Source organism: Spea bombifrons, chromosome 5 (assembly GCF_027358695.1).
Source record: "Spea bombifrons isolate aSpeBom1 chromosome 5, aSpeBom1.2.pri, whole genome shotgun sequence".
Taxonomy (NCBI): Eukaryota; Metazoa; Chordata; class Amphibia; order Anura; family Pelobatidae; genus Spea; species Spea bombifrons.
The window spans coordinates 100,374,037-100,446,125 of NC_071091.1; the positions used below are offsets into that span (position 1 = coordinate 100,374,037).

Here is a 72,089-nt window from a genome sequence, read left to right on the forward strand (position 1 = left end):
CCTGAGATTGGGGCAACTACCCTGAGTCTCAGGGTCAAACCCAGAGAGTTCCCGGCTATGGCGACGTCACTTCTTGTATGTGAAACATAAGCCTGTTTTCAGCATAAGCCTTGAAGATTTTCTCTTTTAGATCTAGTTATAAAGGATACGTTTTTGCATTAAATCCTTCCGTGAAACTACACGTAAAGGCCCATTTTAATATGTTACTACTAGATTTTTCTAAAGCCTGCAAAATCCTTGAGTCTATTTAGGCTGATTTTATTATGATTCATTGTTATTGCATACAAACCTACTTCTATTCAGCTTGGATCCGTCTTCATGAATAATACATGATAATTTTCAACCTTCTTTCCCTAAGTCATTTCGGTTTTATCCAAAAAAAATCAACAACACTGGCCTACATAGAGTTAGCTAATCTCTCTCTCAGAAGTTATAGTAATGTCGCTATTCTTTTTTTTTTTTTCTCCTCTAATATTCCCTATTGTCAATACACTGAATAAAATAAAATTCCATACACCCTCTTAATACTTGACGCTCTTGAAGCTTAATGTAAGTGTATTGTGTTCTCATGTGGCAACAAAGGAGTTAAAGTAAAATCCAATTCTATTGATTCAAAACCCAAAACAAAGAGTCAGCAGCTTTAGAATTTGAAGCACAATAAGCTGCGCTACGCCGGGAATAATAAGCAGCATTTTAGGATTTAAAACTTGCTGCTGAAAAAAATCTTTGGTAACCATTTCTGACAAAAACATTATAAAGAACTGCAAACACTGCCGGATTTCTGTAGGAGAAAATCACATCCAGCATTGCATCGACATTACAGAAAACCGAAACGGAAAAAAAGTACTTAAACTCAAGAACTTTTCTTCTCTTCCCAATCAGATTTTCCCTTTTAAACTTTTTTTTATATATATATAAACCCCCTATTACAGGAATGCATTACATTTCTACATAGAAAATTAGTAAAAAGAATTACTTTTAGTTATTGAGTGGCAGCATTTGAAATAAGTCTCTAAGGCGGACGTAGGGTAAGACAAATTAAGGTTGACGGACACAACCTAGTTAATAGACCAGGGAAATCACTGGGTTTGATCCGGAGTCTCCGGGTCGCTTCTCTTGTTCTCCAGGCAGGAGAATTCGGCGTTTAGCCACAACCCCCTACTTTCTTTCCTAGCCAAGGATGTTGGGGGCTAGCGATGCCCCTCTGTGCATCTAGCCACACCTCTATATGCATCTACCCCCACCCCTATACATTAATAACCCTGCCTATATGACTGACCCTGACGAGGACCCTGGGTAGCACGTCCTGGTATGATCGTTGGTAAAATTGAACATATTTTTTTCCAACTATCCAAGATATCCATAAGGTTTTGGTAGCAGTATAAACTGCTTTGTGTGCCCACTATGTAGGAGGTGAGAGTAGGTTCTCACCCTATTGAGAGTGTGCCTTGACGTGGCGGGTGAGCTTAATTATGCTTTGGCCAATTCATATAACCAAAACCTCTCATTTATATTATGTTTATATATTTGTTGCCAACTTTATTAGGGTAAGAAGCGCAGACAGTTTTTGTTTTTTTGTATACATTGTACAGCCAATACACTGTTTCTTGCAGCATGCTTACACCTGTTTGGTAGGCCTCGTATTACACATTTGTATTATTTGAGCCTGAGACTAGCTTAGCGCACCGACATTTCTTCTTCTCCAAGATATCTATGATCACATGGGATCCGGTGTTCAAAACCCATTCTAAACATTTATCAGTTTAACCTAGAAGGGTAAATCTCACCTATACATTCTGCTAAACTTGGGGTACATATAGTGTGACAGGATCCCCAATATTTATGCCTCCGGTGTTTTTGGATTGATGTTCACTGGGTACACGGTCAATTCTTACTTTGTTTTGGTCATTATTATTCTAGAAGCAACCCAGGAGTCTGAATGTTTGTGCCTTTTATGCTTTTTAGGTTGTGCACTCCTCTGTTTCTTTTTATATTTATTGTGCTAATTTGCTATTTGTATAGTCAAAGGTTTATTGTAACAAGAATCATTTAAATATTAACCATTTTCTTTCTAAGGTAGGGTTGGATCAAGCAACTTGTCCCTATAGTCTGTAATCATAGCACAAGCCATATGACAATCAGCCAGGCAGAGGCTAAACTCCACTCAACTACAAGTACATTAGATTGTAAAATTATATATATATATATATATATATATATATATATATGAAGCTTTGCTTTGAGAGCTTTTACTAGGATTATATTTGTGGACACCTACTGGTACGTAAAGAGCTGTTTGTTAAAATTACAATAATTATAACAGGACATATAAATACATATACTTACAACCTGAATAGAAAACAGGAAAAAATATAAACACAATGTACGATAATCTATGATTTCATTTTTCAGCCACCCTAAAAGCTGTTTTAGAAATGGCTCCACAGGTATAAGTGGGTATAGCAAAGTATTTAGTTCTTCCCAAAAAAAGACCAATATGATTGGCCTAAAAACAATGAAAGAAAATAGCATAAAATCTTGATGGGGGGTGTTAAAGACTTTTTGGAAGTCTGTGATTTTCTGGGGGAAAAAAACAAACAAAAAAACAACAAAATAAAATAAAAAAAAACAATAATCATAGGGCATAAGAATTAAATATTTTAACATGGTATAATGCAGCGTCAATTGTTAACATGCCCCCCAACTGTCCCGATTTAAGCGGGACAGTCCCGATTTTGGGTCTCTGTCCCGCCGTCCGGCCTATCCCTTCCTCTGTCCGGCGCTCTGCATTACAAGGCGGCACCGAGACCGAACAGGGAGACTCGCCGCCCCTTCTAAAGTGCCGCCTGGGGCAATTGCCCCAGTCGGCTCCATTGTAGGGCCGGCCCTGGTCGGTAGGGTGTCCTGATGAATGTCAAATAAAGACTGAAACGTTGACCGGCAAAAGAGGAATCTGTATTTATTGGAAAAAGACCTAGAGTGCTGGTATCTATGGGCGGGACTGATAGTGTGTGAGGGTGGGGCTAACCCCAAACTCTTTAACCCCTTCGCGACCTTTGCCGGTTCAGGACCGTCATGACATGAAGGTCGCTAAATGACCTTTGACGGTCCTGAACCGTCATAAAATTAAATAAGCTTAGAAAGTGATCAACGATCACTTTCTTTGCTTAAACGGCGTTACTGTAATGCCTCGATGTCGAGGCATTCAGTAACGCCGAGATCGGCATCGGGGGCCATGTCTGGCCCCTCCCCGGGGCGTCAACAGCCGCCATACATTGTATGGCGGCGGACGCCCGTTTTAAAAGCATTTAGGAGGCGATCGACGATCGCCTCCTAAACTTAAATGGTGTCGCTGGAATGCCTCGATCAGGAGGCATCCAGCGACACCAAACACTTACCTTTGGATGGGCTGTGACCGCTCCGGAGAGCGGTCACAGCCGCAGCTGCCGGTGATCTTCGCCATCAAGAAAGATGGCGGCGGCCCGGGAAAATAAACAATAAAGATGAGAGAGTTAGCTAGACGGTCTCCAGACCCTCTAGAGAACTCTGGCTCCACTTGCAGGTTGAATACAGGTACTGCATTCAACCATGCAAGTCAATGGAGCCCAGCTTTCTAATCACTATGTGATTAGTAAAATATTCAAAAAAAAATAAAAAATGGAAAAAAAAAAAAAGTGCTAACATTTAAAAATAATTATGCAGTGATGTCACTAGATGAACCATCCAGTACATTGCAAAATGTGTAAAAAAAAATATATAAAAAAGTATTAAAAAAATAAAATAAAAAAATAAAGTTTATTATTTTGAGCAAGTGCTAAAATTTCTCAAAAATCTCAACAAAGAGTTAAAATAAAAGCACTTCAAATACCCAAGGGGTGTCTAATATATATAAAAAATGGCTGATGGGGTAAACTGGAGTGGCCAAGCTCAAAGATAGGGCATAGGTACAGACTGACCAAAATGGAGAAAAAAAGCGCACTTCCCAAATGTGGCATTTTAAATCTCAAACAACCCGACAAAGCCATGCATGTCAGGTATCACTGCACTCAGGAGATGTTCCTGAACACATATTGGGGGGTTGTTTGACAGTGGCATATACCAGAACCTGTATATCTATAACTAAAGTACAATTTGTGTGAAAAAAAAAAATAAAAAAAAAAAATAAAAAAAAAATACTATTACAAAGTTTGACAAAGTGTAGTTCTATAATTGGTGCATGGAAAGGGTTAAAATAACAGCATTTGGAATACCCTGGGGTGTCTAGTTTTCAAAAATATATGGTTTGAATGGGTTAAATTGAGTTAACCCGCTTCAAAGATGTTCCAAAGAGGAGATGGAGGCAGAATGACCAAATGACCACCTGGATTACGCATGCCCCAAAAGTAGCCTTTTACCAGCCAAACAATCTGACAAACCCATGCATGTGGGGTATCGCTGTACTCAGGAGATGTTCCTGAACACATATTGGGGGGTTGTTTTACAGTGACATATACCAGAACCTGTATATCTATAACTAAAGTACAATTTGTGTGAAAAAAAAAAAAAAAATTACTATTACAAAGTTTGACAAAGTGTAGTTCTATAATTGGTGCATGGAAAGGGTTAAAATAACAGCATTTGGAATACCCTGGGGTGTCTAGTTTTCAAAAATATATGGTTTGAGGGGGTTAAATTGAGTTAACTGGCTTCAAAGATCTTCCAAAGAGGAGATGGAGGCAGACTGACCAGATTTGTTAAAAAAGATTTGGAAATCATAAAACGCTGCTTGTACTTATTGCCCTATAACTTACAAAAAACAGCAAAAAAACATAAAAACATTGGGTATTTCTAAACTCAGGACAAGTAGTAGAATCTATTTAGCTAGTTTTTTTACTTGCTTTTTTAGGTGAGTAAAAGATTTTTCAAATAAAAGTCATAAAATGTGTTTTTTTTCAATTTTTCACCATGTTTTTTTTATTTTTTTTATAGTAAATAAGATGATACGATCAAAATAATGGTATCTGAAGAAAGCCCATCTTGTCCTGAAAAAAACAATATATAACTTATGTGGGTACACTAAATGGGTGAGGAGAAAATTACAGCTGAACACAAGCACCACAATAGTGTCAAAACAGCTGCGGTCCCACAGGGTACAAAACGAAAAATGAGCCCGGTCCTTAAGGGGTTAAAGGAGGGGGCATGGAATAGGGCGTGCCTTAATGCCTCTCCTGTGACCCGAAAATGTTCACCATGACCTTGAGAACTGGTGCTTCACCCGCGGTCTCAGAGTTCCAATGTATGAATATAGGCACATAATCGATATTTTTCTGTAATGCTATAATATGAAGCGTCCTTCTATGTTCATTCTGGACCAAGTTGCATCACTTAAAATGGTTTAATTATCTTTCTAAAGAACTCTCTGTCTAAACCTCCTTTCCCCTTCATTTCAAGTTATTCCATATAGAAAATTTCAATTAAAAGAATATTGTTCATATGCAACGTAATGTTCAAACTTATCATTAAGGTGGCCAACATAGACCCAGCTTAATTTTCCTGGCAGATAAAAATGTAATTTACCTTGATTGGAACATTGAATTTTTAATTACAAATGTTTTTTTTGTTAGGCAAATTCTGGCAGAGATTAGAATAGTTACAATGTGATGCTTATTTAGAATTTATGATATTCGTATACAAAAATTCAGCAGCTTTTTTTTACTGGGTTGTACACTGATCTTGCTGAAGCCAGAACGTATACAATATACAGTATACAGGGTACATATATACGGTATTTATATATCCTTTGATCTCTCAAGTAAGGGTGAAGAGTCTGGCTCCAAACCTCAACTCACCATTTTTGCCTTCATCCTAACTACCTCATCTGTTGTGATCTGGATTTTCCCCTTCTTTTTTCTTATATGAAGCAGGAGGTGAAGGCCGCGGGGGGGTCCAAATATGACCTTATATGACAGACAGCTCTGTCTAATATTCGGGATTGGATTTATGTCCCATGCACACCCTATACTCTTGAGCGAGGAGTGTGGTGGGCCCCAACGCTGCGCTCGAAACCCGGAGATTCTCTGCAGTTACCCTGAGACCCAGAGAAGCGACACTTCACCCCGAGACTCTGGGGCAACCAGGAGAGTTCCCAGGTATGCTTATCAACTAGAGACATGCAGCCACATGCTAACATAAGCATCAGATCAGCTGCCGTTTGCGTCTGACCCTTATATAAACTATATATTGATCTATTAAATAACAAATGCTGTTCAGTTTTATTATTATTATTTTTTTTTGACTGGTAACTTTATATTTTATTGGTATAGATCAAAGTTTAGCATTTGTGATTTTTTTACGCATGAGATAATTGGTGTAAGGCTGTTTGAGCAGAGCCCTCCTTGCCTCCTGTTTCTGTAAGTCCAATATTTATTCTTTATACTACTTGTCCTGTTTATCCATTATACAGCACTATGATTTTGTTTTTGCTTCTTTTTTTTTCTTTTATATATACCGTATTGGCTCGAATATAGGCCGCACTTTTCCCCCCCACTTTAAGTCTTTAAAGTGGGGGTGCGGCCTATATTCGGGGTCTAGCGCCCGACGCCCGGGACATGCAGTCCCGGGCAGGCAGCGGGGTTAGGATACAGATCCCCCGCAGCAGTGCAGGGGACCTGCATCCTACTCCCCGATACGCTCCGACAGCCTCCCCTGCCAGCACTTCCCACGGGGGGGTGCCGGCACGGGAGGTTGTCTAAGCGCATCAGGCGGACCGCCCCCCCCCCCCAGACTTACCGGAGCAGACTCCCGGGTGTCTTGCGGGGCCGGCGGGGGAAGTCTACGCAATACGCGTATACAACTTCCGGTGCCGGCACCGGAAGTTGTATTGCGTAGATGTCCCCCGCCGGCCACGCAAGACACCCGGGAGTCTGCTCCGGTAAGTCGGGGGGGGGGCAGTGGTAGCATATCTCGGGGGTAGCATATCTCGGGGAGGGAGGACAGTGGTAGCATATCTCGGGGGGGAGGGAGGACAGTGGCAGCATATCTCGGGGAGGGGGGACAGAGTGGCAGCATATCTCGGGGGGGGGGCAGAGTGGCAGCATATCTCGGGGGGGGCAGAGTGGCAGCATGTTTTTTGGTGCTTTTTTAAAGAAAAAAACTTTTTCTTTAAAAAAGCACCAAACTTTTAGGGTGCGGCCTATATACGGGGGCGGCCTATATCCGAGCCAATACGGTATTCTGAGGAATACCACCTAAAATATCAGGTTACTATAAATGTATTGTTGATTGAACGCACGCAGACAACTGTATTTTTCTATTTATTTGTATTTTGAAAGTGTGTTGTGTGGATTTGCACACTAGATATTTTTAATTTTATAAGATTATACAGGCGAGATCTTTAGAGCCTATCTTTGCTGGATCTAATAGTGAAATAGTAGAATCATGGAAATATAAAGAAAACAATGTTAACTCTACATAAAAAGTATTCATTGGTTAGAGAGAACTTACGGGTTTATTTTATGATGCACACATCTATCATTTCTATAAAATGTATTTTAAGTTATGGTTGTATTATATGTCGTGGAGGGCCCTGCAATTATATAAGGTTTTGGCGTACAACCTATATTTTATCACTGACTATATTACAGAGCGGCATAAAGCCTTTTTATTTGAAGAATTCTCTTTAAATATTATGCACCAAGAATATCTATCCTTATTGTTATTTTTGAATAAACAAGAACTATAAAGATGCACGCGGAGATGAATATTTTTATAGTTTTATTGAGGTTATTCCTATAAAATCTCTCTCTCTCTGCTATATTATCTACATTGCATTTTCTACATTAACTGTAGAATTGAAAAGCATCTCGCTAAAATAGTTGAAGAGCATAAAAGCACATTTTAGTTGTATATCTTTGGGGTTTTTTTTTGCGCTGGATGATATATTAAAGAATATTTAGCTCAGGGCTGGTCTGGGGGTAACTAAGAGGCTATGCAGAACCTGATCGTAAATAATTAGCCCTTTGGCCCACCAGCCCACTGGCCATTTGCCCCGTATACCCTTATAGCGGATGATGACAATCTAGTAGATTTGCTGTGTAAATAACATGATGCCCCCATGCCCATTAATCACTTTGATGACGGGAATCGGTACATTTGCGCTCTGATAAAGAAACACAATTAGAAAACTGATTTGACTGTCAAGTATTACGTAGATTCATATTTGAATAATAGTTTTTTTTTGAGGTCTGAATGGGCTTTGTAAACATTTCCGTCAAATTAATGTTTGAATATTTTCTTGCAAGGTATTGTTATGGGGCACAAAATTCAGAAGGCAATTCCCGCTAGTTTGATTTTGCGAATGGTTTAAAGAATTAAAAATAACCTCGGTGAAAAGAAATAAATCATTATAGGAAACCTTGGCTTCCCTTCTTTTTAAAAAAGAAAGAAATAACTTTGGCTGAGCTGATGACTCGAAGTTATTCTGTGTTAAAGTCAAATAACTGCGTGGGGATATTAGGAAAAGTAATCTTTACAAAAGATGCGCTAAAAATGAGTTTTATTTAATAGTCGCATCTAGAAATGGAGCACAAAATATTATCTTTTTTTTTTAAAGTATATTTCCTTCCACCACTGTTATAATGCGGCCACTTTTTCCCCAAAATACAGATGAAAAAAGGTGTAATAAACCAAAGGAAAAAATATAAGGTATAATATTATAAATACTGAAACATTTTATTGGATAGGAAAATAGTTCTCAGCAATATTAGTTTGAATTGATGAAATATTTTTAAAAAAATGCATTGGAAACCATTGCATCAATCATTGTCCGACCCAAGAAAGCTGTCAGCATGCTTTATGAGTAGGGACTTAAGTCTTTATGCCACTAATTTCAAGAAGGAGGCGAGGCTGAGCATTGGCACATATCGCCATGTTGCGTGACCCTGCAGGGTAAGTGAATTTCTATACCTGAGTATTGCCTCTGGAGCAAAAGGAGCTAGCTATGGCTCTGTCCCTCACACTCAGCGCCTTCTTTAAAGTCAGAGTGCCCAATGTCAGTGACACATTCAGTGTAATGCTGTTTGGACACAAAGATGGTACTGACAAGCTGTTTGGGGACAGAGATGGCCTTGGCAAGCTGTTTGGGCACACAGATAGCCCTGAGAAGGTGTTTGGTCACAAAGATGGCACTGAGAAGCTGTTTGGACACAAATGTCGCACAGGCAAGCTGTTTGGAGACAAAGATTGCACTGATAAGCTGCTTGGGGCTCAAAGATGGTTCTGACAAGCTGTTTGGATGCAACAATGGAACTGACAAGTTGTCTAGACACAAAGATGGCACTGATTAAATGTTTGGGCACAAGGATGGCACTTATAAGTTTTATGGGGGGCAAAGATGGCACTGGTAAGTTGTTTAGGGGCAAAGATAGTACTGACATGCTGTTTGGGGGGGGTACTGGCACTGTGGGAACTGGGTGACATGTTTCTTGTTGAAATCGGATGCTCCATAGAGGTGGAGTGGTTGCCATTGAAAATGGTTGTGGTTAGATGTGCTATACTTGTTAAGGAGAGGAGTTAGCAATACATCCACACCCACCTGAGGGCACCAACAAACCACTTGCACCTGGGCTTCACTGACCCTAGGCTCAGCCCCTGGTAAAGAGTCCCTGAAATGCTATTAGAGGTATTGTTAGATATAGAGTTTCTTTTGTCTAGAAGCCAGCTAAGTTCATCTATACACCCCCAGGACTGGAGGCATCAGTTTTGTTGTGGCATGTCTGTAAAAAGTTCCATAGACCTGTGTATGAGACCATGGATGTCACTCTTGAAAATTACGCGTAATGAGTTAAGGACATATTGCTGCGATGGCCTCATCATAATATATGTTAACCCATTTGGTCCAGTTTCTTCTTTTTATTAAAGGAATGGACAAATATGTGACTGGTCTGTTATTCTATTGGATGTTTTACCTGGATTTTATCATCTTTAGAATTATTTTTATCTTTCCTTATTTTATCTTGAGTTGATTTGATAGTGAAAAAAATAATTATTTCACAAGATAAACCACAAAATACACAACATATAACCAATATAAACTGTAGGCTCACACTAATCTACTTCAATAATTGGATAGTAATAAACAGTTAGAAAAAGACTCAAATTTAACTCTTATTATTGTTGAAGAACAATGGTTATGTATACAAATGCTGCACCCGGTCTTAGAATTTGGACCACATCATTTTTAATGTATTAAAAGTAACCACAGAAAAAGTGGACTCCGGTGTTTCCAGTGTTTTTTTTTTATTTTATTATTTCTTAAGTAAAATTTTAGTTTAGTTTTTTTGTAGGTACTCAAACTTGATATAGATGTATGTATCTGTAATTAAGTATTCCCCTTGATGTCTGCCTACCTTCACAGTAATTTTTTATTGTGTTCATGATCTGATGGACTTCACAGCGACCCCAGCTACTAATACACACAGCCTATCTCAGCTCATATGACTTGTATGCAGCTCCTACAAAGGAACCCTCAATGTAGGCACCGAAAGCCAAGTGGCCAGTCGCCATTTAAGTAAATTCTTCCATGGAACCACCAGCCTTCTCAACGACAACAATGTTCTGGTAAATATGAGATGTTCATTTTAATAAACACATCACAATCTCGGCTATATTTCGGATATCACTATTCTCTACCAAGAACCAAACATGTTTTTGGGACAAAGAGGTTATTTGGGGGTACGCCAACAAAGTAACCTTCTAGTCATGTGGTTCCTATTGTCACCATAAATGCGTGCCATTCCTGAAATATCTGAAATGGAAAATTATAATAATAAAACATGGTACAAGCTTTTACATCTCAGCCGGTCTATGATTTCGGAACACAGCGGCTGTGTTGGTTCTGTATAATTTTCTAGGATTTTAATTAAAGCTAGCCGCATGCAAATTGTACTTTTTAATTCCGAAAGGACAAAAAAAGAACACCCAACGCTTTCTATTTGATTAATGACTATATTTCTATTTATTTCTGTACAGAATCTGACTAAGTATAATATATTTCTGTGTTAAGTTAATGCAAGGAGAGTGATTGCACCTTTACAACAAACAATTTGTTTTTTTAGAGCTAAACTATAATCACTCCCTGGTGCTTTCATGTGTTTTTTATATACATTGACAATGTATGTTCAGAAGTGGTCCAGGCATTTACATATGGAAGCAAGAGAGGCATGGAATTTTTTTAATCTTTATTTGATTTTTTTTTTCTGCATATAAAAGCATATATTAAATGTAGTATATTTTTATGTCACTTTAAAGAGTCATCGAGAATAACAAGCCGATGTAACGTTAACAGGTATATAGTAATAGAACAATAACATGTCCAGAGAATGGTTCGTGGTAAATATATAGTCACGGCTTTTCCGTGATACATAACAATAAATTTACTTTTTAAAGCGAAATCCAGGAACATTTTCAATCCAGTGTTATATAATTGTCAACACTTTCCTGGTCCAAAAGGATGTGGTGTAATTTTGTGCTCTTGTAACCCAGCAGTTCTCAAGTATGATTAAATATGTGGCTGTTGTCCAAATATATATATATATATATATATATACCGTATATACCCACATTATATAAAGACGATATTCAATTACAATAAAACGTCAACCCTAGTATATATATTAAAGAAAAATATAAGTCTAAATCCATTTAATGGGCCCACAATAAACTAAAATTGACAAATGACAACACTTGGTTGAAGTAAGTAGGCTAAAGGTGGGGCGGCTCTGTGTTTCTAGGGGTCTTAGAATATCCCAAGAAATGTGAACTATATCCACAATGTTTTAAATGTCATCCCCCCTCTGCTTTTATGATTGTGTTCTACTGTTCTGCCACTAGAGGGGGCTATTGCCTGTAACTAGCACTATGGTGGTTGCCATATCTCACTATATGGGAATGCTTTGCTGGTTGGTTCATCTTAAATCATTTACTATGACTTTTTAAACTCGGTTCATACTATTTTGGGGTTTGCTGTAAATCGTTGAGACCCTTTGAGTCTTACCTCTTCCAAATAGCCCTCATCCATATTTAATTCAAACGTCTAGGCCAATCCAAATTTATATAATTTTAATAATTTCAGGCAGCCAGTCCTTTTTGGGACTCAAATGTCTCTCTTCCCTCCTATGTCCCTCTTTCTAGGAACTCAGAATGCTTGCCGGGTCTCAGTGTATCCCAGTTCCCTACAGTTATGTGTCTATTAACAGAAGCAAATGATTTAGAAATATAATTGTAGAAATAAAATGAATTATTTTACTTCTAAAGAACTTAGAAGACTCAACCGAACATAAGCAGCCATATATACAGTAGGTCATAAAGGCAAATCAAAGTTTTGGTGTAAAGATTATATATATGTATACATTCTAATAAAATAACCTAAAATTTGTTTTATTTTCTAAACTATGGGAAAATAGTAAAGAGGCCGCACAATACTTGATTATTTTATTCAGGAAATCTTAGTTTTGTGCTGTGACTGTGGACAAACATATTTTGGGAGCTTATGTGACAATGGATAGGGAATCTCTGTGGAAGCAACCCTAAGAATTAGCTAAAATGCAATTTTCATTTTTATTACGTTGTTTTTTTTTTTTGCCGTAAAACGTATTGGTGGTAGAATTATCCTTAAAAATCAGCCCAGGTTCTCTGCCCGAAGTGGGGGAAGTTTTGCCTGTGAATGCCAAAGATAGATGGATATCCTTAGCATCCAAATTAATATATTTTAGGTTTTCTACAAATGTTGTGTTTTTTTTCACAATAAATATTGTGTTATATACTATATACCCATAAGGGACCAGATTCAATTACTAATCCTAAAACTAGACTTTTTGCCTCCCCTCCCCCAAAAATAGCATACTAAAGCTATACTCATCATTAAATTATTCAGCTTCTTGTGCAGAAATCCAAAGGATGACAAACTGCTCAAACTCAGACATTTAGCAAGACTTACTCAGGATCAAAACAAAGCTGAGTATCCATTTGGCTCAAACTAACTGAAAAAATAAGTCCAATTAAGTTAAACTAGAGATCCTAGTTAATTTAGTCTTATAGAAATATCTTGAGATCCTTGGAAAAGTAAAGTCCCATTACATAAAGGCTGTTAAATTATAAATTAAAGTATAATAACAAAGATTACTGTAGCTTTTGTACGGTAATTAAATATGTATTATCTTGGGTTTTTTTTAAAGCTAAATGATGGAGCTATTTCATTGTATAGCTTGATACAAATGTAACAATTTAAAGTGAAGTTGGGTTTTAGTATTTATGAAATGAGCTTCATGCCAATGAATTTTTAAAGTTGTTACATTTGTAACAAGGGAAATAACTTCCATGTGGTTAGTTCAATTGAGCAGTGACACATTTTCTGGCAGAAATCCCAGAAATCAATTAGGACTTGAAATCTAACCCTGTGAATACTGGTACATTGATGAGTATTTGCTAATTTTATTGAACTATAATTCATGCACATATTATCTAACTGTTGGAATCAACTCACGTTGGCTTCGGGCATCTGGGGAACACAGTGTGATTATTATGGTATACCCCATGTTTATGGATATCAGGTTTTAACCTCAGTGAAAATATACGATAAGATCAAAGCAAATGTAAAGCTGATTTTTAGCCGTCATAAGGCATCAAATCAAAAATGAGGATTTATTAAAATAAATCAAAAGCAGTGGTATGGGGATATCCAAGACAATTTAGCAGTTTGTACATTGAGTGGTTGGATAAAATAACTGAATGCTTATTTAGGAAACCCTATCATCTGAGCTTTCATTGATTAACCTGAACACTGGTGGACTTTGTGGAATCATGAATAAGTGGGTATGTTAGTGTGTGTGCGTGTGTCTTTGGGTATGTTAGTATATGTGTTAGTTTGAGTATCTGGGTATGTTTGTGTTGGTGTCTGGGTGTGCATGTTAGTGTAAAGAATCTGTGTGTTAGTGCTGAGTTTCTAAATGTGCGTTTTAGTGCTGAGTGTCTAGTTGTGTTGGTGTGAGTGTCTGGGTGAGTGCTTGTGTGTGTTGGTGTGAGTGTCTCTCCGAGGTTAGGCTCTGGATCCGCCATTGGAGTGGCGGAGTGAAATTTAGCAAACATCGTCTCTCCATCCTCTTGACACTTCCCCATTATGCAACTTGGGGAAAAACTGGTTTCCCCTTCATCTGAAGGATGAGTCGGCCCTTGAAACCTCACAGTATTGAAAAAAAAATTTGTAACAATAATAATTCCTCTCAACTTAACACAAAGCTTTAAATTAAGTCTTTTTGTAGATCTGATATATTCGTCAGATCTACTTTCTACCTTTTTCTAAATGGCTAATAATTCAGCTAACACATTGTTCATGCAAAATGTAAAAATATCTCCGTTCTTTGTAAGTATATTAATATTGTACAGTCTAAAGAAAGAGAGAAAAAAACATTTCATATCTTCATCTCTTTATGTTATTTCTATAAAGAAAATAATCACAAAGAATGGTAAAAACCTAAAGCTAAAACAGCAATTTCATGCATCTGGGGTGGTATTGAGTTTCTGAATGTAAGCATACTGCCATCTAGTGGTCTGATGAAAAATAACCATTATCTAAAGGAACTTTTAAACACCATTTAAAGGCTAACTTAAATGCGCCAAACTATAAAAAAAAAAAATAGAATTTTGAAGGAGCGGAAGAAGGAATGTTAAGATTTGATAAATGTGCGTAAATCTAAAATAATACACTTGGGATGTAAAAATCCAAAGGCAAAATATAGCACTGGGGACAGTGACAACACCATAAAGACACTTGGGAGTAATTATTTCTGAGGACTGAAAGGAAAAAGCGTCACAGGGTGCTGGGTTGTATATCGAGAGACATTAGTAGTAGGAAGAGGGTGGTGTTCTGACACTTTACAGATCTCTGGTCAGACCTCACCTAGAGTATTACGTACAGGTCCGGAGATCCCAACTCCAGAAGGATACTGAAAGATTTCAGATGAACGATACTAAAATGGTGAATAGTTTGCAGGATACAAAAGACTAAGTGAAAGGAAAGACTGAGGGAACTCAATTCATATGGCTTGGAGGAAAGAAGAAAGAGGGGAGATGTGATATGAAAATTGACATACTTAAAGGTAACTCACATGAGATAAAATGTATTCCAAAGGAGGAGAAATGTTGGAAGGAGAGGTCATAATATAAAACTGGAAGTTAAGAAGCTTAGATATAATGTAAAGGAGTTTTACTTTACTGAGAGGGTGTAGATAAGTGAAACAGCCTTCCAGCCGATGTGGTAGCCATTACCAGGTCCAGGTTATGAAATGAAATATGCGATACATAATGCACAGTGGCCCCAAAATAAAAACTATAACAGAAATATGCATATTCTCTCCATAATCATAATAAAGTCAAAGAAACAAAATGGTTGCCCCATGGGCTACAAATTTACCTGTAGCATATACTCCACCTCAGGTGTATTATTCCCAAGAGTGCATACAGTATTCTTCTCAAACGTAGCTCTATGACAATTCAGAAACCTAGATTTAGGACAATCATAACCTTTTCCTCACATTTATGAATGTATCAAATATCAGCCATTCCCCCGATAGAGGAGGAAACCTTACCTGATGTATTATGCCCTTTTCTTGTTTAGAGTGTAAGCTCCTTGCAACAGGGATCCTAGTGTTTGTATGAATTTATATTGTATGCATTGTATTACCCGTTCTATGATCTGTTTAATCACAACCCTGTACTGTCGGGGCTACATCCACAAAAATAATATGATTTTGAATTCCCTGACTGCAGCTCCTTACATAAAGGGATTTGAATTTATCAGGTTTCGCTGATTTTCTTTCACAGCTTGCTCAAAATAATTTGTGTACTTTATAAACACAGAGGCTCAGTACGTATCGCAACACGGCACCGGCAGACTGAAGTTGTAGGCTGTTATAGCAACCAAATTTTTGTATTTTAAAAAATAAATAAAAAAATAAAATTTGGTGAGTTCCCTTTACTAAATAGAACTATGAACCAGTTCTAATTTCCATCACCTCCTTTAATAGGGGCTTCATTTAACATACACGGGGTCTACATGATGGACTCCTTCCCACTCTCTCAATCTATAGCATTCTCCCTCATTATAAAACAGTAGTGGGCACCCATGTTTTATTTGTTATGATTATTGTTTAATGATAAGGGTGTTTACTCTCTTTGTAGTTTCCTTCGACATCCAATCTGAATGCAACACCTAGCAAAAAAGTCAAAAAAGAAAATAATAAAGCAGGAGGTTGACACGCGGTTGAGAAACAGTTTGGTTCCTGGGGCAACCCAGTCACATGGTGTCCTATATTAATGTATATATATATATATATATATATATATATATATATATATATATATACCACGATTAAGAGCTGACACAGCATAGAACTGTGCTAGAAGCCCGTTAAGCCAAATTATTTATACTCCCCCTCCCTTGAATAATGCAATGTGATCATTATAATGGTATACAAGAAATCTGCATACATTACTTTGACATTATGCCACCCAGATCTTCTTGTAATAAAAACTGTATGTATAGAATAAAAAAACGTAACTAATGTATAGTGCAGTTGGGTCACTTACACTTTTGTCAATAAGTCCTAAAAAGTACATTTACAATTGATCCGGTGATGTCACAGGACACAAAACAAACAAAAAATTTGAGATGATCTTAAGAAGAAGTAAACAGTAGACCGGTACATTCTGATTCGTACGAGATGAAAATGTACAGAATTTTGGTAAATTTGGCGATTCGTACAAAGATAATAAGGACATACCCATCCCCCATGAATAGGAGGAAAATAGGGAAAAGCTCAATTTTCGTCTGAAATTTGTAAAATGGTGGTGCTTGAAGTGATGTCCTCGCCCCGACCCCCCCAAGTATTTTGTACATTTTCCTTCACCTGATTTTGCTAATTTAGAACGTTTCATAAGACTAGAATTTTATCAATACATTTTTACTGTGATTTGTATGGATACTAATTATATTTCATACCAAATTCCTTGAAAAAAGTTTCATGACTCTTTTGGTCAAATTAAAAACCTTAACTAATGCTGTAAACATTCAGTCTCTCTTGCAAAATCGCTATGAATTTCGTATTTCCAAGAACAGGAATAAGGCAGGAATAAGTCTTTAGACTTCAATTGCTGTTCTTTTGGTATAAGATGACCTGTCCGTAATGAATGGGGAGCTCTTGGCTTCTGATAAAAGATATTCGTAATCCTATTATGATAATAGCCGATGTTGAATAACAGAGTTTATCGCGGTTACAAATGTAACAAAGAGCCATAGACTAAAAACGTTAGCCTATGAATGAACAAAGATGCAGCATTTCAGTAAAAAGATCAGATTTCTAAGGTATCATCAAATATTCCATCCCATAGCACCCATTCTACTCCAAAAGGTTAATTGGGGACCTCCACTACAAAGCTTCAATTCAGCAACAACATCTAGATTTCTTTTTCTAGCAGACGCAGATCAAACCAACATTTCTGTCTTTTATTCTCTGTAGATTTTATATTAGTCTGTGCAGTACTCAATAAAAGTACTTTTTACTTTTTGTTACTTTTATTTTATTTTTTTGTAGATACTGGAGCATTATTTCCCTAAAAGAAATCGAACAATAGCATCCAGTGAAAATCTACAAGAAGGCGTTTCACCAGATTTTACAATTTCATTCATAATCCCATTTTCTGCTGCTTTTATACAGAATATTGTGATTTTAATGGCTGTACAATGTTGTAATTCACTCACACCCAGATATCATTCTGCGCTGCTATGAAAAGGATACCGAATGAGGCATTTGGGTCCCAAAGAGGAGCTGTCCTTCCTAGATAGGGACACATTTTTAACTGTCCTTATAAGAGCTGCCAGTAGGATAACAGCGCTACGGAATTTGATGGCGCTATATAAAACAATAAATAATAATAATAAGTTCTGCACCATGTGGCTCTTTCACCTCTCGTGTAATACACCCTAACTCCCACTAGATTGTAAGCTCATTTGAGCCGGGTCCTCCTCACCTGTTGTTTCTGTAAGTCAAGTTGTTATTTTGTATATTTGTGATGTCTTGTTCACCCATTGTACAGTGATATGAAATATGACGGCTCTAAATAAAACAATACAAAATAATAATGTAGAGAAAAGTAAAATAAAGCTATTTGTAATTTTGTTTTTCTCCTTAATGCTCCATGTCCCCTAAAAATTGTGTTTAAATGTTTATTGAAATAATACAGTCCTGTCATTCCTCCGAAACTCCTTCCTTCCTTCACCGGCAGCCACCCCACCTGCCATTCACGCTCATGCTTTGAAACAGTAATGCTTTACAGATGCACATTACACGGTGATGGTCAGTGGGTGTGACTGATAGGTGTGATGAGAGTTATTAGATCAGCTTAAAGTTAACACCCTGTCTGTAATAGCAATGAAGACAGACAGGATTTTCAACATGAAAATGCAGCAAAACTGTTATTTAAGAAAAGGAATCAGCTGATGTAATATGCATTCCATATTAGTACATAATAAAATGTAATATCTCGGAATGTCGGGAGAAGAAGTCTATGTGGAACAACATCTTTAAGCGAGATCACGTTAAATGTGTAATGTTCTTCAAAGGCTCTTTCTCATGCAGAGGATGTCAAGCTAGCAATCATAAGCAGGAGGACGAGGTCCAGTCCTAGGATTTCTGGCACCCGAATAGAACAATGTTTCTGGTGCCCCCCCCCCCGCATACATTTGTTTTCTGACATAGGAAAACTCAGGGCCGTAGGCAGCCATTTATTTTGCCCATATGGAATAATGAACAGTTGCCGCCATAGAAATTATATTTGCGTTTTACAATATAATGGTAGGCTGCAATATGTGGGCTGTGTCACATACAGCTTATGACAAATATTACAGAAAAAATACAGAATACGGTCACATTTTGCACTGGCAACCAGCAGTGGACATATTAGACTGTATTATGGTTTGTTGAAGTTATTACACTTTTTATTTTTTGTTATTTGGTTTTGTTGCACTGTGTTGTATGCAAAACCGATCCAGCTGATAGAGACCGTCCGTCTGCATTAAAAATAAATTCTCACATAACGAGTTTGTCATTACAAATCTACGTCTGCCTGTACAGCAGCTTGCAAAGCAAATTCAAGATCACGCACATGGCCACAGTACTAAATAATATATTATATATATATAGATACACAAAAATGGGGGTCTGATATACTCCCCATCAACTAAAGGGGTGATAATCTCCAGGTATGGTGGCATGGGAAGCAATAAATTAACCCTTTAGATAAAAAAGCCTACCTATACCCCTTTTCACCGTTCCCCAGTCCCATTGAGTTACAAAATAGAAATAAACTATACATGGCAGAGAGTTTATCACCTGCTTTCCCTCATGCCCTCCATCATCTGCCTGGTGGGATGAAGGGCATTAAAAGTACCCAGTGGGGGCAAAGAGCTCACTTATGTTTTATCATATCTTTTGAATGTACAGTATGTATTGCAAGAAGCGTTATGTAAATTGTTGCCCCTATAGACATAAATCATAGCAATAATAATAATATCCTTTCTTACATATAGGGTGATTTTGCTTTTTTTATTTATTTTTTTAGAGTTTTTTAGATTTGTGATACTTTGTGATACAGCTCCCAGCAGTCCCTTGTTTACCTGTATTGTAATTAATTATTCCACTCGACATGTTTACGTAAGAATGAAAGATCTCACATGATAATTTAATTTCTTTGATTCTCGATCGGTTTACACGAATCGTTGTTCTCTTCCAGGAATTCACATATTAACGAGATGTAACAAAATTCCTTTTGGGAAAGGGGCTGTCCTTTTATTGGCCACGTGAGCCGGTGAACAGGTAGATGAATTGCTTTCAGCAAACAAAGGCTGATTTAACTTAAAGACCATCCTCCGGCTTTGAGTCTGTTTTTGCTCACTTTCCAGACAATCAGCAGGGGGGGAACTACCGGCTCTAAATTGAGGAGGAATAATGAATTGAACCAAAGCTTGTAGCTATCTCTGAAAGTTATACTGTAGGTAAAGAACACCTGAAGAATACCCTTCAGACTATGGTGGATTTTTTTCATCTGGCAGTTATTTGTTTCCTAAGTGTTACCTTTAATTTCCCAGAATGAGGGGAGTAGAAAAGGCTTGCCTGGTAGGCGACAAAGCAACGAAGATGTATTCCCTAACTAAAAACAGGTAAGTATTTTTATGATTACTGATTGTAGATAGAGAAGCTGATTAAGATAAATAAACAATAAATAAAGTTAATATGTGGCCGAATACGCACGACAAAAGTACTCAGAAATATATATATATATATATATATATATATTTATATATATATATATATATATATATTTATATATATATTATCTGAGAATAAATATACATCTGAATACGCACAACAAAATTACTCAGAAACAGAACATTTTATAGAGAATTAATCCATATATCTCATATATATATATATATATATATTATCCCCACAAAAAAGTTACAGATACAAGGTGATGTTTATGGTGTAACTTTTATGTTTCGATTCTATCAATAATATGTTTTTTTGTCCATTGTATAGTAATTTCAGAGGCACAGTGACACATGATTCTAGAATATAGTCCAAAATAAGGTGCTGAAAATTAATTAATAGTTAAATCACAAACTTTTAGTTTATGGAATGCTGTTTTATTCAAGTGCTAATCATTTAAAAATAACAATCATGGGTATATTTATGGTGGAGACCCTTTTACGTAATGAAATACCCCGAGTGAGATCCAGAAAGAAGGAGAGATGGAGAGAAAAAGGACAGAGCTATAGTGGTGCCCAGCTATGTAATTCACCCATAACCTTTTATAAATACAAACTTTATATAAATGTATATTATTATCATTAATAATATTATATTTTATTTATATAGTGCCAACAATTTCAACAGCTCTTCTTGCAACTCATATATTTGAGGATATGACAAAGATAGAATTCAATTTGGTTATATATCAGTATTTGATATTTGATAAAGATTGCAATCTAGAGGGAATGGGATGAAGAAACATAAGGTATGGAGAAAGGGGATAGATAGTGTAGGTATGAGCTTTATTCTACTTTAACCAAACATGCTTTAAAGTCTCCTTACACATTAAATGATGCATTATACAGGGCCAGCTCAGCCATCCATTCTGGACAATCTTGCCTATGTTGCCTCCTCATAATGAATAGTGAAAGAAAGAGTTAAAACCATAACTCTACTGCATACTTTAGGGAATAAAACCTATGAAGTCAAATAAACTCAAAGGTCTGATCTCCCCAACCGTCCCTCCTAGACTATGGAGAACTATGAGCAGAAGGCACAGACTTTGTGGTGTGCTGTACATGGCCCTACTCATTCTTAAATCACAAAGTACACACACACACACACACACACACACTATCTCTCTCCAACCACTAACTCCTGACACTCCAACACCATACAATGACACACACACTCATATTAATGCTATAAAACTAACACACGCTCACGTTAACACCATACACTAACCATACCATACACTAACGCCATATGGTGACACACATACACTCATGCTAACATCATACACTAACCCCTACCCACACACACTAACACCAAATACTTACACACACATGCTAACCACACACACGCTAATACCATACACTAACACACATGCTCCACACACTAACACACTTACACATACAAAACCACACTCACTCTAAGACCATACACTTAAAGATACATGCATACACATATACCCACTCACTTTTAACATCATACAGTTACACATATATACATGAACACACTTTACCACCATACAGTTGCACATACATACTGTACATACACATCCAACCATACATGTACACACACACATATACACACACACTCTAACATCTAACATACACACACTTACACATACATACACACACTTACTAACACCATACACTTAAACCTACATACATACACACTCACTCACTCACTCACTCCCTCTCATGTTATCCATGCAGCTCACACAATTCTCTCATCAATTAATATGCGCCACCTAAATCTGTGGAGGTGATGGCTCCCTTGGAATATATAGATACATACACAAAGTACAAGCTACTTTCCTGAATTTTAAGGCTGTGATTTAAATCAAATGTTCAGGTTGTAACTAGTTGTGTATAAACCTCGATCAACTATACAGACCTCATTTGTATAGGGAAATTGCCAGGTTTTATAGTAAATGAACAAAAAATATTGTACTGTCACAAGTATAGCAGTTATATCAGATGCAAACGGACTTAAAAGTAAATAGGATAATAAAACCCATACCCTTGCGTACCAGAGTAACTATGTTTCTTGAATAATTGGGCTAAATCACGCTACCACTGCTCTGTCGAACAAGCATTTTCTGAATAGATTTATTTGTACTTTTTACCATATACTGTCTTTCAAAAATCAAATTATAATAACGACCACAACTATACTGGAATGGCGCGTTTATCCGAACACACAAGCTCTGACTCTGATGTCGATAGGACTCTTAGTACGGTAACGTCTTCCTATTTCCGCGTTCTCCTTAAGAATTCTCAGAACAGAACATATTTTATCTGGAAGCTATTAAGCAGATCTGCTCAACAATAAGATGTAATAAATTAACACTATGGTCTGTTGAAACCCATTAGAGCTTCCCCCCCACCCCCCGTAATTGAAGACGTAATATGTTTGCGCGTTCACATTTCCTAAACTCTAATAGTATCTATTATTCTTTTTTACATGTCTGTAATTCTTAACGAGGGACTTCACAGGGCTTCACGATGTTAATTATTGACGCTGATTGACTTTCCATTGCTTCCTGATTACATTTAACGTTTGATTTATTCACCAGCATGTAAACCAGGCATTTTGCTTTTCTGGAAGGATGCCTAGGTGCTGCGGCAGCAAAGGACTCTCGCGCTATTGTTTTTAATTTCTTTTGTTGAATTAATATTGTTAATTCAGTTGGTAAAGTACATTGGAGAGTTATTACAGGGCCAAACGAATGGCTATTTAGAAGACAGATCCTGCCTTGATGTTCTGTAGAGACTTTATAAACAGGCTCAACTTAAGCAAAGGGGTTTTTTTTCAGAATCAGAATCTTGGTTTATTCACCCATTGAATGTTCAATTTTTAATGATGATTTGCTCTGAAATGAATATTTAATTTGTTATAGCATAAAACGTAGCAGAGGACATTGCTCGGTCACCAGAACAGTAATTAGGTACAGTATTTATTTACATGGCTTGGAGAAGTCAATCTGTAATATATGGTACAGGTTAATAAGGTGTGGCATGTAAAAAGTCTGGATTTGGCTAGGTTTCCATTTGGTTTTTTTTTGCTAAAAACGCCCATAAAAACGCCAATAGCGCCACCTGGCATTTTTTTTAGTGGAAAAACGCAGCAGCCAGATGTTAGCTGTTCTTCAATAGGAAATCGCAAAATGCCATTTCCACTTGGCGTTTTTCTGTCTGGCGTTTTTTCAGTCCTCTTTGGCGTTTTTCTGCTTTTTTGGGCTCTGTGGCAGTTTTTCAAAATCGCAGCATGTTCACACTCTGGCGTTTTTTGCAAGGAAATCATGGCGTTTTTCTCCAATAGAAGTCTATGGGAGAGAAAAAACGCCATGAAAAAGCCATGTGGGTTTATTGCCTTGGCGTTTTTTATGGCGTTTTTTCCACAGTTACAATGCAGAGGATGGACCCAGTATCTGTGTGTCCTACGAGAAATAGGCTGAAAACAAACAGTTTCACACAAAACAAAGTCCTGGACTGGTTCATATTGAATTTTACACCGTTTGGAACAAACATGCCATTACAAACAAACATACGCGACCGGATCCTGCGTGCCAAAAGCAACAGCAAACAATTTGCACCATCATTTGGGGCCAATCTTCCCAGAGGAGCAGACATTCGGAATAAAGCATGCCTTACAAACCACAGAAAAGAGACAAAAGGGTCTACCAAGTAAATGACATCAGGAGAGGGCAGATACTTGCCATTTATCCTAATCCCTTTTAGCTGGGTGAAACTTCTAACTTGTAAAGACTGGAAAAACTGCCTAAGGTCAAAAAAAGCAATTTCCACAGAAAGGCTAAAACGCCAGAAAAAACTCCTGAAAAAACGCCAAAACGCAGGTAAATGCAGTGGCAGTTTTCTTGGCAGTTTTCCTGGCGTTTTTCATCAAGAAAAAAACGCCGGACAAAAACCCAAGTGGAAACCTAGCCTTTTACTGTCTTTGAGAGCATCTGATTAGGGTTCATATTTTTGTCCCTCCATTGTATTAAGTTGTGCTTCCAGCGCTATCTTCCCAAAAGACTGTTGTGATGCCTCTGGGTTGTGGTGCTTCATGCATGGAACAGTCTTCCAGCAGAAGTTGTAGAGGTTGATACAGTTAGGAAACTGAAACGTGGATGGGATAGGCATATGGCAGATCTTAAATCTAAGACAAGACCAAGGACAAAGTAAGGTTTGAGTTTTTATGGCAGGCAGAGAAAACGACTCACAAGGCTCTAAAAAGTTATATATAAAGAGTAATTCTGGTGCAAAAAATATTATATATCCATTAGCAGAAATTGCTAATGGCTACACAACAGTTTTGTCATTTTGTTCTCCTTTGCACCAGAACCGCTCCTCATACTGAAATCCTTTGTTTCTAGATGGGCCGTCAACAATGGGACACCAATAGAGGCAGCAGATGGTGTAGTTAAGACAGTTATTTAAACCTTATGAAAATAAATTGCTAATTTGCTTGGTGAGAATATGTATTGTGCAACAAAATGTTAGTACATAAAATAGGCAGGGATGATTCTTGGCTTTTATGACTCTTAAGTAATTATTTATTTCAGGGATCCAGCTCTACCACAAATGATTGACTTAATTATACACAAGCTAGGGAAATCAATACATAAATCGATTGCATTGATAACATCTGATCTTTTAATGGAATCGCTATACATTAATGCAGGGGCCATGTGGTCAAGATTTGTGCAAACTTGGGCATCTCCCAGGGTGGTCCGCTGAGAGCTCTCCGTCTCCTGCTCCTTATAGGAGGGAGGAAGGGGCTGTGGGTGAGACAAGGACAAGGCTAACTCCAAACAGTCCCCAAACAAAAATGGGCAGAGCGTAAGTCCAACCTGGGCAGCGAATGAGCCAATTGGAGCAGGGAGTAGGAGTAACCTGGGTGGAGAGTGGGTTGAGACCAAATAATACCTCACTGCCCACAAATGAAACAGCAGAGGCTCTTATTTCTGGGGTGAGCATATGTAGAGTTCTCAGGTTTTATGTGATTGCTGCACCTATGATTTAATTTATGGCCCTGCCTAAAAACATCATCGCCTTTCACTGTGTAAAACTAATAACTATTTAGCATTGGAATCCAGCTGTACCCTTCACCTTCCGTGATCAGTTTGTAACTATTTCCCTAGAAAACAGCCTCAGTCCTTTCTTCACTGAACCTCTCTCCATCTCCTGAATGTCCATAACATTGCTTTTTCTCGTGTGAAACACAAACAGAGAGATACATCCTTGGGGAGAAAAACACATTTTCAACTCATTTAAAATTAATCTAAAAGCAAGTGTGGTTTCCTTTAAAATCTAAACACAGACAAATAAATATGTTAGAACTGCAATATAAAGAAATGTACCTTTTGTAATTATTCTCCAGGACTGTCTTTAATTAAAAAAAAATAGAAATCTCCCTTAATGGAAAAAGCATTCTAAATAAATATAGGTATATATTTTCATACATACAGAATATAAGTCTGTGTATTTCAGTAACTAGGAATATCACTTAATTGACATAGTAATAAATGCTACAGGTTTCAGCTATAAAATTCTTGATTAAATTATTATTATTAAAAATGTATGTGTTATGATGAGTATATTGGTTTGTTGTTCTTGAAATTATCCAAATGGTGTCAATATTTTAAATCTTTTACTCATTCATTGTTTTTTTGTCTTATTTGTGTGTCTAGTGGAGAACTGGGTAATTTTAGTAAAGAGAAACTCCAGGAAGAAGAGAATCCCCATTTAAGTAACATTTACCATTGTCATAACAATAACACCAAAGCCTATGAGGCCAGACAGACGGAACAGAAACTCGCCAAGAAAAAACTCTACATAGCGGCAGCAATCTGTCTCACCTTTATAGGTGCAGAGATTACAGGTGAGCTTCCTGACATTGTTATGAGCCTCACTTTCCTTTTTTTGTTTGGTCCAACCAAGAATTCACCCCTTACCATATCTACAAATATGTTGAGACCTCTCTTATGTTATTTTACCTATTAGCTAGTCAAAGTTTATCTCCATCGATGATTATCTGGGTTAATATAACTTAATATATAATTATAAGCATATTTATCTTTAGAGTCTGTTTGTTCACCACAGATGCGTAGCTTTAGATTTAACCATGTTGATTTTCACCTTTACTGGACTATTCCCCATTTCTGTCCAAGTAGTAATGGAGACAATAAATATAAGAGCTTAGGCTTGTCTAACTCTTGATCCAATGGTCAATGGCTGTGCTAATTTATACACAGTATCCATACACTAAATAACCTTAATATTTCTTCTTCTGCAATTTGTCAAGTATAAAAAAAGCCTGTGGCACGTCTAGGACAGTAGGCCAAATTCATACATTTTATTTTCTTGGAACCAAAAGGGTTAATCCTGTTAGTCAGTAGGAGCATTATATAATGTGTTTGGCCGCTCTCCACACATGAACCCTATATGTAGCTTAAGGTTTAGACTGGGCTCCGGAGGGAAGATGTTGGAGACATGAGACCATGAGACAGGAGATGCAGAGATGTTGTCCCCACTGGTACCCTGGTCACAGGGGCTGTTCCTGCCTCTCTATCAGTCATGCCACCACTTAGAGATACGTAATATTTAGTATTTTAATACATATTAATAAGATAAAGCAGCATTACAGGTCCCCCAAGTATGAAATCCCTGCAGCAGAGTTTGTGCATGATGCTATTATCATTTAGAATGCAAACACCTACTTTGATACAATTTCTTTAAAAAGGATCTAAAGAATCATAAAAAAAATAATATACCAGCTAGCTAATTATACTTTTAAATCTACCACCATCAATCTAGGCATAAAAAGTGATCCTTAATTAGTTCAACAGCAATATATCTTAGCAGAAAGGAAATAATAAAGGTAATTATAAGAAGACAACATCAACAATAAGCAGACCACAAGAATGAAGATAGAATCCAAATTGGGAAGGATGCAAAAAGTGCATCATTTTTAAAAACACACTAGGAAAATAAATATGTGGGAAGAATGACTAAGATAACTAATTGAAGTCGGTAAATATCAGAAAATAAAGAAATAATGAATTGCAGTAGAAGTTAGAGATGATGGGAACTCTTGAGGTTGGGCTCTCAAACCATTTCAACAAAATGGCTAGTAGTCTTATGCCTAACAACAAGACACGGTTCAAAGGTGACAATTTATTGTCGCCAATGATTAAATGATCAACCTGACTCATTTGGAAAGATTAGGGTCAGAGAAGGGCTTATTAGGTGAATGAAGGTGACAGAGGGCCACCAAAAGTTCCTTACATTACATTCATGGTAAGTGTCTGGATTTAACTACTAACAAAAGCTTTGCTTTGACTCCAAACTATTTCATTATGGCCTAGAGATACATTTTGTATGACTATTCTCTTCCATAAATGGTTGCCTTTTGATAAAGTACTGCTCACCTTTGATTGCAGAAGATTTTTCTGTTTACTTTGTTTGGAGGAGAAGACAGATAACATCAGGACATGACATTGAGTGATATGCTAATTCTGTCATGTTTTCCCACAGCTCTATGCTTTCAAACAGCCCCTTAGTTTTAAGCCAGACGTCTCAAAATATTTACTTTTATTGGAAAAAAAAATAATAATTGGAATTAGTTAATGATAAAAGCTGTAAAGAAATCAATCTTTCTTTGAATAAATTAAAGTCTATGTTTTCAGTTGACTTTTTCTTTCTCTCGGTCACTTTGCTATTCTTCTGTTCAAATCATTTTCTTCTTTTATACACAACTATATGAACTTAGCTAAGCTTTAAAAAAGACAGAAGGTTTGGTTTCATCCAAAAATCCGAATGAGATAAAATCTCCTACTAGATGCTAGAACAGGTCTAGATCAGAGGACATTACATAGTTATAGTCATACCTGGGAACTTCAGGGCTCTGGGTATGCCTGGTAGTTTGAGGGTTCTGCGCAGTATCTTAGCTGTTTGCACTCTTCTGGACAGAGTGTTCTCATGTCGTTCCTGGGATCTGTTGGAGTCACTCTCCCAGCTTAGGAGTCACAGCCCCGAGTGCTCCTATGACCACCGGGACCACTTTGGCCTTCACTCTCCACATCTTCTCTAGTTCTTCTTTCAGACCCTGGTACTTCTCATACTACATATTTCTAATGTTGCTGTTCACTTGGCACCACTAGATCTATCACCATCGCCGTCTTCTTGTCTAGCGCCACAATGTCCGGTTGATTGGCCGGTACTAGCTTGTCCGTCCACAGGATTTTAGCCGTGCTATTCTCCACAACCATCTGTGGAATCTACAATTTGGTCTTGGGAGGGTATATTTTTTCCACCATATAGATGTTCCTGGACACAATGCCAGGAACATCTGTACAGTCTATGTGCTAAACCCTCCACATGAGCCTCCACAGTATTGAGATCATGGAAGCCCCTGGTTTCAGATCTTGGGGCTCAACCCCTTGCTAGCTGTATCTGGGGAAAGAACTTCTGTGGGGTGTGCTCCTGGTTGTGACAATTGAAATGGGACATCTAAAATGTAAAATAAAAATACAAAGTACTCCCACAGTGCCTGACCGATTGGTTTCAATATTATTCAGTTAAATGTTTATATTTTTATATAGCGCATTTCGCAGCGCTGTACAAAGGGTAGACAGGACATTACAAATAGTATAAAGCATAACAAGAAACATACAGAAACATCAGTTGAGGAGGACCCTGCTCAAATGGGCTTACAATCTAGTGGGAGATACAGTGTATATACAGTATATATATTTTATATACATTCAATTTTGTTAAGGTTAAAATGTAGGATCATAGGTTAAACCGTTTAGTAGTGTACTGAAATTTTTTTACCGCGCTTTAGATAAAGGCTTTTTGGCCGTGTCTATTAAAACATCATGAACATTGCTCAGGATAGACAAAGCTCCAGATAATCCGGTGTGGAGATGCTGGTTGGCTCTTTGTGGAGCGGAGATAATCCCGATGCGCACTTTCTGACGCTTTTAATCCTACTATTGTAATTCTATTCAACTGTAGAGGTAAGGAAGGAATTTAAAGTTTACGCTGGCACATAAAGAAAGAATGAAGAGTCTATAAGAAATAAAAATAACTATGTTCTTTAACAAATAGTAGCTGAATAGTTATTTAAAAAGCTGTAGCGTAAACATTGTAAACAACGTGTAAACATTGGCGGCGCAGGGTCACGAGGGTTTCTGCTGATTGCTTGATTTTAACTAGTTTTATTGGAATTTCTCTTTTATATACCCCCCAACTCCCTGCTCTGCTTAAAGGGACAGTCCACTCTATCACAAACACAAATCATCCACCAAATCCACACCAATGGGTGAGTAAAAAAAGGGCTGAATAATAAGCTTAACGCTTAATGCATTTCACACATAAGTCCTTAATCATAAGCTTAACGCGTTTCACACATAAATCTTTAATCATAAGGTTAATGCATATCACACATACGTAATCATGAGCTTAGCGCTTAACGCGTTTCACACATAACTGCTTAATCATAACCCTAACGCTTAACGCGTTTCACGCATACGTGTTTATTCATAAAGCGTGTGCAGTTTTTGTCCTGTTGTTGATTTCGTGGATGATTTGTGAATGCGCAGTGTTGTTGGCCCATTGGATTTGTGTATTGGTTTGGAGGGTCTGATTCCACCCGGAGGACATTTCTGTGGGCCTGCTGTCCGAGCTTAAGTGGGAGCGAGCTGGCGTACTTAGACCGAAGGAGTCTGGAGTCTTTACGTTGTTTACAGTCAACTCTACATAAATAAATGGAAACGCATGTCAGATATTGACTCATTTTCTATGACCAGCTCATCAACTACTAGCGCCGTACAAGCCACAAGCAGCCGTGGCTGGCCTCGCCAAGTCAGAAGATGGCCACATGTATTATGTGGAATAAAACCGCCAACACGCTCAGCCAGTCAGCGGGTGGCCTGAAATCTGCGGCTCTTCAGAACGACTGTTACACCTAGCCATAGACAACTGATTACGGCCCACCCTGGAGCCACGGACTCCCGAATCATTCTGCAATCGTGTTCTGCAATCTTTTCTTGTGCCGTGGAAATGACAGATTCAAGTAAATCTCTGGCTGCTTCGCAGACTCTCTGCTATAAATTAAGATGCTTTTCCTGGCATTTCCTCCGCTGTATGCACTTTATTTTTCATTTCAGGGGGTTATATCGCTGGCAGTCTCGCCGTGGTAACAGATGCGGCCCATCTTTTAGTGGATTTGTCTAGTTTTCTCATCAGTCTCTGCTCTCTGTGGTTGTCGTCTAAGCCTGCGACAAGGAAGCTCACTTTTGGGTGGTATAGAGCAGGTAACACATTATTGTCATTTAACACAAGACCACACAACATAGTGCTGAAAACAATTCACGTTATTATATTTAACAAGATAGAAGATTATTTGAAGGCAAATCTCGTTCAACTCCCATTGTATTAAATATTTTTAGCTACAAATATCATTGTTATATTTTTATTATTATTATTATACTTTATAAAGCGCCGACATATATATATATATATATATATATATATATATATATATATATATATATATAAAGAGCAAGGATTTTTCGGAATCCAATACATAACACAGTAGACAAAATCCAATTCAGTTTTTTTGGATAACAACATTTCATAATATGAATTAATAGTTGAATTTTTTGACACTTTACACACGTTCACTCACGATGAGTAGAGATGGGATAGAATTCCCTCCTTCCAAACAAAAATGGAATTTTTACAGTAGTTTAGGACATTAAGGGTAACGGCAGTTTTTACTTCTTATGTGTGCATGGTGTGCGCACGTTTGTACACATGCGCACACAAATATCTTACAAAATTATTCATTTAAAGTGGGCTGAAATTCTAAAAAAAAAAAGCTTAGCATTGCTCAGATGAATTTACCAAGCAAAATATACCAAATAGTACCTACGTCTTCTTGTGAGATATCAATGTAAGGCGAAAATCATAAATAATGAATATGTAACTAATTTCTTATTCGTAGAAATTGTTGGTGCCTTAATCTCTATGTTCACTATCTGGTTGGTCACCGGAGTATTATTATATCTGGCGTGTGAGAGAATAATGCATCCCGATTACAAGATTGATGGAACAGTTATGCTACTGACCTCAGTCTGTGCGTTAGTGGCTAATTTAATGTAAGTATAAACACTTTTGGCTTGTTTCAGGTTTGTTATATTTGGAGTTATGTATAACCGAGCATCTCTGTAAGGCTGATGTTCCCTGGGCCCTTCATTGTGTTTTCTTTCTAGCCTAGCCCTGATTTTACACCACAGCGGACATGGTCACAGCCACATGGGAAGTCAACATGAACATACGGGGTCTGACTACAAGCCTCAGACTAACGCAAGTATACGGGCAGCGTTCATACACGTCATCGGGGACCTGTTTCAGAGTATCAGCGTGCTAATCAGTGCTCTTATAATATACTTCAAGGTGAGAATTAAAGTCATGTTGACCCAAATGTTAAAGATTCAAATTATAGACTAGGCCCTCCATGGCGATCAACGAAAAGATAAAGATCTTTCAATGATGACTTCAAATGAACCATCGTATCAATATAAGGGAGACATCAGTATATATTTTGGTATAGATTCTCCATACAGTAACAGGGACAGAAATCATGGCTAATGAATCACAACATATTCCACTCACCATTTCCGTTTTAAATTTGGCTGCAGGGCTAGGAAGCCTCAGCGTGTAAATTGGCCTTTATATGAGACCTTTACAACCAAAATTCCATTCCCCTGGAGTCTCCCAATGTTTAACTATTACGTGGTGCTATCTTTTCTGCCCTCAAAACAAATATATTGTATAACATGAAGATTTTTTTTTGCTTTGTAGCCACAATACAAGATAGCCGATTCCATCTGCACCTTCATATTTTCTGCTTTCGTTCTGGCGACCACCATCACAGTCCTACGGGATGTTTTGGTCATCTTAATGGAAGGTACGTATCACCTTAATGAAGCCGCTGTCTCGGTAACACGTGTCACAATTAATTATTTTCTACAAAATGATGCTGCGTGACAATCTACAGCGTTTCCCAAAAAAACGTGACGCGGGAGAGAGTAAATTTAAGGGAATTAACTTCCTTTGGGCCATTAGAAGGAGCATTTTAAACATTTTTAAACAATCAACTAGGATTTATGTCGTTTTATTCATTCCTCTGAAGGTTTCATCACATTAGAAAACAGGCGCTTTTTTCAGTTTCTATGGCAACAGCCTATCAGTACCTACTTCTGTGCCACATGACAGTTAAGTGTTCCTTGCTAAAGTTATGTATGAGGCAGCATTCTATATTATTAAAGAATTCTTTCTGCGAACGGTTTAGACATTTAATTGTATGAGGAATGATGTTTGTAATGCTGCATTTAGTTACCAAATTATATTTAATTTAGCAGAGTAGTGGAACAGCATCTTTAAAAACCATTTCATTATACAGGCCTTAAACGCAAAATTTTGTCCTTTTTTTACTTGTTATATTCAAGAATTGAATTCTAATTAATAAATGCAATTCTTCCCTGTGAAACATCCTTTTAAACATATAAGATCTACATCTAAAGACCCCATTTGTGTTCGGATTGTGTCTTTCTGTTCCATACGCTGTCCGAAGAGGCACCTATGTAATATAATACTGTCCCTTTAAATATTCCGCTAGGTATAAGAGAAAACTGAGATATTATTTTCTTTACCGACGTATCGCGAGTATTTCTGACTATTGTTCAATATTGCCAGTTGAAAAGACTAAATAAAAAAAAACCCAATAGGCGTGTTTATTTAATTCTAGAACCACCAGCACTTTCTTATTAAAGGATTCTCCTTCATATCGCGGTATAAACAGGTAATTTACTTGTAGCTAGAGGCGCACACAATGGGGTTATATCATGCAAGGTTTTCATTTTACACAAAGAATGCACAACATATCCAATTTGGTTACAATGCGGCTCTGCCTCGGAATTATAGCTATCGTTTTTGGGACCAACAAAGGCTTTGCAACAGTCTTTTTGTTCCTAAAAACAGAGATCCACTTCTATTTTCTGACAGCGTTTTATTAATGAAATGATGGCATTCCTGTTAAAAGCCCTCCTTCGTTTCTCGTAGGTACTCCACGGGGCTTTAATTATGGTGCGTTGAAACAGAGCATTCTGGCGGTGGAAGGGGTTAAATCAGTTCACAGCCTGCATCTTTGGGCTTTAACAATGAACCAAGTAATTCTTTCAGTCCATGTTGCCACAGGTCAGTAAATGTATGAGTGTATGGAACAAAAGTTCAATTGTTACACAATAAAGACCGGTTTATGTTCTTTGACATGAATGCTTACCTGTCATTCCATCATACAGCAGCCTTCATCAAAGTATGCTTCCACGCTGCAACCAGCATCTCAGCTTGGGGATTTTTCTATCAGAAAATACAATGACCCAAGTTTTGAGTGACCTATCTGTCACTGCGGAAAAATAAAACCCCTATTGCTTGCAAACCATCACTCACGAATTCTGTACATAAGAGGCTTTTAGGAGTCTGAAAAAAAGTAACCCCTTAGCTTACAACAAGGCACCGTCTGGCAGCGGCAAAAACAGAACGTTTATTAAGAGCGTTGAAAAGTATTTCTTCAAACCCAAACTATAGAAGACAGTGATACTCTAAAAAGAGTGTCCCTCTGACACCTAGAGAGTACATTTAATGAGATCGTCTCTTTAAGGTTTATCTCAATAATTATGCCATTTTTTCTACCAAGTTGCATCTGAATTTGTTAAAAAAATCTATAAAAGGGCATTTTTGTTTGGTTAAAAAAAAATGTAAATGGATGACTGGCACCTAGCTAAGATCCCAAAGTGAACAGATGGGGGGCTGTGGATTAAAGTGGTCTTATCACTATAGCAAGCAACCAATCAGCAGGATGATTGTTGCTATGGTGATTACTCCCCATATAGAACTAGGCATTAATAATAGTAATTTAAAGGGCATTTCTATGTTTCACACAAAAAGTATCTGGAAGGGAAATGTGACACAATGTAGTAAATGACTCCTTGGGACAGTTTTCTGCTTCAAGTAACAAAAACCTACGTGGCTAGATGCACAATTTCCACTTCCCTTAGTATAAGCCCAGAACTCAATCTAGGAATGCTTAGTAGTCCATGTGTTTGCTGACCAGAGTTTTTAGGAATTTGTAGGTTATCAGGAACGCCCCTTTTTTAATTTTTAATTTCTTTTACAGAAAAATCAAATGATTTCAGTAGAATATTGAAGGAAGTTACACAAAGTGCCTTCGACTATTTTCCATTTCACTCGGTCACCATTCAAGTAGAACCGGTGGAGGAACAGATCCACGACTGCATGTTCTGCTACGAGCCAGATGAATGAATCAATGCCTTTCTATCCAACCTCCAACATCAAATGAGAAATCATATACAAAATATACAATTTTCCAGATCAGGGGAACTTTTGTGCAAATGAAACCCGGTCATTCTGATATAATGTATCTCACAATGTCACTTGCCAGTTTTGTGAAGGATGTTGGCCTTGAGAGAAGCTTTGACCATAAGTGGAATTTGCGCAGAGAACTACCTGCTGTTTAGCTTTGACATTCTTTGAAAGGAAACCTACACTAATGGGTAGCTAGGCGTCCATGTTTGTGGTTGGCATGAAGGCACCTTTATCTTAGATATCAAGTTTTCAGTAACTTCTTTCTTTTCCATTTACAAAGATGGTTGGAAGGCTTCAACACAATCACCAAAGGACATTTTCACTGGAATGAAACATCCTGCAGTCTGAGGTCTTTGGAATGGGACCTGTGAAGCGGGGCTGTTGTTTGTGCTACAAAGCTATATATAATGCTATAGAATCGCCACATTCCTGTATGTATTTTCCTTTCTTCTAAATCCACATCACGTTTCATATCATTCTATGTTACCTATTTACCTCCTACCTTTGCCTCACTGATGTTTTTATGTCACCTTCCTCTATTCTACCTCTTCATCCCGCCATCACTATCCCACATTCCAACTTGTCATATTTATCTTTGCCTTTATCCAACTTCCTTCCTCCCTCCCACAAATCTGTTTTCATCTTCCGTTTCCTTACCTTTATCCAACTGCCTGCCTCCAATAATTTCTTCCATTTTTATTTACCTCTCCCTCACTCAAACAAATATATAAATTTGTTTCCCATCTTAACTGATATCCCCCTTTCTTACTTACTTTATCCCCCTTCTGTATATTCACATATGTTTTATTCAACCCCTCTGTATAATATTGAGAAATCTATTGTTTACCACAAGGCGGTATGACAAGGACTTAACATCAAAGTCAAGTAGATTAGGTTACGATAATAGAGCTTAATTACATACACATAGATTCTGAAAATAGAACACGACACAATAATTTTAAAGGCTATTTAATTCTACAACCTTCCTTCTAATTTATTTTTAACTTTCATGTCCTACTTACATAAACTCTTTCACCCTCATGGCTGGTCTGGGAATGAAAAGCAGCCCTGGATATATTTAACTGCGTGGTCCAGCTCTTGCGTCCACACTCAACACCCTGTATACATACCTATCTGAGCCGCACTATTTCCCATCCAAATAGCTATAAATAGTTATTTATAAAATTATATTAAATTGTTCCAGGATATCCTGTTAAAGGAACAACAAAAAGCCTCCCTGTGCCATCTTTACCCCAGACAGCCTGTCTATGTCATATTTGCCCCCCGAAACAGTTGGCATGTGCCATTTTTGCCCACAAACAGCCGGCCTGTCCCATCTTTGCACCCTCAAACACCCTCAAACACTCACACATGCCACATCCATACTATAATTCACTCATTCATTCACCTGCATTTACCTTACCTGCAACATTTACTATGTGAGCAACCTCTTTTTTATTGCCCCGGGGAAGCAGGAAAGCTTTGCAAACTTGCAACCCCTACAACCGTTGTTACGTCACTGTCCTCATTAATAACATTCTTTCCTCAGCTGCCAAGTCCAGCTTGCCTCATTCATTGCTCAGCGATCAGAGCCTTGGATCTCACTAGGTTCATGCCACAGCATTCACCGTTTCATTATTGCTCCTACTCATGTTTCTACGTTGTTCCTTTCTAAATTATCTTCCCGTCAACCTTTAATTTATACAAATGAATTCCCATCTTGGAGCTTCTTTCCACGAACTTACCTTATTTAATGATACCATCTTCTCTTTGTTTGTTTAATCTCCCCATCTGTTTATTCCTGCTGCTACACGCCAACCATTAATCGCTTTCATGTACCAAACCCACCGAACTCCATTTCATCCAGTGATATTATCTTGTTGGACTATGTTTTACAAGAAAAAATAATACACAATATATTATTATATACTAGTCTATTATGCTATAGGGTAAATGATAATCCCATAACCACCCAAAACTGGAAAATCATCTATACTATTTTTCAGTTTTACCATATGTTACATTCTGCCTTTTATACTCAATTTTACCGACATCCAAGCTGCCTATCACGTTCTTGTTGTATGTGCATATTACAAAGCTCACAATACACCGTGTTTTGCATGATAAACAAGCATTTTCAGAAACACATTTGCACTTTATATACAGATGAGGTATTCAAAAATATCACATTTTCTAAAATATTATGTTTTTTGCAGTCCATTACAGAAAACAAACCACCGTAATGGCATCTATAGCAAAAACATATGAGAAACTCACTTTATACGCATACCTGCAAACTTCCGGGTTGTGGTTATCCACAGATTGACTTTAGTGAGTGTGGGGTGGAAGGCAAATGGGTGAGGAGTCGTTGTGGCCAAATGCCATTGCCCTTCCCTGACTCTGAGACCCAGGGAAGCAGAGCTTCACCAAGAGACTCCTAGGGAGTTACCAAGTACGGTTATATGTATACATGGGGACAGCCATTTCAGCTTCCTGCTCTTAGGATTTGAATGATTATTCCTCCCCATTAACAAAACCCCATGCTATAGGTAGTTTTAATAAATTGATTTACTGATGCGAAACACTGTCCTGGAATCATTTTCCCTTTAATAGTGAATAAGCTAGAACATGCTACGACACATTTCCATATGGTGTTTTGCTCCGACAGTCATAGGATATAATACTGGGGTAACGTAATACTACCGTATTATACTACCGTATTATACTACTATAACAGACCGTACCAAATTTCTGTGCCTTGTACTAATATTATAAATATAAAAGGATTTGATTTGAATCCAAATTATTCTGCTTTGATAACCTGAGTATTCCAGCGATGTTTTGTTCTGATGCCATCGTAATATAAAAGACTACGTTAACTGACAAGCACAGCGTTTAATTAACTGGATTTGTACTAATTATGTACCTGTTATGTACAATTGACTTTGCATGTAAAAATTGTTTGAAAATTAGTACTACTAACTTATTAAGATATAACACCTTTTTTTTACTAATCCTATTAGAATTTTGTGATTTTCCTATTTTTTTAAATGTTTTTTTTTAATGTTTAATATTCAAAGCATACAAAAAAAGTAAATGAAATACAATAAAAAAAAAAAGTTGTGCTGGGTCTTATAATTTTGCGGATTCAGCTATAAAGCTATTTACACATTATATGACATTATATTTTTAAATGCAATTAAAAAAAAAAAGATGCAACGTTTTAAACCATGTGATGAGACAGAAAGATAGCAGCTCCCATATACCTCACATTGTAACTATTATTCAAAGATGGAGTTCAGAGAGTTGCTGTTAATGCAAAGATCTCCAACTGGACAAAGGTGGTAAGTGTAGCTCCTTTGGGTTCTGTCCTAGACCGACTGTTATTTAATGCCTTTATTAATGATCCTGCTGTATGTACAATGTTTGGAGATTATACAAAATTAGGTAAAGTAATACAGTATGAAATTAATGTTATTTAGCTTTACACAGATTTGGTCAAATTGGAGGACTGAGCAACTAAGAGATGGATAGGATTTAACATTGACAAATGCAAAGTTATGCATTATGGGGAAAAATAATGTTCAAATTATACCTAAAATGGGGTGTGTTGGAATAATCATTAAATGAGGACCTGAGAATAATTGTAGACCATAAAAATCAACAGTGCTCGATTTCAGTCAGCTACTACAAGGTCCAGAAAGATATTATCATGTATAGAGGGACTGACTATTGACTCATGAAGAAAATATACTCGCCTAGAATTTTCAGAGCAAATTTGTTCTTTAAAAAACGACATTATGGAGCTCTAAAAGGGACAGAGGTGGCTACAAAGTTAATAAGGGGAATAGAACACCTTGGTTATGAAGAAAGGCTAGAGAAGTTGAATTTATTTACACTAGAAAAAAGTCATCTTGTAGGAGATACGATATCATAAAGCCAATACATACGGGGACAATACCAGCCGCTCTCCGATGACCTGTTTACTAATATTACTGAGTAACGGGCCATCTATTCAGACTCGAAGAAATACATTTTCATCTAAAGCAGCGAAAAGGGTTCTTTATAGAAAGGACAATAAAGATGTGGAGTCCACTAGCTACATAGATGCCTTTGAATATGAGATGGAGGACTTTCAGCAAAAAAGAATATACATGGAGATAATTGGTTATAAGGACAGAATCCCTTGGGATCCCACGGAGAAATTAGATGCAATTTTGGAATCAAGAATACGTTTTTCCCCTTTTTGAGGAATGATTGGAAATCGCTTCAATGTGGGGTTTTTGCCTTTTGGATCAACAACAAAGGATGAACTTGATGATCTTTTTTAAATCTAAATTACCTAATGTCCTAATTTTTCTGCAAACAATTTGCTGGACTGCTTAGGCCTACAGGATCCAAACAGATATCAGTAAAATAACTTTACTCTTCCCTAATAAGACACCAGACACAGACATGTGGGCAAGGGCTTGGCCACAGCTTTACTGAACAAATATTCACCGCCAGGCCAACTTGAGGACATTAACCACCTGCCAGCTGATGGCTGATGTAGCACAGGAGGCAGTTACACCCAACGAATACACCAAGAGCTTCAAACCAATGTCCGCAGTTACTGAAACCATATTGTAGCAGCCTCTTGCAGACCCCGACAGACCTTGCGCATGCGCGAGCCACTCCTATGATAGCCGACCAATTACTCCTGTGGCAGTATACGCATGTGCAGGCCATTTCTCTGCCTGGGGCCTATTTTAGGGCTCCTTAGCTGTCCGCTAACTGCCTGTCAAAGAGATTCATAGCTTGTTCTCTGGACTCTGCATGTGTTTCACATTTATTCTGTTTGTTCTGGTTCTGACCTTGGCTATGTCTCATGGCTATCCTGACTTCACCAATCCTCGACCTCGTCTACGTCTCACGGCTATCCTGACTTCACCTATCCTCGACCTTGGCTACGTCTCACGGCTATCCTGACTTCTCCAATCATTGACCTCGGCTTCGTTTGTGGACTGCTGTACCCGTGTCCTAGATGCCTGTTCTGGTTCGTGTCTGGGTTCTGCACTGTGGATCCCCAGCTACTGATCCTGACCATTCCTGGCCATTACACCATATAGTCCTCTTAGGCGCTGTCAAGGGCGACCACAAACCGCAGCTGTGACAAAACTGAATATTAATCCATGTTAATCACCAGAGGTGCCAAGTTAGCACATCAGGCCGCTGCCGCTGTTGCGGAAATACCAATATTAGTCTTCTTAGCAATCCAGTCCGGGCACGAGGGGGGGAATAGCTTCAGATGTTCCCCCTGCCTGATTCTGGTTGAAAAGGAAGTAAGAAGGTGCCACCTCTATTTATATCCCTGCTTGATACAAAGTTGTAAACAAGGCCGATGAATAAGGGGAAAATAAATCATTCTTGCATAGGCCATCATTCATATCCCCTTCCCCATTGGTTCAGGGGGCTCATTCTTTACCTCACAAAGTACTTTAAAGTGCATTCTTTGTATTCTTTCTCTAGTGTCTGGGGCTGTAAACTGTCCCTTTAAGCAAAGTGCCTTCCTGTGCAATTGGTTTGATCTCAGCTATTATATAGGTCTATTATATAGAAGCACATTCGAAAGTAACTTCCAGAGAGAAGCTTAGGCACTGAATCAAGAACATGTTACTTTTATTAATGGCCACTATAACTAGAAAAGTCCCGGAACAGAGATGGAACGTATCAGCTAAATCATTATACTGTCACCATCACAAGGTCAAAACAAAATTGCCTTAAAAATATCTGATGTTGGACACCAAAGCCTCGCCAAAGTCATTAGTCAGCTTGATTTACTCTAGGTCAACAATTCTTTTTAGTTAACAGCAAAGCAGTATCTAAAGTATCTAATTCAAGTCAGCATATCGCCCGTGCAGGTGTTTTATCTAAATAGATTTAGTGAACTGTGCTTTGTAGATCAGATGATCTGTTCTTTGTTGAGGTCTGTCTGTACATTTTTAAAGGGAGCGTTGAAGCAAAAATGACGGCCACAGTTCACATGAAAATATGAACTGTAGTGAGCAAAATGAAAGTAGTTTTTACCTGAAATTATTTTTTTAAATGTATTTTTCCCCAGAAAACAAAGCTGTCCGCTGAATCCTATATGTTTGGATCAGGACTGATTGCCTTTTGCTTTGAGCTGTCTCTGTCAGTGTGCTGTATGTGAGTGTGTTTGTGTTTCTTTGTGTGATTGAAGACCTCCTAATATTTGTAGTGGTCAAAAAAGGGATGGGATTATATTGAGACATTTTTTGTGACTGTGAATCGAGCAAGGAATGTAGAAGAAGACAAGTGTATTAACCTATTTTCTGCTGTTTTATTATCATTATTACCTTTTATTTATTAAGCACCAAGAAATGACACAACACTCTACAATTAAATTGAGACAGTTAACACTTACATAACAAATATACATTAATACAGAAAGACACATCAGGAGTGAGAACCCTGCCCGTGAGCTGCCATCTAGCCTTATGGTAATTTATACAAAGTTCCTGGCAGAAGTGGTGGGCTACTAAGGGAGTCGTACGGGTAATTGAGTAGTGAAAAGAGGGAGTAGGAGTTTTATTGTTAGGGCTAAGTGATTTCAGGATGCAAAATAGGACGAACAGAGCGGTGGGAGGGTGACAAAGAACCCTGAATGTTCTCATCAAGGCGTACCTAGGCTAGTAGACTAGCCCACCGTGTAGAAAGACCCTCATGTATTATCTATATGTTAAACACTAGATTAAAGAAGGAGTTTTGGCCAGCTCCATTCTTCACAACGTGGGTCAAGATGTTGGACTGAAGCTCACACAGGCTCTCCCAACTAAACTAGAATATATATATAAATATATACGGTATATATATATATTATCAAATATATTTTTAGATGACATGACAATTTTAAAACATGTGATGCAACAGAAAGATAGCAGCTCCCATATACCTGACAAGGTAATGTTTATATTATTCAAAACAAACAAAAACATGATTACTATGTTGGAAATTAATGTAAGACAGAGTTTTTCTTCTTTATCATCTTCTATCTTTTATCTTCTTCCTTTCCCTCTTCTCTTCTATATTTAATCTGCTATCTTCTATCTTTGTCTGCATCTCCACGGACATAACGTGACCTGTTATAATTTTGACCTAAGTTGAACTCAGGGCGATATGGTGGCGCAACCGGTGACATCCTCTCCCCGATCCTCCAATCGCTGCCATTTTGGGTGAAGTTCCCGCAGGGTTATGTCTGTGGAGATGCAGACGAAGATAAAAGATAAAAGATAGCAGATTGACACCACTAGACACCAGGGAGTCTGGAGCACGGGGGTAAGTCTGGGGGGACAGAGTGGCATATCAGTGGGGCAGAGTGGCATAAAGAGGGGTATAAGGCATATCAGGTGGGCAGAGTAGTATATTTGGAGGGGCACAATGGCCAGCCTGGGGACAAGCTGTGCATAACTGGGAGCCAGATGTGCATAACTGGGGGGCAAGTTGGCAAATAAAGGAAATAAAAACAAGAAATGCATTTTTCTCAAACATGGTTTTCATTAAATATGAAAAATAGTTTACATGTGAATTAATATTTACTGGTAAAACTTTTTTCCTACAGGGTATAATCAAATTTTGGGGGGTCGTCTTATAATCAGGGTCGTCTTATACCGCAAGGCTAAGCACAGCAGTCCTATGAGGCCCATTTGAGGAGACTTGTGGGTCAGAATTAAACAAATCACCTATAATTGCTTTTTCAACAACTAGAGAACAATGGCCTGGCAGATTACAAAAAGTTTCATGCAGAAGCGCCTTGCAGGGCACAGGGAGGTTGGGAAACATTATATTTTAATAGCTATCCACTTAGCAACATACTAAATGAAGAAATGTGTAAGCACTAGGTTACTGTACATCTGTTCCATGTTCAATTATAAGAAAGCTACTTATGCTCCACCGAGCAGCCAAAAGAAACTGATTGACATTTAACTCATGCCAGACTATTGTCCTTGTTTAATTGCCCATTGAAACGTGATACAGGACAATCATAATAAAGAGTCTTTGACCTCAGGTAACAACGTTCTAGAACAAGGTTTTTTTTTCGTTTTGGTTTTTATTTAGAATAATGACAACAGCATAATCCGTAAATCCAAAGAATACAAAGAAAACCTAGTGGCATTTAATAGAAGACATGTCTTCAAGCTCACGGACACTCAAGGAATGATCAACACTATTCCTAAATAATTTAGATAACACTATTAAAAAGAGTCATTAAAAAATAATAGGGTACAGTGTTTCCAATCGTCTTAATATCACCCAGTTGTGTTTATGAGCTCACTAGCGCCCCCCGTGAGCTGCCAACCAGCTAAAGATAATACTCATTTATTAATCAGAATTCTTTTATTAACAAGTAAAATGGTTTGATAATGTATCATTTTCCCTGGGATCACGTAATTGTTGCAATGATATTTAAAATCCAATCATCATGGATATGCCACTTCAAGTCTACCTTACGCTGCAAATCTTGGAGGCTACATGTAAAACTGCAGGTAGACACTCGCAATTGCCCCTGTTGCCAGTCCCACTGAAATGGGCCACATTTTAGATGCAGTGTTTGAATCGTAACCCAACACAGATTAAAGTTTTTATTCTGTTTCAGTAATCAAGCGAAATGAGGGATTTATTGGAGGAGAAAGGGTCCATAAAAGGCACTAGCCCAGTGGGAAGCAAGTGGTCAGAGATATGTGCAAGCTACTCTGAATACATGACTTTACACAAGGTGAGAGAGTGTATGACTATACGAATGAATGTGTATGACTAGAAGAATGTATGGTGTTAGAGTGGCTGTGAATTGGTGTTAGGGTGTGTGTGTGTGTGTAGGGGGGTTATGTGTTTGTAAATTTATGGTGCTAGAGTGTGTGCTACATCAAGTTTGTGTTTTAATGTGTTTATGTTTTTGTTTTGCTGTGTGTGTGTGTGTGGGGGGTTGTGTGTTTTAGCTGCCAGTAACCCTGGTTTGACTGTAACTCCATTATCTTTAGCCAGCCAGAAGATTGCTTACAATATTGGGAGCTGGCATTTAACCACAGTTGGAATCAGAAAATCCTTTGACTATTTGTACACGATTGTAGTCAGTTGTAGGAGTTGTAGTCAGCCAAAAACAGCTAGAAAACCTCAGGTAGCCCAAACTTGTCAAAAGACATGTTACCTTACAATAAATCAAAAGGCTTTATAGCCACTTTACTGAATCAAAATTGAAGAGATAGATCAATTCTGCACTGTGAAAAACTGTTTCCCCTTAACACATAACTCAATAACTAATTATATTTGTATTTACAGTCTCGTTTTATTCCGTTATTTAATCTCCCACATTATTTAATACTTGATTTGCTTTTTTTTTCGTGAAACGGTGTTAAATCACACAAGATACTTTGCTGAAAGTGAATATTTCATTTTGTTTGTTTATTTTAAGCAATATAATCTAAATCTGAACCTCAGGAAATCAATAACTCATTTTTAGGACATTCCGAGTGTATCATACACATCAGATAAACCATCATTTACTGAGCCTGTGAGCTAATATCTGAGACAGAACATCACAATGGGGAGCGTTTGTACAGGCAGCAGATTCTGTACGAGTGTCTGTGTGTTTGTTTTCTTGCTGCAAATCAGTAGGAGATAAGCTTTAGTTTACAGCAGAAACCAATCTCTTGATTACGCACAAATTATGTACTAATATATCCCATCTGCGGTTCTTTAATTACAATCGTGACACTGCCCTCCCTCCCTCGACAAAACAAGAAGTAGTAGTCATTTTCAGTCTGCTCCAAATCAACTCGCCAAGACTATAAAACTGAAAGATTTTTTCATTTTCTCATTGAATCAGATCAATGTTTATTTATAAAAAAACATTCTGGTATAAATCACCATTAGTGACATATTCTAGCCAAGGCCTGGGGCGGCATGTCTAAGGGAGCAGCAGCCCCTCTTCTGTATGACAGGCTGCCAGTTGTCCTTTTGGCTTCCTGTAGTGCCACTGTTGAACAGTGATGTCCTCGGCCGGCCCCTGGCTTCATGCTTCCTTAAAAGGCAGAGCTCCAGGATATGATGTCATATCCCAGCACTCCGCAGAAAAGATGGCAGCAAGGATGGTGGCACTAAATATGACCTTGGTCACCTTATAAAGTAATGGAATGATCCTGCTGATGATCATTTCTTCACTCTATGGAGCTTGGCGAGGCTCTTTGTGACCCTGATGCTCGTACAGTAACTAAGGGCGATAGTGAAAGGAATAGAGCCATAGCTTGCTACCAGCACTACGAAGGCAGTCAATTGGTAAATGAAATAAACATTGACTAAATGACATTACATTGATTTCAACAGAGACACAATTAAATATTTGTGAAGATGACGTGAATGACATCCATTACAAAGCAGCCGATGGTGCCAGGTAGGGCCCATGGAAACATTGAGGCAATGGCATTGGCCACAGCAAGCATAATACTACCAGATTATTCAATCTGGCCTTCTTATATTGTGAATTAGGAACGAGATGTATGGGGGGGGGGACTGGTTCCCAGCCTAAGGCCCACTTAAACATGAAATTCCAGTGCCAGTCAGGGTTACCATTGTGGACAGCCAGGCAGCATGCATGGCAGCATTTGTATTGTCTGTGCCTAGGACAGACCTTTTTTCATGCATCATCCCAGAGCTAACATCGTTGTCTCAGATTCCTGCACAATAAACTTTGTCAGGTCCATAATTTCCTATCCAGGCTTTTATTTCCTATCTAATTTCTGTAACAAAAATATACAGCACTGTTATCGTAGCCAAATCCTCTAAAGCCACTCAAAAAAACGAAAGCTTTTATAAATTATTGATTGCATGTCAACAAGTGCATCTTCACATCACATAATATTTGAATGAGTCCAGATAAAACTGTACTTAGTATCTCACATAATTAGATACATCCAGAAGTGGTGCTCATTGAAGACCTGCAATGTCACTGTCTGACATCATAATGACATGGTAACCTATGCCGCTAATTGCTCCAAGGGCTCTGACTCCAACTGGAGAGGGTGAAGTGCTCTGCTAGCTGTTACTGCTTGTGTCTGTCTGATTCTTACTCACCATATCCTATTTTATTTTAAAAAAAACATAGAAAACATCATGGGGCATAGATTTTGCAGATTATAGTTTGCATATGGCTCAGGGAAGAACTGTCAACGGTCAGCTTGGTGGAAACATCTACCCAACTATACCCAAAATGAAGAGAACACATAAGGTTTTAGTAATAGAGCCAATGCTGCTCTTTCATACTGTAGATACCGGTCCACCAGAGACATCCACTGTGTAATTGCACAGGCTCTTTACCAGCCCTCCCCGAATTTGAGGTAAATTTTAATCAATATGATCATTCATCCTAATCGGTAGTTACTATGAAAGGCAGATACGGACTGGCCATCAGGCTTCTGGGGAACATCCTGGTGGCCGCCATCGCTCCATATGCTCACCTGGATATGGCCAACCACAATGCTCACAAGCTACATAAGCATAAAAACGTAATGTGCAGCCCCTCATATCCAGCCGTTGGCTGTGCTTATGTCTTTTGGCAGCTGCCAGAGTTTGTATCATGGCCTTTTTGCCATCCCCAGTCTGGCTCTAAAGAAAGTCAATTCTGTATTTACCATAAAACAGACTACATAAAAGTGACTAGAGCACCATGTATTATGGATGCTACATGAGGCGAAGGGAAGGGACTTCAGTGGTATCTTCACCCACACCAGCCCATGCTTTATCTTGCTTTACAAACATACACGACACACCCAAAGACACATACATCCAGACATACACACTAACACACTAACACACACCACTAACACATCCAGACTTGCACGAACATACCCAGGTAACCACACTAACACGACCAGACTCAGAAACCCACACAGAAAATTACACTAACAAACACACACTAGCACACCCAGACACATGCACACTAACATACACATCCAGGAGCGCACACCAACATACCCAGACACACAATCAGATATACACACTAACAAACACACACACACTAATGCACACACACAGACACACAAACTAACACACCTAGACAGTAACACACCCACACACTAAAACAACCAGACACTCACACTTACACACACTCAGACTCACTAACACAGCCAGACACTCTCACTAACACAGCCAAGCACTGACATTCACATTACCAAACACACATTAACACACCCAGGCACATGCACTAACATGCACAGTTACCCACACTAGCACAGCCACTCATACTAACACACACCTACACAGGCAGACCCACTGGCTTAGCAAGTAGGTATAAGTTAGTGAGTGTTTAGGCTGGCCCATCTGGGCCAGCAAAGGATCACCGGAAAGAGCTCCAATAGGAGCTATGCTTTTATTTTTATGATCTTGTTTTGGGGATGATTTGTGTTTTGCACACCAGAAAACAAATCAGTTTGCTGCAAGTCGGTGTTCCTGGGCCTTATTGCCCTAGAGGACCGTGCTTAAGAACCCTAAATGTGACATTTATCACCCTCAGATAAACATGCTTTGTCACACAACATACACACAGACACTAACATACCCAGACACACACTAACAAACTCAGACACACACACACATTAACATACCCAGATACTTAGGCACACTAACACAACCAGACACGTGCACGCTACTTACTTAGCTCTGTGAAGTCTCATCCTTTCTTCGCATTGTGTGCGAGCTGCTGCGCTACTATTGCATAAAGAAGTAAGTCAGGGAGTTGTGACTTTTCTTGTTAATCCTGGTGAAACCAGTGCGGGTTGTAACCCTAGTGGCAACGCTATGTTTCTAGGCATAGCTGTATGGAGTTCATGCTTCCCTTTCAAGCATTATATTATACGCGCATGAAATCTTTTTATTCTATTCCTAAATTGCACCATAAGTGTGACTTTGTTAATCTAATTGAGGAATGCATCACGGTGTTAAATCTAATTAAACTCAATTTATTTCTGGAGTGTAATTTTGTTTTAAAGTGTCATTTGAAGGGCCAGAACTCTTAATTAAGTTGGATTCATTTGAATGTAAAGGCAGACTAATAGATGACCACAAGATAATTATAACACTATTTTTATCAGAGCTCAAATACGTTCAATGTAAGCAGGTCTACTTTTAAAAACCTTTATAAGAATTTCTTACAGTCAGACTCCTGACATTAATGTATTCAGTAGAACTTTATATAGATGGCAGCTGAAAGGAAATTAGCCTAACATGTAACCCTAAAATTTACGAACCTTATAAAAGTCTTGGAGAATTCTTCATGAACATAGTCGCACATTGCTGCGCTCTACCTTGCATTATATCACACATTTTTTAACCCCTTAATGACAAAGCCCATACGTGTACGGGCTCAAAATGCATTGTTTTCAATGAGTTTAGGAACCGCCCATTGTCCTTAAGGGGTGAACTGAAATATTTATTTTCAATAACTAGATTAAACTTTATCATAGAATTCTATTGTGTATTTACCGCGACACAGCGCAGAAGCAAAAGCATCGTCGGCAAAAATATTCATAAGATCAGGAACATGTTCTAGGTCGTGCAACGCAGAGCGGCACATATGGTTTAGCACATTGGAAACGGAGCTAAGGAAATGGGGAGGTGGTGTGACTGGGGTGGGTGAAGGTAAATAAGGAGTTGGGGAGAGTAGGCCAGGAGGGGAGAAGAACTAGTCCTCGTCTTTTAGGCCACAGCGCCAGCACGGCTCCATTAGACTGCTGCCCTGCTTCGTCTCGTCCGGCGCCGAAGGGGTTAAACGCTGGCATCTCGGCAGAAGGAAGCACCATTCGGTGGGTGAACCCAGTCGGGGGGACAGGCCGGTTTCCTCACAGGCTACTAAAATGTTGAATAGTTTTCAGGATAAAAATGATCAGGATAGACTAAGAGAGCAATGTATTTAGCTTGGAGGGAAGGAGAGTGAGGGGAGATGTGACAGAAACATTTAAATCGACAGGGGGTTAAAGAAAGCACAAGATTATTTCAAGATGTAGATGTTTTACTTCATTGAGAGGGTAGTAGGTGAATGAAGGCTCCGCACAGCAGACGTGGTAGGGGCTAATACAGTGAGGGGATTTAAACGTGCATGAGATATGTATACGGACTGATTAAGGTCCGAGTCTTTATAACAGGAAAAACAGACTAGAAAGGCCGATGGGATCCTATCTGCTGTAATATGTAGCAGCTGGTAAAAGTGACCCATCCACTTTAGGAGCATCAGTTTATTATGTAATAAGTCTGTTTAATTGTAATCAGTTAATCAGTTTATGATGTCACAACTTTTTACAATCTCTATCACGATTAAATCAAACTAGAGCTATCTGTATCTGAAAGAAGATTTGGGCCCCAAGGGTTGATGTCCTAAAGTAACAGGCACCAAATCACTTGATTCAGGAAAAAAAAAAACCCTCAAGAGAGACAGCGCTCAGTATGAGGCAGAATGTACAAGTTTAATAAATAATATCAATAATATATATATATATATATCACCAATACACTGTATATATCAAACTGATGCGACCTAAAAATCCATATCGCAGGTGCCCAAATACACCGAGTCGATAGATGATCCTCATGTAGAATCCCACTGATTTGTCTCAGAACCACAAACTTCCAAATGAAAAACAAAATGAGAACTTGCTGCATAAATACATTTTTCTACATTATTTCTCATACCATAGTCATTTAAAGTTTTGTGTCCCTGCATTTGTTTTATCCGGAACATTTGAAAATATAATGAGGGACGAGATGATGATATGACAGAGCCGCTTAGCATAAAACATATTCTGACAACACCGAAGTCTATTAGACAGATATAAAAGTAGAGCTTATCTCCGAGGACACAATTAAGAGGCAATGCGCATCCGAACACATTTCTTCCTGGTAACTGTTATGGAGATAAACATTTCTTGCACCGTTCCAATGTTTCTACTAAAGGCATTATCTTTGCAAAAGGATATTTAAGCCCAAGGCTGTTATTCCGTCCCGCTGTACGCACCCTCACCTCCAGGTATCGTGCGAAGTATGGAATGTTTTGCATTCATAAATATGGCCGCATGCGGTGTAGGAATAGCATAACGCGGAAATAGAATTGCGAGTTTCTGTCCCCTCATCATTTTCTAGATTAAACTGTGTTGAAATATTTGGACTTCAAATTACCAGCTAATGTTATATATATATGAAGTTGGCTTTAAAAATGTAATTACGATGTAACCACAGAATGGTTTGAAAAAATAAATATGTACATTTTTTATCCTATGCTTTTATGGAGAATTTCTTAGCATCTAGCGGGTGTTTTAAATTCAGTTGTATATCAGTGATAACAAATTAGATGATGCTAGAACAATTACGCATATCTAGATCAATTATGCTCATAAATCCGGTCAGTTTCTATTCTACATGGATCTTAACCCTTTCATGACGAATGACATACTAGGTATGTCATAAAAAAATGGCCCCATAGGAACCCTGGCAGTATTCTGGTATGTCATTAGTTAAAATCGCTTGCACATTGGCAACATTGGAACACAGGAGTGATGGGAGGGATAAAGGGCCATTGGAACACAGGAGTGATGGGAGTGATAAAGGGCCACTGGAACACACAGGAGTGATGGGAGTGATAAAGGGCCATTGGAACACAGGAGTGATGGGAGTGATACAGGGCCATTGGAACACAGGAGTGATGGGATTGATAAAGGGCCATTGGAACGCAGGAGTGATGGGAGTGATAAAGGGCCATTGGAACACAGGACTGATGGGAGTGATAAAGGGCCATTGGAACACAGGAGTGATGAGAGTGATAAAGAGCCTCTGTACGATTATGAAGAGATTCCATTAAAAATCAGCCGTTTCCAACTACAATAGTCATTTACAACATTAACCCTGTCTGCACTGGATTTCTGATCCATTTCATGCCATTTTAATCTGCTTTTCTTTAAAAAAAACAATGAAACTTCTAAGTGATCCCAAACTTTATATATATATAATCATAACAAAACATACAAAACATATATTACCCTTAGGAGTTATCTGTTAATATTAATTTTATGTGGTTAAAAATATTAATATTTTTTATGTGGTGGGTGGTTAGTTTGTTAACTAGCTTTAGGATTAGGTAAGGGGTTAAAAATAAAAACCTACAAAAAAAACTTTTCATTCTGGAGAGAAGGCCCAGGCATGATATAAAACGCTTCTCCGTCACAAGGCATGCTATAGTATGCCCTTTATTCACTTCAATTAATGAATTCATTACGTAACACTTGCAACTTACAAAAAAAAGGTTTGGATTGATGTAACGTATGTGAATGTCTGGTTTTTATCTGTGTGGCATTTTGAATCATATGTTTTGTTTCGTTTATGCAGTTCTATGATGGTCTCATGTGAAGCATTTAGCGCTGTGGGCATTGTCACATGTTCATAGAATTATAGAAGTCAATACAAATGCAGCTGTTGGCTGGGTCTTTTCTTTTGACTTTTTTCATAGTTTTATCAGGGATCAACAAATTGTTGACCTTTAAAGGAATTAACAGTCAGACTTCAAACGGATTTGAGACACCAGGAGAAAGAGCGCTAGAGCGGGTTCTTAGGTACTCGTGTTTGAGATCTTCCTGCTAACCAACTTAGACGGCAGAGAATTAAAACCACTCAAAATGTATCTATCTATATAATCTATCTATCTACCTATCTATCTATCTGTCTATCTATCTACCTATCATCTATCTAATATATCTATCTATATAATCTATCTATCTATCTATCTATCTATCTATCTATCTATCTATCTATCTATCTATCTATCTATCTATCTATCTATCTATATAATCTATCTACCTATTTATCTATCTGTCTATCTATATGCCTATCTATCTATCTATCTATCTATCTATCTATCTATCTATCTATCTATCTATCTATCTATCTATCTATCTATCTATCTATCTATCTATCTATCTACCTATCATCTATCTAATATATCTATCTATCTAATATATCTATCTATCTATATAATCTGTCTGTCTATCTATCTATCTATCTACCTATCATCTATCTATCTACCTACCTATCATCCTATCATCTATCTAATATATCTATCTATCTATCTATCTATCTATCTATCTATCTATCTACCTATCATCTATCTATCTATCTATCTATCTATCTATCTATCTATCTATCTATCTATCTATCTATCAACCTATCATCTATCTAATATATCTATCTATCTATCTATCTATCTATCTATCTATCTATCTATCTATCTATCTATCTATCTATCTATCTATCTATCTCTCTAGAATATTTTCTAAAAGTGGGGTGGCTTGGGATTCCCAATACATCAGTCACTGGGAAAGAGTTGCTGACCCATGCAAATGTCTATTAAAGGCGTTACTTTTGGGCTTTCTTAGATATTTAACCCTTTATTGACATGTGTAGACAGGCACTTCGAGTAACACGTAGATCTTCTTGGTTCACTCCCTTAAACATGAAACTGAACATTGGTTTTAAAAAAAATCTGCTTTCATTTTGAAACGCAGGATAAAAGATCTGGATAGCCAATAAAGAAAAACGAAATAGTATAGAATTACGAAATTGCATATTTATCAATGTTTTTTTTTCTGGTAGTGCTATGTCACCTGGGAAAATAGCACTTTCCAAATCACATATTGTTGTAGCAGAAAAGCCAACCAACCAATGGCACTCCATTGCTGTGGGCTATTTTGGCCGGCTTAGCATGACAGGAGTCTTTGTCCAAAATTGCTAAAGTAAATGAGTCTACCTCTCACACATATCAACTCATAACAATATCTAGAAGCAAATATAACCCTAAAAAAACATAAATATTGGAAAGACTAAATGTTTGTTTTATGCTTTGGTTTATAACCTTGCTTCCTCTTTTTTCTAGTACTTTTTTATTGCGTCCTTGGCCATATTTCATGTTTAGTTTGTCTCCTTGCATGCGTTCTTCCTATGCTTCAATCACAAGGGTACCTGGACAGATTATGATTGTTCCGTTGAATGTTTCGACGTAGAAATTCCTTTACGTGGCATAAAGCCTTGGAAATAACATCAGAAGCTTTGCATGACTTGTTAGAGCACCTGTTCTCGTGGTATGTTCTCCAGCAGTTTGATCCTATAAATCTGGCAAATGTCTGTACTTGGCATGGATATTAACTTCAATAACGGCAAGAAAGGACCGGGAACAGCCCCGGCCGTCGGGCCAAGAATTCCTAGCCAGATGAATGCGGGAACGCGGGTATCACACGGCGATCCTACATATACTTTGGATCAGCTTTTTCACTTACTGCTTTGTAAAGCTGGCACGTTCTTGACATCAATTTAAGGCCAATCACCTTCCCGCCTATACTGAATTTAATGGTTCATGAAATGACGGTGCATCCCAGCGGTATAAATTCAAATTGTAACGTTGTTGTACTTGTATTATAAATGAATACCTGTTTACGCTCTCATTATTTCTATTTTGTTCTTCATTCTTCGGTGGTGCGAACGGTCTTAATTTTGCAAATTTCATGTGATTGCATTCCTAATTAATATAATAACTGTTTGAACACGCCAGTGGCTTAATTCCTACTAGTTTTGGAATCTTATTACAAATGTATGCCCATTGTATCTAGAAATTAGAAGAACAGTGAAATTATATTTGTTACAGTGGTAAAAAAAATACCATTATTAAAAAGGGGGGTTTTGGTTCTGACTTCACCTTTGATATAGACCTGTCTTAAGGAGCATGTCAACTTGTGTCTAAAAGGGATTTCTATGTGCGGAGATGCTTGGTTCTCCCCTCTCTCCTAGTCGGACGGTTAAAAGGGAGATCACTGATCTCCCCAACTGGCCCATTAACACTATAAGTAAAAATTATTGGCAGGTACCCTGTCAGGGCACTCGGTGCCGGATCAGTTAGGAGTCTCAATGCAGGGGCAGGTTCCGGACATGGCTGTAGGCAGGCTGATGTGTCCAGTTCAGAGCTGTGCTCTACTTTAGCTTTTCTCTTGGGCGCCATCTTTAGGTGTTCAGAGAGAACAGGATACAAACAGGCAGGAAACTGGAAGCCGTCAGGCAGGGCAAGCGGATAGGAAGCCCTCAGGCAGGGCAGGCGGCTAGGAAGCCCTCAGGCAGGGCAGACGGCTAGGAAGCCCTCAGGCAGGGCAGACGGCTAGGAAGCAGCTGGACAGGTAGGTACGTCTGGGACACGCCGTGGTCTGGTACACAAATCAGGATTGTTGAAGTAGCCAAGAGTCATACACAGAAAACAGATCAGATGCAGAAACACAGTAGGTCAGTATACAGGGCCGGGAACACAATGCTCTAGCAATGAGGCTACTAGGCTGATGCCTGGTTTATATTGAGCCTTAATTGACCAAAACGAGGGGCAGGCGTTTCAAGAGCATTAGGGAACAGCATGGTCCAAGGAGAGGCAGAAGGAGCAGAGGAAAGGTGATTCACCTAGATTCCACGAGGTTGCAGGTTCAAATCCCTGTGGTTCCTGACAGATCCTCAAAGATGACAGCTAATGAGGACAGCGCAATTTTACATTGAAACAGAACTTAAGGAGAATCGAAAGTAACTCAAATCCATGAAACTTCCCCTTTAACTAAAATTACAAACACCAACAGCCTCACTAGAACAACAGCTGGCAATGCGCTGTGATTAATATCCATTACATATCATTTGTAACATCTCGGAATACACGTGGTTGGCATCAGGGATCTGATCATACATTTGCAAATATGTACAAAGCTAAACAAATACATTGAAGAATATTCAGTTAAAAGAGAAAACAGATGAAAGTTTTGGAACACAAAGTGATTCCAAGTAATCCTCGTTAGTTTCACTCACGTTAACCTACGTCTCTAAATGGTTATGTAGCCATTCCTGATATTCTGTCAGTTGAAAGTGTTCCTGAGAGGCGTTCATTTTGGTAGGATTGATTTATCCTGTATCCTTCGGCAAGACATTAAAGTGTTTGGGTTTTTTTTTTCTGAACAAAGGTGCTTTTTTTGAAACATATAGCCGGACCAGAGAAAACATGGATTGTCTATCAAAGACAACGCGGCTGAAATTTGGCAGAGAGAAAGATGTCGGAGAACGCTACTTTTTTTAACAGCTTTTTTGGCATTTCTTTTAAAGGAAAAGATACTAAACATAAATGCCAATTACACTTGACATAAAGATAACAAATGTTGGGGTCCATTTACTAACGAGAGAGCTGTGGTTTAATTTCCTTGACTTCACTATTAATTATAAAAGTCCAACCCTAGTGAGTAGCCCTGTATAATGCCTAGTTAAATCAGTGAGATTTCTAACTAAGAATACACTATTTAAATAATATAAAATAGCATTGTTTTGCAACATGACTAACTGAATCCAGTCTTCTAGACGCAGACAAACCCCGCTGCTAATGGCACCTCCTTCTGGCTGCGAATCGCGTAGACGTCTACCCGCTGCCTGGACAACACACCGGGAGTCACAAGCACCAACAGCGGAGGTTACCAGACAGGAGGATCCAGGTCCCCTGCAGCGCTGCGGGGGATCTGGATCTTAGTCTCATAGTCAGACCTCTATTTGTGGTCTGATTATAAGACAACCCCGATCATAAGATGAGGGCTTGTCTTATAATCGAGCAAATACGGTATTTAAAATGCATCCAAATTAAGTGCACATCATCAGATGAGGGTTAGGAAATTAGTACTTTTTTCTAGGACTTATCATGAAATCTGAATGTTTTTTTAGCAAGAAGGTTTTGCCTGTCCATTACCTGTGTTTTAAATCCGTTAATATGTGAGCATGATCTTTTAAAACTGTATCTGTACCGACAAACTGACCATATTCGAAGATTCTAAATACTGCCAAAAATTTCTGAAAGTGGTTCAGCATCATTAATACTTACTGTACCTACTGAGACAACATAAATGTGTGTAACCAACACAATTAATCCCATTAGTGGCGCAACAGCTGGTGATTCCAGGCAGATAATGAGCCTTGAAAAGGTGATAATTTGGGGAAAGATTACATTTTCTTATTATATGCATCTGGGTCTTTAAACTCGGGTCATTTGTAGTAAGAGAAACAATCTGGTGTCGCACTTAATGTCACCGACTGTCAACATGCAACAAGAAAAACATGTCTCCATTATTAATGATTAGCTACAGCTAATAGCGCACAAGTTAATAGCATACTTGATTCTAGAATATTGTTCAATACACAGTAATTCTGAACACTCACATGGCTAGCTGGGAAATATATTCTTGTGAAGAAAAAAAATATATGTTGAGAAAAAAAAATAGATCAATTATTTATTTTTAATATGTTAAAATAGTAATAAAAAAATACATGGACTTCTGCAGCAGTGAGGAAGAAACACTAAATGATCTGACAATGCAATATATTCTACATGACCAAAAGTATGAGGACACCTGTCTATAACACATATATGACCTTGTTGGACATTGCATTCCAAAACCATGGGGAATTATTATGTAGTTTGTACCCCTTTGCAGCTATAACAGCTTCCACTCTTCTGGGAAGGTTTTCTGCAAGATTTTTGAGTGTAGCTGTGGGAATTTTTGGCCATTCATCCAGTAGAGCATTTGTGAGATCAGGTACTGATGTTGGAGGAGAAGGCCTGGATCTCAATCTCCGCTCCAGTTCACCCCAGAGGTGTTCGATGGCGTTGAGGTCAGGGCTCAGTCAAGCTGGAACAAGAAAGGGCCTTCCCCAAACTGTTCCCACAAAGTTGGATGCAGAGCATTGTCCAAAGTGTCTTTGTAAGGGTAACATTACCCTTCACTGGAACTAAGGGGGCCAAACCATGAAAAAAAGCCTAGATTATTATCCCTTCACCACCATACTTTCTAGTTCTCCTGGCATGCACCAAATCTAGCTTCATCCATCAGACTTCCAGATAGTGAAGTGTGGTTCATCACTCTTGAGGACACGTTTCCACTGCTCCATAGTCCTGTGGCGATGTGCTTCACACGACTCCAGTCGGCACTTGGCATGGCATATACCGATCTTCAGCTTGTGTGCAGCTGACGCACCATGAAGCACCTGACGCACAGCGCTTGTGCTGATTTGAGCGATGCTGCAGAGGACAGGCGATTTTATGAGCGATGTCTTCAGCACTTACAAGCCCTGCTCAGTGTGAGTGGTCAACCACTTCGTAGCTGAGCTATCATTACTCCTAGACGTTTTCGATTCACAACAATAGCACCTACAGAGGACCGGGGCGGATCTAGGAGGTGACACATTTCACAGACTGGCTTGTGGCAAATGTGGCATCCTATGACAGCGCTACATTTGAAGTTACTGAGAGCATCAGTATGACGCATTCTACTCCCAGTATTCATCTATGTATATGCGTATGTCTATGTGCTTAATTTTATACACAATGACTGTGGCTGAAACACATAAACTCAATAATTAGGAGGGATGGCCACATACTTTTTGTCATATAGTGTATATAAAAAATTATCTCTGTCAGTTAGTGTATCTATAACTAGCCAAAATCTGAAATCACATAAATTAGAGTTTCTATTTGAACTCTCTGACTTCATTATGAAATATGTACTAGGATGGCCCTGCATAATGGATAGTTAAATCAGTGAGATGGTTTTCATGAAATTCCCCTACAGTAAATTTGTTATTTTGGGCCAGACATAACATGGGGAGCCTTGCTGTTGTATGCAGAATACAGCATCATATCACGCTCTGCTATCTTACCTACATTTTTAGGCAGATGGTTATCCTGAATCTAAGATGAGACCAGGGACTGATTAAGGTCTGAGACTTTACATCCTGTCAGATTTGATGTTTCTTCTTAATTATTTATACTTCTGAACAAACGTGTGCTGGTTAACTAAAGGGACATTTTCACCTAATATATATGTATGTGTATATATATGTATTATTATTTTTTTAAGTAAATAAACATATGAAAGACTTCCTTTGTGGGACAGTTATTTAATTGGCGTGTGTGTTGCATATTGCATTTTACTTTATTATATTAATTTGATATTTTATTTGCTAGTATCCCTTCCCCAGACGCACTTTGTAGCCGAGCAGCTGTTTACCATCGAGACAGGTCAAGTGGCTTTAATAATAGCATGGCTACCTCCCATCAGGGGACCTAAACATTGTCTCGACAGAAACTCAGCTCGACTGATATAATATTTTTACCATTACTGAAGAGAGGATGTCAGACACAAAGGAGCAACTAAAATGGATAACAGAACCAAGGAAAATCTAACTAGTATGGTTTATTCTAAGTTCATAACGAGGGAAACATCCAAGGCTAGTTTCCTAGTGTTTTCCCCTTTCTGATGTGTGTGTGTGTATGTGTATATATATATTTATATAGGACTGAGCCGAAGGTCATTGGTACCTGAGTGCCAAAACAATGTTTGGTGCACCCCCAGGTGGGTGTAGCAATATTGCTAATGCCTCAGCTTAATAAGCATAACCTCTCTAACCACACTCATTTTCTATGGCAACCACTCCACCTCTTTCGGCCCCCCGACTTTACCATGTAACATGTCACTCACTTCCCACATTGCCTGCCTTGTCTCCAAACAGTTCATCGGTGCCATCATTTTTGGCAGACTAGATGGACCGAATGATTCTTATCTGCCATTACTTTCTATGTTTCTATCTTTGTCCCCAAACAGATTGTCAGTGCCATCTTTGCCTCCAAACAGCATTACACTAAATGTGTCAGTGACATCCGGTGCTCTAACTGCGGAACTAGAGGAGTAAAGCCGTAGCGAGCTCCTTTAGGCCCGAGGCAACAACAGAAAATTGTGACCCCCACTATATCTATACAGAGGTTATTTTAAGTAAAGTAGATAGATAAACAAGAAAATCCATCATATTAGAACTGCAGAGAGTTAAAAATTGTAGTAAAACAAGTTACCCAAAACTCAGTGATTTATTCATATGTTGACACTTGAGGGGGGTACAATATAACTCCCATTAATATATACTGACCATAATGGTGTATACAACAACTGCCATCAACACAACCACAACAGTATAACTCCTATCATTCTATAGAGATCCAGACAGTGCTGGCACTGCGACTGAGACAGAGGCCTTGCGCTCCCACCACCGCAGTCAGGGCAGCCCCGAGGTGGGTGGCAGCACAGAGCGGGGGAGGCAGAGGGGTGCCGAGCGGGTGCTGAAAGCTTTATCATGAGCTACCGCTAGGCGCCCTTCTCTCTCCTCCGCTCCTTGTCGCCTAGGTGCCATGCACTCCCTGCACCCGCCTCTGCGCGGCCCTGTATTTATATATACTGTATTTTTTAATGCAACAGAGTAAAGCATTAAAGAGACTTATAACTGAGGAAGTGTTAAACCAACATTTCTCATTTTATTAAGGTTAAAAAAATAATTAGAAAAGTGCTAGTTTAATACTAGCAATAATGCTGTGATATGGCAGCTGTTATCAAAGCGCGATTTGAACCTTCATCGTCAATACGGTGATTCAGGGGGGAAAGCTTTGACTGAAAAATACAGCGTGAATAAAACATCAACCTGCGAGCTTATCCCTCCAGACCCACACTGTGAATTTACGGAAGGAGCAGTAACATCATATCGTTTTTTTTTTTAAAGCCCCTTTCCTCGCAAAGGCAATCCCGGTGGGCTAGCAGACTACCATGCCAAAGGCACAAGCAAGGAGCCATTACCTGTAAACATGTGCAAAGACCAGAAGCCTCCTTGCCAGCTTTTATCATTTATAACTAATGAGCATTTTATTTTATGTTTTTTGCTTTTCCTATAATGTGAGTGTTTTTTGAGAGACTGCTTTCAAGAGTAACACAAAAATAATACTCCCAGTGGACCAAGAGTAAATGTAGGCACATTAGCTGTCAAAACCTCAGAGGCCACCTCATCAGCATCTGATGTTTTCTTACGTTCTTACATTACGCAACACTTAAAAAAGGGCCAGCAGATTCTGTAGAGCTATTGCAATGGGGAAAGTGAAAATGATTGGAAAATTGACATTATCGACAATGAGATCAGATTTTTCCTTAGATCAACAAGCACTAAATAAATATTAAATTCCTATACTATCATACATGTTCTGCTTCATTTAAAAAAAGTATCCAGGCCCCTTTTAAAGGCATCTAATGTATTTTCTAGCACTACCTCTTCAGGCAGTGAATTCCATACTTTTATTGCCCTTACTGTAAAAAATCTCCTCCGCTGTTGTAGACTAAATCTAAATCTTAGCGTGGGACCTATTAATGAACAGAGCCATTAAAGAGCCCTTTGTATGGGCCCCATACATATTTATATAACATTATCATATCCCCTCAAAGACGCCATTTCTCTAATGACGTAAATGCGGCTACGGGTGGATATTGTCACGACCGGGGTACAGGTTCTGGATCCGCGCTGCAGAATCAGCGCCCTCTGGAGGAGAGAGGGCGTACTGCCACCAGGCACAGAAGACACAGATCGTACACCACCAAGAATAATGTAAAGGTGGAACTCAGGAACAAAAATAAATAAATGATAATAACGGTATCCGAGGGGTCAGGCAAAAGAGTAGTAGGGGGCACAAGCAAAGGTCAGGGCAGGCAGCGAAACAACGGAGGTCAGGTTCAAGCAGGAGTCAAAACCAGAAAGCTTAATCAGGATACAAACGCTAGTGAAAGGCAAAAAGGCACTAACACAGGCAATGGTGTAGTGCCAAATGAGGGTTTAAATATCCCTCCAACAATATGGATCCTCCTACCCTCCTAATTAGGGGGAGGAGGAAAAGGAATAAATGTCGCTTTAAGAGCGACATGAATACTAATTAGATGAGCCGTTCGCGAACTCGCCGGGGACGCGCGTCTCGCAGGAGAACGGACCCGGCAGCCGCTCACCGCGACGGCACGAGCAGGGAGCCGGCTGCGCAGGCTGCGTCTCGGCGTCCCTGACGGCAGCCCGACGGAGGAGGTAACAGATATGCGCAGCTGCACGGCACGTTTTATGCTCATGCACCATGTCGCCGGGCATACGGAGCCCCTGGCCGAACACATCAGCACCCAGCGGCCGGTGGGGACAAGCGCATGGGGCTGTCAACCAGATGGCCAGTCCAGGCCTGCGGAGAAGGAACATACATGGAAAAAAGTATAACACTATCCGAAATCTAAGATGGGACCAAGACTGAGTCTTTACAGCAGAAAAAATAGGCAGACTAGACTAGGGACACATGGTTCTTATCTGCCAACAAGTTCTATGTTTCTACCATGGTTTCATAGGGCTTTTGTCGCTGTGTGTATATGTGAAGAGGGCTGTCTGCATATTTTTGATGCAGGCGTAGGATAGAACTTTGATTCATCTTTTATATGAATGTATAAAAAATGGATTTCGCTCTTCAATCATAATCCTTTAGCAAAACAACAGAAAGGGATCTGTATCTGCATTCGCAACCTCTCCTTTACTGTGATCCTGTGAATCTGAACCGTTATCGAGCGAGATGGGAAGCAGTATTCCATCTAAAACATACCGAGGAAACCACTGTACTTTACCACTGGATATCTGCAAGAATTAGGGACCTTGAGATGTATTCGCTGATGTTGTTTTAAATAAGGATCTGTGTGTTCTCCTGCCGAGAAATGGAAATGAAGTATAGGTTTCTGCAATCTCTACAAGAACACATTGCCTCACAAAAAGCAGAAGGAAGAACGATTATTCGTGTGAGCCTTCACTGCGCCGTTTTTTATTTTTATCATCTGTAAATGTACCCGACAATCAACAGAAAGCAGAAGTGAGCTGTGTTTGGAGAGATTTGGTAAATGTGGGGATGGGTTGATGTTTTGCTTGTTTTTTAGGAGTAGAGTGATACTGCCATCTAGTGGACGGAACACGAAGACCTCGCTGTAAAAAGTGTTTCAAACGGTGTTTGACCCAGGCAATGCTCTAAAAAGCTGCATAACTATACATAGCGGGTGCAAACCCAGATAGGAAAGGGTGATGGCCCACGGCACATATACATGTATCATGCAGGGCAGCAGGTATTATAATCGCTGCAGTCAGCTGAATTTACTAGCCTCCGCTGACTACGCCTGGGGTAGCAGGTCTGGGGTGCAGCATTACAATGCAGTCAAAACAGGCGACCTTACGGGGTGTCAACTGGGAACGTTGATCCTTCTCTGCTTTCGGGACTAATGTGCTTTCCGTTTTACTAGCCATTTAAACTATGATAACCAGTAACTTTATAGCAAAACACACGACAATTGTGCTTTAGTTCCAGATATAGGGAAATTGCTGGCACGTCAATTGATGGCAAATAGGATTTCTATTATGCCCAACTTGATTATTCTTTGTTGGCTGAGCATCCTGGAGATCACGGTATGTTTATTAACCTGAAGCATGTACAAAAGCTGAATGTTCTAGCTCTGTGATGGAACTATGCTGTCCCTTACGAAAAAATTACTGCAGTTTTTTGGACATGAAAAAACTGCAATGCTGCACTTTTACTGCAGTATTACTGCACATTTACTGCACTTTTACTGTATTTGTACTTCACTGTACTGCAGTTTTACTGCAGTTATTTTTGTACGGAAGTACAAATGCAATAAAGCTACAGTACATTGAAGTACAACTGTAGGTTTGCAATATAAAAAAAAGTGCAGTAAATGTGCAGTAATACTGCAGTACAGTGAAGTACAAATGCAGTAAAACTGCAGTAAAAGTGCAGTATTGCAGTTTTTTCATGTCCAAAAAACTGCAGTATTACTTCAGAAAAACTGCAGTAATTTTTTGTAAGGGCGTACCCCAAACGTTTCAGATGTCCAAACGGGGACACCTTTGTTAGGTGGTTTAGATAGGAGTAGGGGCAGGAGGGATGGCATCAGCGCAGACCTCCATCACTTTTACAGCTCGCTGGGCCAGAAAGGGGATCTCATCGCCGACAACACCATGGTCCCCATTGGGGCAGCTCGGTAGGACAGTGCTCAAAGATCGGAATAGTGTGAAAGAAAACAGGATGGTTGCGAGTCATGCTGTGAATTATACAGGACCGGCTCAGCTCTTCTTGCAGGGTAAGCTCACTGGGTTTGGTCCTTTACATTCAGTAAAATGTCTCCAGCGACAGGAGCACAGTAAGGGAAAATTCCTACCATTTAGACAGTAGGCTCCTAGCAAGTTGGTCCTTAGTAATATTTATTATAAGTAATATCCACTTTGTAAACCTATTGGATTATAACCCTGTAAAACCTACCCCCTTTCCACAGCGATTATTTGATAATAATCATAAAATAATTTGTTATCTTTATTTAAAATGCGTTTTTTCTCGCATATACAGACACCACCTGTTGGTGTTGGTTGTTGATGCAGCTTAACTCTTTGCATTCTAGAGTGTTGCGAACGACATGGAAAAAAGTTTAAATCCAAGTTACAATTTTAGAAGTAACATTCATTCTATAAAATTATGGTTGCCCTATTACCATTTTAACGTGTTAGGAGTGCATCACATAAATTGATTTTACGTAATGTAGCACATTGAGATTAAGAAGACATGTCTTTTATTACCACCTAATGTCTGTGTTTCACGGCAAGCAGATAACAGAGAAGAAGAAAATAAAAATTTCAAACGAAAAGCTAAATACTTGTTTGGTGACCGTCAGGAAAAAAATTGTATGGAAGGGGAATATACGGCAGCCCCAGTCTGCTTTACAAATGCAGCACTGATGCTAAAAATATATAAGCCCTATTAATATTTATATATATATATATATATATATATATATATATATACATGCCTGTATGACTATGGTACTTCTTATACTACTCCACTTACCATACCTCCCCTCTATTGCATGGTAGACTGTAAAGCTCTGTATGGATAGAAATACACATATAGATGAACTTGTTCTCGGGGTTTAGGCTGAAGCATTGCTGGGCTTTTGATAAAGAACACACGCAAATTTTGCTCAATGCTTTTTTTAATAACTAAAAAAAATCATCAGGATGTGATACGTGCACAATGTATCGAAAGCTGTGTTTTTTAAAAAAAATCACACTCTTCACTAATTTTTCTACACCACCTTCTTGGGGAGGGGGGGTGTTGTGGGATTACCTGTATACCTTCTGCCGGGGAACATGTGTCAAGGGGAACCAGTTTTCCCTTTCCATTTGCTGCCGAAATGAGCTTTTAACGTAAGCAGTCCATTTGGCCATCTAAGTGTACGCTGTATACACCGGAGCAGCGTACACATATATTTAAAAAAATATAGTACTGTGCAAAGATTTTAGGCACCTGGTACTTCCTGGTCAAAGGTCACCGGCAGACCGGGACGTACCAGGTACATCATCGATGATGCGCGATCCAGCGTCGCTATGAACGCTGGGATAGCGAGGGGCGGCTGATACTGACCGCTGTGTGTCCCCAGCGATCCGTAGCAGCCACTACCCCTCAATTCCGTGCACGGGATCGCTTTGAAGCGAATCACGAGCACGGAATTAAAATATTTTAAAAAAAATGCGGTCTTCAAGGGAAGACGCAGTTTGCAAAAGTTGGTCCTGAAGGGGTTAAAGAAATAACGCCTTTAAAAAATAGACATGTTAATAGTTAATTTCTATCATTTAACAAAATGCAAAACTAGTGAACAGAAAAAAAAATCTAATCAATATTTAGAGCAACCACCTCTTGCCTTCAAAGCAGCATCAATTCATTCAATAACTCGGCAGGTAGGTTTTCCAAACATCTTGGAGAACTAACCATAGTTCTTCTGTGGATTTAGGCGCCTCAGTTGCTTGTGTCTCTTTGTGTAATGCCAGACAGACTCGATGATGTTGAGAACAGGGCTCTGTGGGGGCCAAACCATCACTTCCAGGACTCCTTATTCTTCATGCTGAAGATAGTCCTTAATGACTTTGGCTGTATGTTTTGGGATCGTTGTCATGCTGCAGAATAAATTTGGGGCCAACCAGATGCCTCCCTGATGGTATTGAATGATGGATAAGTATCTGCCTGTCTGAACTATATTTTCAGAAATGCAGCCCCAAACTTGCAAGGAAGCTCCGTCACGCCTCACTGTTGCCTACAAACACTCGTTCTTGTACCACTTTCCAGCCCTTCAGTGAACAAACTGCTGTCTGCTACAGCCAGATATTTCAAATTGTGACTCATCAATCCAGTTCCTGTGTTTTCATGAATAGTTGAGTTGAGTATGGCTTTTTTGGCCAGAAGTCTTCCATGAAGACCACTTCTGACCAGACTTCTCCGGACAGTAGTTGGGTGTACCAAGGTCCCACTGTTTTCTGCTAATGCTAAGCTGATGGCACTGCTGGATATCTGATTGTGAAGGGAAGTAAGCATGATGTTTCTTTTATCGGCCACACTAGGTTTTTGTGGCCGACCACTGCGTCTACAGTCCTCAACATTGCCCGTTTCTACGTTCTTCTTCAAAAATCCTTGGACAGATCATCTGGAAACCCCTGTCTGTCCTGAAATTTCTGCCTGGGGGAGAGACCTTGCTGATGCGGTATAACTACCTTGTGTCTTGTTGCTGTGCTTACCATGGTGTATGACTTTGACTTTGGCTTTTGCTCACCCAGTTTTATTCCTCCTACACAGCTGTTTCTGTTACATGATTAACAATTATTGATTGTTTCTCAACCTATATGTTAATTTGGTGACCAGCTCCTGTTTGGTGCCTAAAACATTTGCACATTACTATATTTGTGCCAAAATTTAGGTAAAAATATTACCAGCCCTTACATTGGGTACGATGACCATATCCCACATAAACACATGTGCATTAAATCGAAGTTTCTATCTCAGACAACACAAATTTATGGTTGCAAATCCTAAATTATGGGATGTTATATTATACATTCCACCGAACACACTGTATACACGCACTGTATACTTTCTACTCTTTTGCCTAAATAAACCATTTGAAAAGGCAGATTTAATTTTAAAAAGCTGGATTTCCTTTGACCAAGAAAGTAAAGTGTTTACTGCAGTTTTATTTACATGCTTTAAAATATTATTTTTAATCTAAATATATAATCAGAAGTATTGTTTAATATGATTGTATCTTCATTATTATTATTATTATTTCAATATTAATATGATTTAAAATTGAAGTATTAAGGAATAGTTTTGTTAGATGCTGAGACATTAATAAGGAATACTTGATAATCCTGAATATAATTTAGTTAATCTGATGAAAACTAGTAAAGGGGGAAAATCCTTAAAACCCTCTATAACGATTTCAATCCTTTTAAAGGACTTTCAGATCAGAGTTCTAAAATCTGTATTGGATTATGGACGAGAACACAGCAAGGTTGTTTTCGAAACATAACACAAATATAAATATTTTAAAAGGAAATAACACGACCATGAAATATTGATTTGCTTTGAAAAGGTGAATCGAGGTAAAAGAGCATCTTGAAGACAAGAGATAAAAAATAAGAGTGTCTGAACACACAAAAAGTCACATTATAAACCAAGAGTTGTGTTACAGGCAGAAGTTGTGTTTGAACCAAAAGGCCGCTATCTTCTATCTTGCCATGTTGTTAGTTAGGCCTCCCTGTTGATCAGCCATGGTGGAGCTCAAACCTTGATCTTGCTTTCATTATCTCTGTCGCTGTGGTAGCTTTTTCTATCTCTATTTTTTGTAAAAGCAAAGTTTGGACTCTGGCTTCTTTGGAGTATAAACAAATGTCTAAAACTTTTTTTAAAAAAACAATTGTTCTAAAATTAAAGATCACCCCTAATGCAATTGAGTACATTTTTAGTTGTGCCAAGGCTACTGAGTCTCTAGACTGAGTGTAAAGTTATAAAATAGTAGCTGTTAAGATGTTAAATTGAAAAAGAATGTAAGAAACATACAGTTGAAGTCTACATACACCTACAGTGAAGACATTCAAACTCCACACATTTCATGTTACCGTGCGGTTCTTTTGGCAAGTCAGCTAAGGCATCTACTCTGTTCACATCAAAGGTCATTTTGAAACAATAGATTACAGAATTCTTTGAGCTTTAATTCCCTATATCAGAACTCCGATGGGTCAAAAGTTTACATACACCAAGTTTACTGCGTCTTTAAATAGTCTGGAAGATTCTAGAAATTGATATGACTTTTTGGATAATCTTATTGGCCAAGTGTTATAATTAGGAGTTCATTGGCACCTGTGGTTGTATTTAAGGGTATATCTGTAGAGCCAGGGCCTTTTCGCCACTGGTACCACAGGAAAATCTAAGCAACCCAGCCAAGACCTTAGAAAAAAAAGGTTGTGGACTTCCTTGAGGAGCAATTTCCAAAGAACTGTGGGTACCACAATCTACTGTACAAACAATTGTATGCAAACATAACAAGCTTGGGACTACATAGACACGGCATCCTGAAGCAATACCTCCATCAGCTAGAAAGCTAAAACTTGGTTGCAACTTGGTCTTCCAGCAGGACAATGATCCTGAACGTACCTACAAAGTCGCACCACGATGGCCTATAGACAACAAAGTGAAAGTATTGGACCGGCCATCACAAAGACCTGACCTGAATCCCATAGAAAATTTGTGGATTGAACTGAATATAGTTATCAAAATTTGTAAGGCATTGTAGTTGTCAGCAGGTAGAGTGCCAAGAGCTAAAGCTTTTATTACTTAATCAGGTACTCATTTGTACCCTTGCGATTTCGGGCCATGATCCTGAGATCTGTAGAAGCGGTGGTCTCCAGGAAGAATCCTGAGAGTTCCCAGCTATGGTTAGAAACATACCTTGTCTATATAGGTGCTACTAAAATCTTAAATGCATATGATAGCTGAGTTGTCCAAATTCTGCAGAACCCCCCTATGGTAAATATTCATTTTTTCTAAATATTTTAAAGAATGCATATTAAATTACTTAAATACAAAATACTCAAATACACATTATTCTTTGGTGAGGATGCCTAGGACATTAAACTCCCCTTTAATATGAATGCATTTCAGGTTATGATGTTCAGCATTAATTTCTAAGGTCTACATGCACCGTAGCACTGGTGCGTCTACCATGGAGGGGACATTATGCCGGTGGCTACATTAATGTCTGTCAGTGTAATGGGAGGTGTAGCTGCTGGAATGACAGAGGTTGTCTGTCTCTGACCTTCTCACAATGATCCATCACTCACTGCAACAAAATAGAGTGCATTAACGTACCAGTGACAGATTAAAGGAGAGGCATAGCAGGGTTATCTATACACGTGTGACATAACAGTATTTCACATCATGCCGTGGGTTTACAGACATTTTGTTTTAGACCTCCAGGCACAAGCAGTGCATTAACCAAATCTTAACACGCACTTTTGATACTGGGGATCTATGGACTAGAGAGGCCGGAACGTAGCAGGGTCACGTAACACTCTTTACAGTTAAACCTTAAAACCACTTCTCTATTGGGAATCCATCAGGTGGCATTCAGTCCCAACCCGGAGACTTTTAAAGTGATTAGCCTCCATAACCCACCTGTCCGGCTCCTGCCTGTGCAATACACATGGACTCCCCACCCTTGTTTGGAGGCTTTAACCCCTTGGTGCCTTGTTAGGGGGAAGGCTTTATGCACTCCACCACAGTGTACATGCGTGTGAGCCTGAATGTGTGTGGGTTAAATGTGTCAGCATGAATGTGCATATCTAAGTGTGTGTGAGCATGGATGTGTATGTATAAGTGTTTGTGTGTGAGTATGGATGTGTATGTATAAGTGTTTGTGTGTGAGTATGGATGTGTATGTGTATGTGTAGGTATGTGTATGAGCATGAATGTGTGTGTATTAGCATGGATGTGTAAGTGTGGGTATGAATGTGCGTAAGACAGGGAGTATATGGTAACACAAATGTGTAGGTTGTAAGTGAGTATATCTGTGTGCATGTGTGTTGGTGTGAGTGTGTAAGTCTGTGCAAATGTGGGAATAGGTGTAAAAATCTGTGCCAGTGTGTATGTGAGTTATTGTGGGACAAAGGGGGAACCAAAATATACAACCAAGCGGACAAAGAAAGTAGACAGAAGAAAGACTTTTGATTCAACAGGGCTGGCAGTAATCATACCTGAGTTTGTCTAGTGAAACAGAACCCAATTATCAATTAAATTTGGTTATTTGGTGGATTTATTATCGAAGGGGGTAATTACTTGTCTACACACAGCCTGGTAGGATTGTATAGCTTGTTTTCTTCTATACATGAAATCATCTGTATTTTGTGGTTACTTGGCTTATCTTTGTCTAATTTTAAAATAAGTTTGATGATCTGAAACATTTAAGTGTGACACATATGCAAAAATTCAAGTAACCTTGAGAAATGGATGTTAATGGTCCCAAAACGTCGGCTTGTCATATGATTTGATTAAAAGTGGAGTTAAAGTAAGTCCAGTGAGTTGTTTTTCATATATATATATATATATATATATATATATATATATATATATAGACAATATAGCTATAGATATTATACTTATACATACATTCATACAGAAAGTCCATGCCCCACAGCACTTACACTAGAGGTACGGAGTGCATTCAGTCTAGAATAGGGGTGCGAGTGCAGATAATGGTCGCCTGACCACAGAGTCGCATGATAAATAGTATGGATTGATGGTATTGAATAGCTCATTTGTTTTTCTAAGAGACAGCTTTGTTTATGCACACGGACTTAATCAGGACCTTGGTGTAATGTTCTAATGCATGTTTCAGGCAATAACCAATACATCACATCTAACCGAGAACATCCAATTCATTAGCAGCCACCAACTATTTATAACAATCTGTCACTTGCCAATCTAAAATTTATAAATCCAGGCTAACATCAACTCAGCTCCCATCGCCGCGTCATTGCTCAAGATGAAGGGGGTTTGTTTGTGAAGAAGTACAGAGAAGTCAGATCGTGAGATTGTTTGGTCTCCTGCTGACAAACACGAAGATTAAAAACATATTTTTTATGAACTTGTGTTAAAGCTATGAAATAGAAAAATGAACAGATTGATAGAATATATATACTAGCATTCCAAAAAAAATTGTCCATTAAAATAAGATGAAATGTATCAGAAATCCAGCGCAGACGGGGTTAATGTTGTAAACGACAAAAAACCATGACACTTATTGACAAACAAAACAAACACATTATGGGTAGTTTTAATGAATAGATGTAGTTAAGCTGCGATAGGTTAAGAAATCATTAATCATTACCGAATTGACTATTTGGATGATATCACAAGAATTCCACTACTATTCCGCACTGATATTATTATTATTATTATTATTATTATTATCTTTTATTTAAAACGGAGCTCGGCTCAGAAGCTGATTTTACAACAAAGGAGAGCAAATTACCAGAGCCCAAACCCAACGCTGCAAATATATACATAATAATCATGAGGCTTTAGCATTGTATTCTGTATTCTGGCCAAAAGCACACAAGCTCACCGGCCACGTCAAGGCTGGACTTCCACACCAAGTGATTATCTGTGAGCAGGTGGGCTCTATATGCCTTCCTCAATGAATCATTAATGGAGATCTCAAACCTTCAGAGAGAGGGGCGATGAATGTCCACCATCGGTGAATATTAGTCATGCGTTTCCACAGAACCAAGGTGATGGGTACTTCATTATGAATACCAAGAGATACGATTTCTGAACGTCGTTCTCTCAGTGCCAAGGTTGGTCTCCACAGCTTAAGGGACTCAAAAAACAGTCTAATGTGACCTCTTACTTGGATTGGGGCCTAAAAAGCTACTTCGCCCATTCAGAAGTGAAAAGTAAATATTACCAGCAAAGCATTGAGAACGCCTGCTGGAAATGGCTAAATAAAAAAATAACAAATGCTGTTGTTTGAAAACTCTGGTGTGAACTGAAGCATTATAATGGCTGCTTGTTTTAGTTGAAGATATAGCGTGTACCCATTAAATGTTTATGACATATAACAGATAAAATAACAGAGCTCCTAAAGTTTCATTATTTAACTTGCTGTTTAGTTCGGCTAAATAAATAACATCACAGGGAGATCTCAATGAAACCACGTTCAGTGGCAAAACCTTCCTCACCTTAGCCACCCATGCTGTGGCCCTCCAGATGACCAACAAAACCTTTGAGAAATAAATGAAGGTACAAAGTTTTAGTCCAGCGGCTCCAAGAATCATAACCTGATTCCATAGCATCTGGTACATGTTATGATTTCCTGGTGGTGTTTACCCTTGCCCTCCACCCCAGGTTGCCCACTCCCTACCCTCCATCCTCCATTGTGAGCTATCTCTGATTCCTACCTCCCATAAGGAGCAGGAGATACCCTCAGCCAACCAGGCCTGACGTTTCTAGGTACAATAATATATGTAAATGGCCTACACCAAAATTCAATCAGATCATGTGGATCCGACTTACCTCCCTAACTTGATATAATAGATTATGACTACACTTCAGATGTGTCATTTCCCCTAGATTGCTCTTCTTGTCCATTCACGATATACTGGCTTTCAATGTATCCTTCAGTCCACATGCCTTGAAAAATTAAAATGTATATGATCTCGACACGTATTCACCTTCTCATGGTGAACACACTATGCAAAATTCATTGTTACCTTGCTCGGATGTGACTGTGACAGATGATGAGATTGAAGCTCGAACTTTAATTCCATCGCGTTACATTATTCATTCTGTTCAAAATGTTCTCCCTCCGCCGCAAAAAAAAAAAAAAGTGATGCTTGATTTATTCTTCGGAATCCATAGTTTATTAAGCCTGGGATTGCAAAGAGAATGTTTTAGTGTTGGAAAGATGAATACAGTGTTTGAAAACATGAATGACAGAATACAGCGTTTCCTGGGGAAAAGGAGAAAAAGAAAGAACCGATAAAATAAAAAAGATAACTGCTATAGTAAAAGAAAAAAAAGTTTTATTAAGATAAAGTGTAAATAATAAACCATTAAACTTGAAGGCAAGTAGTTTAATGATTTTTTTATTGAGATGCCTGTGCTCAAGCCAGGATATCCAAAAACTGGTCTATTTGTGGCCATCAAGGACATATGTGTTTAATGGTATTCTGCTTCTTGGTGGCGGGTGGTCAACACAGCCTGCAGGGGTTAAATCACCTATAGGATCTGCTGATGAATGGCCAGTTTACAAAATTATTTATTTTTCATACTTTAGATGTTTTTCTAGGACTTAATGCTTTGTTACATTCCAATGCAATACACTTCATCAGGCCAACATAAAACTGTTGTCCCATAAGCTTTTGGGGCCACAGAGGT

General features: G+C 38.6%; 1 protein-coding gene across 1 annotated transcript; it reads left to right on the plus strand.

Moving 5' to 3' along the window:
- Positions 1-20,033: 20,033 nt before the first annotated feature.
- On the plus strand, positions 20,034-35,294 carry SLC30A8 (solute carrier family 30 member 8). Its single transcript, XM_053467271.1, has 8 exons — positions 20,034-20,248; positions 26,044-26,234; positions 30,526-30,672; positions 31,365-31,518; positions 31,633-31,816; positions 32,225-32,330; positions 33,485-33,619; positions 34,599-35,294. The coding sequence occupies exons 1-8, from the start codon at positions 20,178-20,180 to the stop codon at positions 34,742-34,744; spliced, it is 1,134 nt and encodes a 377-aa protein (XP_053323246.1). The 5' UTR covers positions 20,034-20,177; the 3' UTR covers positions 34,745-35,294.
- The last annotated feature ends 36,795 nt before the right edge of the window (positions 35,295-72,089 follow it).

Bases quoted from the DNA above. Each gene is read 5' to 3' on its own strand.
- SLC30A8 (XM_053467271.1), top strand. From the start codon at position 20,178: ATGAGGGGAGTAGAAAAGGCTTGCCTGGTAGGCGACAAAGCAACGAAG. The intron at 30,673-31,364 runs GTAACACATTAT...TCTTATTCGTAG, and splicing joins TTTTGGGTGGTATAGAGCAG to AAATTGTTGGTGCCTTAATC. The intron at 32,331-33,484 runs GTACGTATCACC...CGTTTCTCGTAG, and splicing joins TTTGGTCATCTTAATGGAAG to GTACTCCACGGGGCTTTAAT.